The sequence below is a fragment of the Astatotilapia calliptera genome, chromosome 16, assembly GCF_964374335.1.
Source record: "Astatotilapia calliptera chromosome 16, fAstCal68.1, whole genome shotgun sequence".
In the NCBI taxonomy this organism is placed as follows: domain Eukaryota; kingdom Metazoa; phylum Chordata; class Actinopteri; order Cichliformes; family Cichlidae; genus Astatotilapia; species Astatotilapia calliptera.
Genome location: NC_137437.1, coordinates 6936368 through 7008456, shown reverse-complemented (window position 1 = coordinate 7008456; position 72089 = coordinate 6936368). Strand labels below are relative to the sequence as shown.

The 72089-nt window shown below is 41.2% G+C and overlaps 4 protein-coding genes across 4 annotated transcripts; 1 reads left to right on the top strand and 3 right to left on the bottom strand.

Moving 5' to 3' along the window:
- Positions 1-10940: 10940 nt before the first annotated feature.
- On the bottom strand, positions 10941-11867 carry LOC113007329 (olfactory receptor 6N2-like). Its single transcript, XM_026143771.2, has one exon. It carries the CDS (start codon positions 11856-11858, stop codon positions 10941-10943), a length of 918 nt encoding a protein of 305 aa, XP_025999556.1. The 5' UTR covers positions 11859-11867.
- A 46435-nt stretch (positions 11868-58302) lies between these two features.
- On the bottom strand, positions 58303-60380 carry LOC113008063 (olfactory receptor 13C2-like). The gene has a single exon (XM_026145205.2). It carries the CDS (start codon positions 59233-59235, stop codon positions 58303-58305), a length of 933 nt encoding a protein of 310 aa, XP_026000990.1. The 5' UTR covers positions 59236-60380.
- Positions 60381-61574: 1194 nt separating this feature from the next.
- LOC113007335 (olfactory receptor 10J4-like) lies at positions 61575-64045 on the top strand. The gene is made up of 2 exons (XM_080291028.1): positions 61575-62970; positions 63600-64045. Exons 1-2 carry the CDS (start codon positions 62505-62507, stop codon positions 64043-64045), a joined length of 912 nt encoding a protein of 303 aa, XP_080147154.1. The 5' UTR covers positions 61575-62504.
- A 3192-nt stretch (positions 64046-67237) lies between these two features.
- LOC113008104 (olfactory receptor 6N2-like) lies at positions 67238-68152 on the bottom strand. The gene has a single exon (XM_026145263.2). The coding sequence runs from the start codon at positions 68135-68137 to the stop codon at positions 67238-67240; it is 900 nt and encodes a 299-aa protein (XP_026001048.2). The 5' UTR covers positions 68138-68152.
- Positions 68153-72089: the final 3937 nt, after the last annotated feature.

Sequence of the window (72089 nt, the reverse complement as noted above, 5' to 3'; positions counted from 1 at the left end):
CAAACCTCTCATTATGTGTATATGTCAACATTATCAGGCATGCATGCAAGTGGTAGTTGTATACATGCCTGAGTTACTACAATGTTCCAATGAACTTTCAAAATGGACAAAATGGATTAGTCTGCGTTCAGCCCTTTGTATATTGATAATTTTAATTTCCACCGAATGTGTTCTTTTCCTAAAACATTACCCAGTCCATATCAGTACAGAGATCCAGCATGATTTCTTTTCCTTTGTCTTTTGTTTTTGTTTTAGTAGTGTAAACACTATATTGCCAAAATAATTATCTCACCCATCCATATCATTGAATTCAGGTGTTCCAGTCACTTCCATGTCCACAGGTGTATAAAATCAAACAGCCAGGCACGGGCAGTAGCAGGAGCTCATGGAATGTCAACATGGCTGATAGAATGAAACCTGTGCAACACGTCCAGTCATGAAGTTTTGTCACTACCAAATTCTCCACAGTCAACTGTTGGCATGGTGTTGCTCTTAGGCAGCAAACCAAATTTTTGGTTATTACACTGTCCCTTTATTAAGTATTTACTTATTTTGTGACACAAAATACCTCAGTGTTGAGTAAAATGAGGAGTAGCAGATGATTTGACCTTTGACCAGGGGTAATGTGCCAAATCTGCACATGGCACAGTGCTAGCTACTGCTAAGACTAAAACCATTTTTATTCATGTTTAAATTGAATTAACTGTATTTTTCTTTTTTTTTAAATATGTGCATGTAGAAGAATATGTGATGAATTATTTTCAGTTGTTTATAGACAGATTTACCAAAACAGCATGTTTTGGTTTGCTGCCTCAGTGCAAAATTATGCAGTTAGGCCACTTTTCCTCTAGCAATACAAATATACGCAATGGTTTTAAACTCTGCTCCTTTCCACTGCTTGTTTTAGGTTTTTAGGTTTATAATATTGTCATAATATTTAATGACATTATATGACCAATGATGACAGCAGTAAGATTTACTTGATTATTTAAACTTTTTATACTTTTTTATTAGTACTTGTTTTAATGAGCCACATAGTCAATGTAAACAGATATTATAGACACTAATTTTATTGTTGTTGTTGAAGGGTACCCAAGCTGAAGTTTAATTGCTCTCTAGGGCCAAAGACATAATAACCTGTTGACCATTTTGACAGTCTTAACTTAGCAATTAGCTGTTTAGAGACTGGCTGTAGTCAGGCCACTCCTCTGAGGCTTGGCCTGTTGTTTTACACAGCGCAGGTAGCACCAATGCATGCTCACTAATGACACTCATTACAGAATCCTTATATCACCTGTGGGCTGTCAGTTTACTTTTTATACTGTCGAGAAGGGAAATTATTTTACTGCTATAGTTAAATAATTGTCATCATTACCATTGCATTAATAATAAAATCTGGAGTTTATATTGCATTCAGGGGTTAAACAGTGTCTCTTTCAGAAGGACTGAGTTGCAGGCTGACAGGAAGTTGTATGCAGAAGTGAAAGCAGATAGTTATTTTGGGCCGCAGGCTAAGACGAGGCTTTAACAATGTAACAGATAGCTTTAAGAAGGCCTTAAGATGCTTATGCACACAGTTATTATGTTTAGTAGAGGTTCTTGATTAAAACATTTATTTAGTAAAAGTCATATCCATAGTTTCAGTTCGATTATTACACATACGAGAGTGGTTTCTGTCTCTCTGTCTGGTGAGGGGTCAGGAGCTAGTCGCGAGGTGAAACAGGGTGCAATTGTGGCTAGCACACAGACGCACACACACACACACTCAGTTAGAGAATCATTTATAGGTGAAAGTTTAATCATGTTTTGCTGATGTTGCAAAGAGCAGTTTGTCGCAGAACTGCTGCGAGCATCCGGCAGTGACAGGAAGCACCTGTTGTGAAGATAGGAGACAATTGTTCTTTTAAACTGTGTCAAAAGTCGTTGTGGTTTTGATTTGATCTATGTATAAAATGTATCTGTGACGTATGAAGGGGCGTCAGTAAACAAACCCTGATGCTATAAAATATCTGTTCATGCTTTGATTAAGTCGAGGACTACTGGCTGTCTGCGTACAGAGTGTCTTCCCACGCGTGTATTCATTAAAATCATTGTTTGACCAAAGACCTTCTGGACCATGGGTGGTGTGTACTCTCCTTCCTCAACTTTGAATCTTAACATTTGGGGGCTTCGTCCGGTGGTTGAGGAGGGAGGATTGGAGGTTTAGATGGAGAAATTTGGTGGTCTCTGAGGTGGTCTGACGGGCAGACATGAATTCCAGTGGTCGAAGTGAGTGGGCATAAGCCGGCTTATCCAAAAGGTAAGGCACTACCTGTTGAATTATTTCCAAAGTGTGCCAAATTGGACATGATAAAATTTAAGTCTACTCACTGAAGTTACTGGTGGATGTCTGTTTTGATTTTGATGAAAAATCTCATGAGTTGAAGCAGTTAGAGTTCTGCTAAGAAGAATGAAGAAATGAAAGCAGTAAAGTCTGCTAAAGCAGTAAAGTCTGCTAAAGCAGTTAGAGTCTGCCAGGAAAAGTTTAAATACTGGGTTGAAGTCCCAAAGAAATTGAGTTAGAGTCTCAAGTAGTTTGGTAGGGTATTTGGTCATTTTGTGGGTTAAAGTCCCGGTTGGTCATTAGGTCAGACCTTGGTTGGTCATTTTGTGGGTTAGAGTCCCCATTGTCCATCAGGGTCGATCTGCCTCAGTTATACACTTGTTTCGGGTGTTGATTGTTGTTTCAAAGTATTATAAATTATTCTAGAACGGCAGTTCGAGTCTGCTAGGAAGCGCAGAGCCCGGAGGTTACGCTCCCTCCTTGTCGTGGACGCGCGACATTGACCTCTCGGCGAAGAGGGATAGTTCAGTGTGGTTTAACTGTGGGGTACAGGGCATCCTGGAATTAAACTAGGAGTTAGAGTCTCCTTACCGTTTGGAACGGTAATCTGCGCTTTTTTGGGCAGCAAAGGTTGGACCTTGGGTGTTGGACACTTTTAAATTGAGTTAGGGATTTTAGAGATGAGGCCAGAAACTGTTGGACAGATACTGGTTAATTGATTACAAAAAAGTTGGACTTTATCGGTTAGACCGTTAACTGAAATTTGTCAAAATTGGTTAGGCGCTAAAGCTGACAGATCTGACAGTAGTTGTAAATATAAGACGTCTTTGTAATAAGAGATCTCTGTGTGAAAGGAGTCTGAGGCAATGCTGGAGCTATTTTTAGACGGTGTGTGTGTGAGTGTGAAAATGCAAGGCAAGGCAAGGCAAGGCAAGTTTATTTGTATAGCACAATTGAACAATAAGGTGATTGAAAGTGCTTTACAGAGACATTAGAAACAAGAACAAATAAAAAGCATGATTTAAAATTGATTAAAACAAGCAAATAAACTAACTAACTAACAAACAAACAATCAAAACAGTATATAAAATCAAAACAGATAAAATCAGAACATGCTTAATAATGCGAATTAGTAAGCAGTGAACTGTTTAAGCCACAGTTGGTTTTACAAATACTGCTGCAAACATTGTTGAGTGTGTGTTTAAAATGCCATTCATGTTTATTAGAGGACTATAAATAAAGTTTTGAGTTGCCGTAGTGGATGTATAGTAATTGACTGAGTTTGGATGTAGATATATAAATATATTGAGTGCACTGTATATACTTAAGACTAACACATCACTTTCAGTAGTAACTTTTCTCCAGCATTAGTTGCTGGTGGGTTTTATTTTTTCAATTTTTTGTGTGTGCGGTGAGAATTAATGGAGGTTTCAATTTTTTGTTTGTTTGTTTTTTACTTGCTCTTTTTGATTATGACAAGCATGTCTAAAATACTCTTAGGAAAGTGTGTTGAGTTATATTCCTGAACTCTGGTCACACTTTAAGTGTGTGAATGCGGTGACTAGAAGGTTTTGAATGATGAATAAAGGTGTGAGAGGTATTTCTTTGGTGATGTAAAGTAGGAGGTTTTAAAGTTTGAAAGTGTTTTTAATTTAAGAGATGCATGAGTGATGTTATAAGAGTTTAGTTTATTTAAAAGGTGTGTGTGAGAGGATTATGAAATCATTGTGTGAATGATGCTACATTTTAGGTCAAAAGTTAGTAGAATTACAGAGGGTTTGTAGATTGTAAATACAAAATAAGTTTGATTAGCCTGGAGAAACAGCAAAGCAGCTTGAGCTGCTCAGAGCAGCTGCGTGCTGTGTGTGTGTAACAGGAAATGGTGTGGGTGACAGGAAGTTTGCATGCCCATATAAGGTGACGAGTGAGCACCCAGAGAGAGAAACAGATGAGTTAAACTCTAGGCAGATAAAGCGAATGGAGGTTTTGAGAAAAGAAATGAAAAGGATATTAATTGTATGTTTTAGTGTGTCAACACAGATTACAGATGAATGAAGGTGGACTTCTCTCAACCTGGAATTTTGAGTACGGCGCCAAAACCACTAGAGTAGCATAATTGGGAGAAAACAGGCCAGATTTTGGCTTAAAATTTTACAGCTTGACCTCGCACTTGTCCCCATCCTGAGAAGAAGCTCAAAGGACAGTTAATCTCCTGATGAAGACCGACAGAACATCGTGGACTTGAGAAGAATTAATAGCAGGCAAAAGACAGTGCAACGGAAACCACACTGACGACACCAGCAGCAGCATGAAAGGAACCACGAGGTGGAAACATGTACTGTAAATTACAGGCTGGGCAGTTGAACAGTGGGACAATGAGCTGTGGAAAGCACTGGACATTGATTGTCAGATTTGCCATGCTCGGAGTAATCTTGAAAGAGATGACTGAGAGGATCAACAGAAAAGAAGAAACCACGTGATGAACCATGCACGGTAGACAGCAGGCTGGTAAGAACAGTGTGACATGACTGTTTAAAGGCACTGAATGTGGTATTTTGCCAGGCTGGGACTTGATCCAAAAGGAAAATACTGAAGAGAAACAGAGAAGAAACAGACTGTGTTTGCTGGAATTCAAGACAACGAAAGGACACTGAGAGAAGAGGACAGTGACCGGTGAGAGGTGAAGCTGGACGAGTTCGACTGTGAGAATACAGGGTGTAATTGGACTGAAAGTGAAGCTTGAACTCATGATGGTTTAGAGATGTCCACCGTCACAAACAAAGAGGTAAACAAGAATAGAAAACACACATAGACAAAGTGTTACATGTGAAATTATTTCTGGAAAGAATCAGAAGTGAGATAGTTTTGAATTAAGAAATCAGGGAAAAGATGCATGAATTAAACCTGACTATAACATATAGAGGCAATGAAGAAAGCAGCTTACACTCACTGAACATTAACAAAATACATAGGAAAAGCAATGAAGACCTGCTTACACGTATATACATGACATAAGTTGGGACCTCTGACCAGAGAGAGGGAAAAGGGTAGTTTAAGTACATATGATAATAATGAAAATGTCTCAGTTGTGTTTCTATAGGGGCGAAACAGATCTGGATCAATTTTCCACGTGCAGCGGTCGGAAGAAACCTGTAGGTTAACTTGACTGGACATGCCAAGGCAAGTTTCTGGTTGAATTGTTTACAGCGCCATGTCTCCATAAACCTGACAAGTGGGCCCTAGCTTCTGGCTGAGGAGCAGGAATAAGGTGGGAACTTAAAATTTGGGTTAGCAAATTTGGGAAAGAAACTGACGGCTTAAGTGGAGAATTGTGCAGGAGTCTGACACACTGTAAAAGCAACATATGCAAATTCACATACACAAGCAGAAAATGCATTAACCTTATGAAGACAAGACAAGCTCATCGAGATTAATGCATAGATACAGATTAAACCTGGCTAAGAACACAAACATATGCAATGAAGAACAGCTTGCTATTCTGTATGAATGATACAATGGTGTGAATGTTTAATAAAATGCATTTGAGTTTGTAATTGAGGAATAGAAGAAGCCATATGACGAAGGAACTTCCTGAGTGTGTGTGTGACTGTGACTTTCAGGAAGAGGAAGCATGGCAGACAAGAGAAGTGCAGATTTGGGTAGGGAATTTATAGTTTAGTGATTATATGATGTCGTAAGGGGTCTTATGCTGAATTTAAGAGCATAAGGGGGTGATTTTTGTGTGCAAATTGAGTGGTTTTAATGAGACTTTTGGTGTATTGAGGAGGTGAAATTATGTGGTGGCAAGACTTGTGTGTTTAAGGTTGTTGAGGTTGCTGTGGTGAGGGGTTGATTCTGTCAGTTAGGTTGTTGTCGTTATTTTTGTTTTAATAGAGGGAGTTTTAGGAAACATGGACATGTCTAAAATTGGGCCCATTATTTTGTAACAGTGCACTTAAAGAAAACCTGTCAGGTGATTTTGTTTTGTTTTTATGAGCTAACAATCAGCTCTATTTTTCATTTCTGTTTTAAGCAGGCCTGCAACAGTGAATAACGGCGCTGAAAATTCTCGGGAAGAGCAAATATAAGGTGGGCTTCCCAGATTACAATTGGCTGAGGAGAAAGCTACCTGTGGGGACTGATCAAGGTCGTAAGTCCCTGTAAAAAGGATTTTATGCGAGTCAATCCAGTCCAAAAGCATAAAGAAATATTTTCCTATGGAAAATAAAAAATGACTGAGCTCATTTTGCTGAGGGTGGAGTATCTGATCGTGCGGGAGGCTCCACTATCAGCAAATACATGGTGTGACTGCATGTGAGTGAATGTGAGACTGTATGTGAGTGAGGATGAATTAATGTGGACAAACAATTTGTTTTTACCAGAGAAAATTTCTGTTTTGTTTTATTAGGTGGGGTTAGATTATGGGATTATAGTATATTGTTGGGAGAAGGCCAAATGCTAAAGGGGAAATATTTTTTGATGTAACTCAGTCACCATTAATTGTAGAAACACATGACTGATAACTGTTCTGTTTTAAGTTTATTTTATGACATACATTGGATCATGAGTGGGGAAACTGAGCATTTTAAGTTTTGTATAGTATCTTGACACATGAAATGTATCAAGATAAAGGGGGGTTTAGGGTTTAATAATTTAATTGTTTAATAATTTAGGATCATTTTAGGACCTTTTGGGTTTTTGATCATTTGGATATGGTAAAACTGAAACTGTTATTTTTAAGTTAAGGTTAAAGGATTAAAAGTGAACTTGTCACGGTTTGCGAGGCAAGCCGTGTGGAGTTGTAGAAAAGGACCCAAAAGGCGGCAGCTCTGGTGCAGGTGAATATTTATTTACAACGGTGGGCACAAAACAGCACTGGTGGAAAAACAACCTAAACTGGGTAAGCTAATAACACAAACCAGAAACGAGGATGCAGGGAGGTCCGGGGAAATACACACAGAGAACACAGGGAGACCGAGGGGAAACAATACAGACGAACCAGGAGTGAACACAACATTACGCATACGGACGAGAGACTGTCAAAGTAAAACAGGAAGTACACAGAGGTTCAGACAGGAGGAGAGAAAGCACGGGGAGAACACAGACATAACAGGCTGGGGGAAACATGGAATAAACACAAAGAGAGACGAGAGCTCATAAATAGACAGAGGGGCACAAGGGGGTAAGAGTCACAAAGGGAAAAAAAACACTTAGGGAACACCACAATAGGACACCTCAGAAAACCTGGCCTAAATAAGGAGCGAAAATACAAGGAACCAAGAATACTGGGCCAACATGGCCCAGGACCATGACAGAACTGAATCCTGTTTAGAAGATACAATGCCGGTTTTTCAAAGCCGTGAATAAATATTAGAGGGAAAATTAGTGAGGGTTGAAGGGGTAGAACAGCTTTGATTTCTTTTTTGATTTTTAGAAGAAGTGGTTATAATGTAGGCTTACACATACAGATATTACATAGGAGGTATTTTTAGGATAAAGGGGGAGCTTATAAATAGAAATGATTTTTATACATATTGCATTTTGTGCTTTTAAAGGAGTTGTGGCTCAAATTTGTCTCTGGAGGGTCACGAGCCTTTGGCTAGCGCTATGATTAGCCAATCTACTGTGAGGATAATATGAGTTCATGAAGGATTGCACACGCTTACAGACACAGAGTTAAGAAACACACATGACAGTATTGATTCCAGGCAAAAGGCCTTAAATTCATTTAGCTTTTAACTGAACTTAAAGAAGGACCAAAGAGGAAGGAAAGCATATATTTTGGTTAAGTCTGATAAATTAGAATTAGAAGGTATTGTTACATTAAAGGAGCAAAATGAAATAAAAAGGCTATACCAAAATGGGTTATAACATAGGAAATGTGAGGTTAAAATGAAGTTAACACATAGGAGTTGTTTCAAGGCAGCATTTAGCTATGATGAAATGTATACAGGAGTAATTGCTTATATGCTTAAACTTAATTGATTAAAGTGGTTGTTTTCTTTTGGAGTAGAGGAACTTGCAGCAGCGACAATTTGTGCACAGGATGTTGATGATCAGATAAGGGAAAATAGAGCGAGCAACCGGACGTGAAAGCAGGGCTTAAAGAGTTTTAAAGTGATGAGTAACGTTGAAGAGTATACATAAATACAAGTCAATAAGTTAAGAAGATAATTAGGATCAGGCTTTTGATTAAAGAGTCCCAGATAGGATAAGTTAGGGAGATGCAGGAAAAGGTGTTTTGTTTCTTTTGCAGAAGATCGATCTCGGCGACCACAGGAGGGGCGAGGATCCTGGAGATCTCGAGGTTCGAGACCACCAGAGAAGGGTCTGCGTGAGGACACAATGTATTGTGACCTCTGGTGTTCCAGAGGTCATGAGAGGGAGTGTCGAGAAGGGAAATTATTTTACTGCTATAGTTAAATAATTGTCATCATTACCATTGCATTAATAATAAAATCTGGAGTTTATATTGCATTCAGGGGTTAAACAGTGTCTCTTTCAGAAGGACTGAGTTGCAGGCTGACAGGAAGTTGTATGCAGAAGTGAAAGCAGATAGTTATTTTGGGCCGCAGGCTAAGACGAGGCTTTAACAATGTAACAGATAGCTTTAAGAAGGCCTTAAGATGCTTATGCACACAGTTATTATGTTTAGTAGAGGTTCTTGATTAAAACATTTATTTAGTAAAAGTCATATCCATAGTTTCAGTTCGATTATTACACATACGAGAGTGGTTTCTGTCTCTCTGTCTGGTGAGGGGTCAGGAGCTAGTCGCGAGGTGAAACAGGGTGCAATTGTGGTTAGCACACAGACGCACACACACACACACTCAGTTAGAGAATCATTTATAGGTGAAAGTTTAATCATGTTTTGCTGATGTTGCAAAGAGCAGTTTGTCGCAGAACTGCTGCGAGCATCCGGCAGTGACAGGAAGCACCTGTTGTGAAGATAGGAGACAATTGTTCTTTTAAACTGTGTCAAAAGTCGTTGTGGTTTTGATTTGATCTATGTATAAAATGTATCTGTGACGTATGAAGGGGCGTCAGTAAACAAACCCTGATGCTATAAAATATCTGTTCATGCTTTGATTAAGTCGAGGACTACTGGCTGTCTGCGTACAGAGTGTCTTCCCACGCGTGTATTCATTAAAATCATTGTTTGACCAAAGACCTTCTGGACCATGGGTGGTGTGTACTCTCCTTCCTCAACTTTGAATCTTAACAATACCATCACACAGTTATTATTTTTTTCATTCTTCTAAGGAGCTCACCCACAACATTTATTAACTGCTGAAAATGCATCACAAATCCTGTCCTGTCATCATAGTTGTCCAATACTTGTAACATCACAAGCAATAAACAGGACATACTTATATGAAAATGATTTTCAGATTTGGAGTTATTAAGTGAAATTTGTTAAGGTATAGGTGAAAAATTCCTAGCAGCAAAATGATTTGTTGACAAGGGATTTCAAAATCCAAGACTGTTTACCCCATAATCATTTTGAAAATCTTTTTTGAATCCTGGAACAATTATACAAATAAAATATCAATGAAACTCAGGCAAATGATAATAAAAAAAACCCATATTAGTGTGTCTAAATGTTAGAAAGCACTTAGGCATATGTAAAAGTGCTGTTATGAATTGTGTGCCTACCACCCTAGGCAAGACCCGTGGTGCAGGGTGTGCAAAGATGCACCTGAGACAATCCAACACATAACAGGAAGGTGCAAAATGCTAGCAGGCAGGGCATACATATCATGCCATAACCAAGTGGCCGGCATATTATACAGAAATGTCTGTGCCGTGTATGGCCTGGAAGTCCCGACGTCAAAAATAAAAAGACTCCCCCTAGGGTGGTCAAGAATTAGCCAAGCTAAGATCTTGTGGGACTTCCAGAAACAGACGGACAAAATAGTGATGGCTAACCAACTGGACATTGTGGTGGACAAGCAGCGGAAGGGGGCTGTAGTGATAGATGTGGCGGCACCGAATGACAGTAACATCAGAAAGAAGGAACACAAGAAGATGAAGAAGTACCAAAGGCTCAGAGAAGAGCTCGAGAAGATGTGGAGGGTGAAGGTAACAGTGGTTCCAGTAGTAATTAGAGCACTTGGAGATCCAAGATCTCTGTCCAGAAGAGTGCAATCCAAGGAACAGAAAGGATACTGCGCAGAATCCTCAAGCTCCCAGACCTCTGGTAGAGGACCTGAGCTATATGTATATGTAATATTTTGTTATAATTTATAGAATTTGAAAAACTTTGAAACTTTGTTTTTTCTTTCATTGATATTGATATGTCAGTTACAATACAAAAAATGCTTGTCAGCATAATAGACTGGTAGCAATTGATTCATTTTACTAAATTATATTTATTCATTTACACAATAGTAAATTAGAATCTGTGACAAAACAGACAGGAAAATGTGAAACGCGGGCATATGAACTATTTAGACTTCAAAGATTACCAGCAACAGTTTAATAAATTGTTTATCTTTGTATAATGACCATTATGTTGACCATTATTATCAATCTTGCATGTGAAATCAGAGCTAAAGTACTCCATTATCTGAAATGCCATTCATTTGATAATACCAATGCAGTAATACCAGTTTTATTAAACTTGACACAACAATGACTTGATATGTCTAAAAATCTCATTCATTTTGAGTCCATATATGATTGGATTTAAAAGAGGATGGAATAAAATTGACTGAAACGTCAATGTCAAACGAAGAGTTTTCGACAGATCGGAATCCAGTCTAATTATAACTGAATCAAAAACAATAAAACATGAAAAGTTGATTAACACCAGCAAGTGGGGTAAACATGTCTTTAGAGCTTTTCTCCTTGTTTCTCTACAACAATTGTAAGATATTCTAAGAATCCTTATATATGTAAAAAGTATGAAAAGCATTGGTAGAAGGGCAATATTTATCAACGTGACCACACCATATATAGATATTGTGACTGACGGCACACACTGAAGCCTGTAAATTGAATTGTTACAAAAAATTCCTGTCAGAGTAAAACTACAGAGTTTTATATTAAAATAAAGCACAAATGACACTGCAATCTCAAAAGCAGGTATAAGCCAAGCTAAAATCAGAAACACATTTATAGTTATTCTATTCATAATAACTGGATATTGCAGGGGTTTGCATATAGACACATACCTGTCATATGCCATTGCTGCCAACAGTAAAAACTCTGACCCAGCTGAGGTGTAATACGAAAATCCTTGGAAAAGACAGAGTGGATACGATATAGTTTGTTTTTCAGACAAAACATCAGATAAGAGCTTCGGATAGATAATCATGCTGTAAAGAACAGAGTTGATTAACAAAGCTGCAATAAAAATGTACATTGGCTCATGAAGGTTTTTGTGAGTCCAAATAAGGTACACTATAGTGGAATTAAAGCAGAGTATCAGAATATATAACGTGAATATAACCACAAAATAAAGGTATCTGTATTTGTGCAATTCTGCAAACCCACCAAGAGTTAACAATGTTACATTTAATTTAACATCCATTGATTAAAAAATGTTACTGACTATAGAATTTGATTGCATAAATGGTATTCAAGAATAACAAACCAAAAGATAAGCCTTAAAGTACTGTATTAATATATTTCCTGCACCGAACTGAGAAGGTAAGTGACTGACTCTGTGGCTTTGTTTTATCAGAAAACCTTCCATCCTCTATGGGACTCATTAAGTTCTCCACTAACATGTAAACAACTTCAGGGAATCTGACGAATTGACGTTTATAGTCCTATGCCCTTCATTTTGTTTGCCCATGCATTTTTTTTTTAAATCCGCGGAACTAGTATAGGCTTAGTATAAAAGCAAAAAAGCCACGGAAACCACTACTGCCTTCACGCTCAACATTTTCTCAAGCTCTCTTCTCAGCCTATGATAAGTCTCAAGCATATTGTGTTCCTTCATCCTCATGTTGTTAACACTTGATATAGCTATATCTATCACTACAGTCATCTCCCTCTGCTTGTCCACCACTATTGCGTCTGGTTGGATAGATATCACCAGTTTGTCTGTTATATCAGGAAGCCCCAGACTTAGCTTGGTCATTTTCAGCTACCTTGGGGGATGTATCCCATTTTGACCTCTGGATTTCCAGGGCATTGCTGCACAAATGTTAATTGATATACTTCCAGCCAACCTGCACCTGCTGTTATGTACTGGATTTTTTCAGGGGCATCTTTGCACAGTCTGGGGGTTTTGCCTGGGGTAGCAGCCTCTAAGGATCTTATGCTTAGAGCTTGTTCTTGTGCTGCCATGATTCATGCCTCTGTGTTTTGTCTTTCGGTTCAGCCTTGTCCAGCCACTGGTAGGATTTCTGGATGTCAGCCATGTTTTCTATCTGCTGGTGGTCCATACTGTATGGGGATCTGTCCTTCCATGATGGTTCATCTCCTTGCTCCTCTTCTTTCTAAGGTTTGGCTGCCTGACGTATTCACTAAGCACACATGGCCATCTTCCATATGTACTCATGGATGAGCATTGACTCATCCTGGATTGTGGTTCTGATACTCACTAGTCCTCAGCTCCTTCCTTCCACTTAGCTTACAGTCTCAGCCAGCCAGAAACAAAACACCTGTATATTCTGTGAGTGTGCCGATCACAAATCGGAAAACTGCCCAAATAATGACACGCTTCAAAGAAAGGGCAAGTTAAAGAGAATGGGGAGATGTTTTGTGTGTTTGGGACAGAAACACATTGCAAGATTCTGTAAGACCAAGAATGTGTCCTGTGAGAAATGTGGACGGAGACATCACGTTGCTGTGTGCGGTGGTGAAAGGGTGGATGTACAGGCCCCATCCCAGAAGCAGTGGTCTTCTCCGTGCTCCCTCATTCAGTAAGAGTGAAACCAGGTGAACAGAACACTGTGTTCCTAAAGACTGCAAAGGTGTGGATTGAAGACCCGTCAGGCAGAAGGGTAGCTCGTTGCTTATTAGATGGAGGCAGCCAAAGAAGCTTCATACATGAAACGTTGGTGAAGAGCCTAAATTTACCAGTAATAAGGCAAGAGACATTGACACTACACACATTTGGGTCCTCCTTTCCCACAAGATCACAGCGCGGCATAGTGAAAGTTATGCTACAAAATATCTGGGATCCTAGCCAGAGTATTGTAATAGAAGCTGTGGAGACCCCACAAGTGTGCTCGGCAATAATGAAGGTTCCTGGTGAACAGATCCAGCATGAGCTTAAGAAAAGAGTACTACAACTGGCTGACTTCCCAGGATCCAATGAGGAACCAGAGCTTGCTGTCCTCATAGGAGCTGACTACTATTGGCAGATCGTGACAGGAAGGGTGGAGAGACTTACAGAAACATTGGTGGCACTGGAGAGCACCTTCGGATGGTCTGTTCAGGGTCCAGTCTCTGCATCAACTGTTACAGAGGCAGCCTGCATGTTCATTCCGTGTGAGGAAGAGAAACTCCTTTCCAAGCAACTGAAAGCATTCTGGGAAATAGAGTCTCTGGGTATTACAAATGAGACAACAAAGAACCCAGAAGATAATGAGGCTCTGCAGATGTTTGAGAGAACGACTATGTTTAACCCTTTAAGACCTACCATAGAACCAAGTTCGCCAGAGCTTATATTATATTTTTACATGCTGTGGAGCCATTTTTGGGAGCATTTCAAGTTGCTATACATCAATACAACCATTATAGCCCAAACTTTAATAATATGTCTGCATTAGGTGCATAGTAATTACATAAATTGCAAAAAAGTGCAATAAACTACAAAAAAATTGAAAATCGTTTTTGTTTTTTTAACATATATTTCTAGTTAGAGAAATTTAAGAGGCTTATCCCTCAAAACTGTAAATACAAAAAAGTTACACAAACTAGTTTCCCACCACAGGAAATTTATTTTGAGTGTCTTCATAGTTTTATTTTTGAAATACACCAATTTTTATATACTGCAGGAAAAACGAAAATAAATATTATAGTGCAAATTTGCAAAATAACAGCATATGCATCAAAATAAACTATTTCCAGCAGTGCAATATGAGTCTTAAGCATCCCAGAAACGACACAGAAAGTCATAAAGTCAAACATAACTTTTTAAAACACATAACAAGTAAAACACAAGCTCATAAGGCCCCGATCGTAAAAAACTACATTTCCGCAAAATGACGTCACTTCCGGTTTCGGGCAGGTCATGCGGTCATGTGATAGTTCGCGCTGATGGACGTAGGAAGTGTTACAAACAGCTGATGGATCGGCGAAGCGTGTTTCTGGAATATCATGTTTTTGTTGCTGCAAGTGATTTTTATGCAGTTTTTGCAAAGCTATATGTGGAAGGAAACTGTGACCTAGGACAAGCTGATGGCATAAGATGTAAGTACAACTCCTCCAGTTTCATATGCAAAAAAAATTATTGCGCTAGCTTACTTGGTTGCAGAGCTACCGGGATTTAAAAATAGTTACGCAAAACAGAGCGTGCCCGCTCCGATCGGCTGTAAAGGGTTAAAGATGGACGATATCAGGTGGAGTTGCCATGGAAGCCAGAAAAGGTAGAGCTCTCAGACAACTACAGAGTTGCCAAAAAACGGCTGGAAGGTCTGAGTAAAAGATTTAAGAAGGATGTCACACTCTTCAGCAGGTATAATCAAGTGGTGGAGGACTACTTGGACCAGAACATTGCAGAGGAAGTGGCACCAAACCGCAGCACAGACTCTAATGTATTATATGCCTCACCATGCAGTGCTGAGAGAGGACAAAGCAACTACAAAATTAAGATCGGTCTTTGATGCATCGTCCCATGAAGAAGGCTGTCTGTCGCTGAATGACTGCTTATTTACGAGGCCAAATTTGAATCCAGATCTACTCAGTGTTCTCCTTAGATTTAGGGAACACAAAGTCGCCTTTCTGGCGGACATAAAACAAGCATTCCTGCAAATACGTCTTGCAGAAAGGGACAGAGATGCAGTCAGGTTCCTGTGGTTCTCAGGTGCACCGAATGGAGAAGTGAATGACCACCTGCGCATTCTGAGGATGACGAGAGTGGTGTTTGGAGTTACGCCAAGCCCGTTTCTGCTTGCAGCGACAATTCAAAGACATCTAAAACAATATGAAACAAGCCAACCACAAGTGGTGAATACAATAAGGGAGTCACTTTACGTAGATGACTTCATTTCAAGTACACGCTCAGTGGAAGAGGCGTATCACATAACAACAAATGCCAAAGAAATACTGGTGCTGGTATGGAGCTTTGCAAATGGATGACAAACTCAGGCAGAAATGGGGCAGAAATGGGAGAAGAGCTCCACAAACTACATGATGGCACCTGAGACGAATGGAGTAGCATTAAAGGTGCTCGGATTAGTGTGGAGGCCAGAGCCTGATGATTTCACCTTAGTTCACTAGTGAGGCTTCTAACAGAGAAGAAAGGAACCAAACGAAGCGTGCTGCAGTCCTCAGCACGAATTTATGACCCACTTGGGTTTCTGAACCCCTTCACCATTAGGGTCAAGTGCATGTTCCAAGCAATGTGGGAGATGGGGCTCTCCTGATATGAAGAATTGCCACCAGATCTGGCACAAGAATGGCAACAGTGGTGTTCAGAGCTTACTCAGTTACACCAGCTCGCCATACCAAGGTGGTACCAAATCAATATGCAACAAGAAAGCAAAGAGGGCTTGGAATTACATGTGTTTTGTGATGCCAGTGAAAGGGCATACAGTGCTGTGGCCTATCTGCAAGGCAAAACACGAGAAGGAGAAACGACAATGAGCTTGGTCGCATCTAAAGCCAGGGTGGCTCCCCTAAAGAAAATGACGTTGCCACGTCTGGAACTCATGGGAGCCGTGATTGGGGCCAGATTGGCGAACAACTTGATCATCTCGCTGAAGATGGAGCAAGCCCAAATAAAAATGTGGACTGACTCCATGATCATTTTGCAATGGATTTGCAGTTCGGCACAAAGGTGGAAATCGTTTGTTGCAAACCGAGTGACTGAGATCCAGACTCTTACGAGTCCATCTTCATGGTCACACATCCCAGGGAAGGCTAATCCCGCTGACCTGCCCACAAGAGGACAATCAGTGGAGGCCCTACTACAAAACCAGCTATGGTGGAATGGCCCCAGTTTTCTTGTATCAGAAGATCGGATACATGAGTCTGAAGATGAAAACATTTCAGACGAAATGAATGTAGAACTTAAATCCAGTTATCAAATAGCCATGCAGTTTGCTGTTAATGACACTGACATCTGTGAACCAATACTGAAGCTTGAGAGTTACGGCAAACTGAAGAGAGTGCTCAGAGTGACAGCATGGATTAGGAGATTCATAGCTAATGCAAAAACAACGATGCAACCAAAGATGCGAGGTGAGCTGACAATGAGCTTCTTGATGCTGAGAAGTACTGGATTAAGGTTGCACAACATCATAGTTTTCACCAGGAGGTACAGAGACTGAAGGTAGGAAAACCTATGATGAATGACAGTAAGATTCAGGAACTGAAACCATTCCTTGATGAAGATGAGCTGCTTAGTGTTGGAGGCAGGCTGCAGCAGTCGGACTTCACATTCAGAGAGCAGCATCCTTGGATTCTGCCAAACAAACACAGATTTTCAGAACTGCTGATACAGGACTGTCACAAAAGGGTGATGCATTCAGGAGTGAGGGACACTCTTGTACAAATAAGAGAGAGATATTGGATCATCCGGGCACGGCAGCTGGTTAAGAGCATTGTGACTAGATGCACTGTGTGTAAGAGGTTTAAGGCAAAGGCTGGGCATCAGCTAACTGCACCTTTGCCTAGGGACAGAATATCCGAGTCACCACCATTCGAAGTTGCAGGTGTGGATTTTGCTGGGCCGCTCTATGTGAAAACATAGGATTTTGTGAAAAGATCCTATATTGCCCTATTTACCTGTGCTGTGACACAAGCGGTCCATTTAGAGCTTGTGTCAGATCAGTCAACTGAGACATTTTTGCTAGCGTTGAAGAGATTCATTGCCAGGAGAGGGCTATGCAGAGTTATCTATTCTGACAATGCCAGAACATTTAAGAGAGCAGACCAAGATTTGAAGGAGCTGTGGAGTTTCTTCACTCCACTTTGAAGACATGTGTACTGTGTTGGCGGAAGTCGAAGCAACTCTGAACTCTAGGCCTCTCACCTTTGTGCACAACGAGGTAAATGAACCGCAACCACTTACTCCAGCCCACTTTTTGGTGGGCAAACGATTGACATCTCTACCACCCAAGTCAATCCCGAAGGACACACACCATCCAACACCTAACAAAGAGGACATTACTCGGAGATGGAGATAACGGCAGAAACTCATGACCAACGACTATCTGTTGGAGCTGAAGTCAACTCATTGCTGTGACGCTTCAAAGCCTACACCCCTAAAACTAGGGGATGTTGTGCTCATTGGGCATGACAACCTCCCCAGACAAGTGTGGAAACTTGGAAGAATTGAAGAAATGTTTCCTGGTCGAAACGGTCTTGTTAGATCTTGCTTAGTTCGCACGACAACGGGGACTCTGTTAAGAAGACCAATTCAGATGTTGTATAACCTGGAGCTTTAGATGAACAGATTGTTCATCGGGGGGGAGGATGTTGTAACTTTATTGCAGTTTATTGTTTGATAACAGCATTTTGGTTATTTTGTAAGTGATTTAAGTGTCACATGTTTAGTGAGAGCTGTTAATTATAGATTTAATTTTCTGCTAAAGGGGAGCATTTAACAGGTATTTTCATTAGAAAACTGCGTTTCCCAGAATCCTTTGTGGTAGACGAAAGTTACTCTGGGTTTTAGCTAACAAAGAAAGTTTCGGGAAGCCATTATATGTTGCTCTGATGTCGAGAAGTTTATTTGTTGTACATTCCCCTTTTTGAAGCCTTATATAAAGACTATCGTTTCTACAACTGATGTACGATCCATTTTTTTGGCTAAGTGGATTCGCCACAACATATTCAGCTTTTTACTCAGTGTTTGACTCTGTGTAAAATTTTTGTAATACATCTCGTATTCAGGGTTATTGTTTCCCACTGATAGTCACTTGATAGTTTTAATTTTGTTGTTTGATACTCATTTGTTTCCTGTGTTTTGTTTTGCTTCCATTACCTCATTATGGGGCAGGGATAGCTCAGTAGGTAAAGTGGTCGCCCCATGATCGGAAGGTCGGCGGTTCGAATCCACTTAACGGCTACCCTGAGGTACCCCTGAGCAAGGTACCGTCCCTACACACTGCTCCCCGGGCGCCTGCTTAGTGGGCTGCCCACTGCTTCACTGAGTGAATGGGTCAAATGCAGAGAAAAACAAGTAATTTCCCCATGGGGATCAATAAAGTATCCATTATTATTATCCTCATTGGTCTCCTTACCTTTTTACATTCACTTCCACTGATATGTGCATTTATAGCTCTGAACTTCCTTTGCTCTCTCTTAGTGTGTGTTTGCATCCTTTTGTGTGTTCATGATTTATGTTGAAGAATTTGTTTCCTCTTACTTGATTTGTTTCTTGCTGCTCAAAGGACTCCTGCATTCAACCATTTCTGGTTTAATTGTATTCTATATCTCGTTTAAGTTCTCATTAGAGTCATTGCATTTGTGTCTTCTTCTTGCACCACCTCTGGAAGTTTATACTTGATTATACTTTTATTTTATGGAAAATAATTTGTATCTTATTGACACATCTGTTTTCTTTGACATTTAGGCGAGTTTGTTTGATGTTTTTAATTCACTTATGAGGCAAAAGGGTGGAACTACTGAAACACTACAGGCTAAAGCAATGGCATTTTATGTAGCAAATCTCTTGTCTTTACATTCACTCCTTCTGTTAAAATAAAAACATTTAAAATGCTTGCACCCATTTGACCTCACAGCAGCAAAGGTACAAAAAATATATTTGAGCAGCTTGGGGAAGTTTTTTTGACAGATATGCTAAAAAAAAACAACCTACAATTTAAATACATACATTTATTCTTTTCTACTTCCAGACAAAATCACAACAAAAATTTTTGGCACGACTTCCCCTACTTCCAAGGTGCGTGAAGATGATGAAAAAAATTACAATGCAGGAACTCCAGCAACACTTGACGGGAAGAGGAACAACTTCATTGACTGACCAACACGTTTCGGCTTGTGGCCTTCTTCACGGTCATAGTAATACATAGAAGTGTGCTTAAATTAAAAACAGGAAACAGAAAAAAATCAAATCAAACCAATCACATCTTCATGGATAAACCAGCTGACATATAACAGGTTAGTATTAGTTAATTGGTTAAGTCACGCCCAAGTAAATACTGGACTAGGTCATTAATGGTGAAGACATGGGTAAGGACACATAATCCCCACCTGTCTTAAAATAATACATGCATGACATACATAAAAAGAATATTACAAATATACAAAAAAAAAAAGATTACAAAGAGAAGCATTTATCAAAAAAGAAGGCAGTGCAGCAATTAGATTAAAAAGCAAGAGGACATCATCACATGGAAAGAAATTTGTGGAAAGGTCCTCATTTAGCTGACACACTCACCATGGAGCAACAACATTAGAATTACACCACGTCCTACTTGACCACAAGAGACGATGACATTCAAGGAGCATCAGCTTTCTGTTGCTTCAATCTTATAGAAGTTTTGAGGAATTCCTCACTCTTTGAACAAGACACCAATCAGGAATCAACAGATCACCTGAGGAAGTTCTACGTCGCAGATACTCAGTAACAAATGGCATGCCATCACCTTATCAAACTACATCAGCAAGGATCCCAAGAGGACTACGTATTCTCAAGCCGCCATCTTTTGGTAAGGACAATCCAGGTTTCACTACTGCATGGAATAGTGTCCTCAACTAATGCTTCTGTGCGTTGATGGCTATTACTATTAGGTATTTGAATGAGGAAAATGAAATATTACAGACTGAACAGCACCTCGAGGTGATGGCAAGAGACAAGAATGATGTACTGAAACAAATGGAGGAAATTGATCTAAGACTAGCGGAATATGAAAATGAAATGAAGGATGAGAGAGACTACAAAAAGGGATTCATATACCCGTGGTCCAAAGATACCCATAACTCAGTTATCAATGCTGCCACAACCACTGAACCACGCCAAACAACAGAAAGTTTGGTTTAAGAAAACACATCCAAGACCAAGACTTCCTTCAACTACCACAAATAAGAAAAAGCCACAGCACAAATTACCCAACCAGTCCAAATATGCTTTTTTGGACCAAACAGAGTTTCCCCCCGTGGAACCTCCATCCAGAAGAGGCCCAAATGCAAATGCACATGGCGGGGAAAAAGGAAAAGATTCACTGAACCGTCCATGGACGATCCCAATTCTGGGGAAGAAGTCAGATGTTGTCATCTTGAGTAACACTGCTTTGACCCCCGCTCAACTATCAGTGCTTGAACTTGGTCTATCTTTTGTAAAACTCTTTTTTATGTTTAGTGCTGTCCTTGCTTTTGTTATTTTCACCATCCGCAGAGACTCTTAAAGACACAGACAGGCAGACCAAAAAACAGCCACTAAGACACATTATGGCCAGGTCCGTAACACCCCCCTTGCCAAGACCAAACATCTCCCCTACAGATGTTTGGCACTTAGGAATGGAGAAAACCATGCGAAAATGTACATTTACCATTACACTCTCGGTTCCTTTTTTGTGCTGGATCTCCAAATTAAAATCCTGCACTAAGAGGGACCATCTCATGAGCCTCTGATTAGAATTTTGCATCCTAGTCAAAAACACGAGGGGGTTGTGATCGGTGCAAACAATGATAGGTGATGAACTAGAGTCGACATATACTTCGAAATGTTGTAGTGCAAGCAACAGGGAAAGAGCTTCTTTTTCAATAATACTGCATTTTTGCTGATGAATGTTGAACTTCTTTGAAAAATAACCAATTGGGTGATCGACACCATGCTTGTCCTTCTGCAACAGCACCGCACCTGCACCGCTGGTGCTGGCATCCACCTCGAGCTTAAAAGGATGTGTGAAATCAGGAGTGGCAAGTACCGGTGTGCTGCAGAGGAGAGCTTTGGCAGACTCAAAAGCATTCTGGCATGTGGGTGACCACACGAATGGTTTTGACACACTTGTGAGACTGGTGAGAGGTGCAACTACGTCTGCAAAATTTTTGCAGAAGCCACGATAATAGCCAGCCATTCCAAGGAAACGGCGAAGCTCATGTCTAATGCGAGGCACAGGGAGATCTAGGATAGCCTGAATTTTGGCCAGAAGGGGGTGCACCTGACCCTGGCCCACCTGCTTCCCTAGATAAGTCACAGTGGGTTTACCAAAGTCACATTTGGCAAGATTAAGGGTAAGGGATCCCTCTTTTTTACCTTCCAAAAATTTCAGTGAGTGTTCCAAGGTGTTCTGATCAGGTCTCTGAATAAGCTACAATGTCATCTAAGTACACTTCACAATTTTTGACACCACCTAATACAATGTGCATAATGCGTTGGATTGTGGCAGGGGCATTTCGAAGGCCAACCGGCATGACAGTGTATTGGAGAAAGTGATCAGGGGTGACAAAAGTGGAAATTTCAGATGCACATGGAGTGAGGGGGACTTTCCAATAACCCTTTAATAAATCCGGCTTGGTGACAAACTTTGCGGAGCAAACCCTATCAACACAGTCTTCCATGCGGGGAAGAGGATAGGAGTCAGGTTTGGTCACACTGTTCACTTTTCGAAAATCAGTACAAAAACGTGGGGTTTTGTCTTCCTTCGGCACAAAAAGGCATGGGGAACTCCATGCTCTCGGGAGAACTCGGGACAGCTAGACCATTTTCCAGCAAGTAGGAAACTTCTTGCTGAAAAAGTGCATTTTGGTAGGGTTCACACGATAAGCGTGTTGTTTGATCGGAGGGTGGTCACCTACATCCATGTCATGTTCGAGGATAGTAGTGCGAGAGGGAGTGTCAGCAAACAGGGATGGGTAAGTGTCAGCAAACAGGGATAGGTAAGTGTCTATGCAGACGCTCCCTAAAACAACTTAGGTAATCTAGTACGTTCTGCTCAGGGATAGCTGTGTCGGACAGATATTGCTCTTTAAGCAGCCGCAGGGGACCACGCATTGTGTGTCCAAACACCAGCTCAGCGGGACTGAAACCCGTGGACTCCTGCACACTCGCTCTCTCACCGCTAGAAGGAGAAGTGGCAGACCCTCGTCCCACTCTCTTCCTGACTCAAGGCAGAACTTCCTCATCATGGCTTTTAATGTTTGGTGGAAACGCTCAAGCGCACCCTGTCATGAATCGCTGTGTGGCAAACAGGAATTGAACCCAAAATGCAGGCTCTTAAACTCAAATGAACTCAGGAACCACAGCTTTATTTGCTGGCCGGGAAAAGCATACAAAAGCAAACTAAACTAAACTGGAAAATGACAAACTAAACTCACAGGGAGATCCACACAGCATGAGGGACGATGCGACTCAGAGAAACACAGGGTTTAAATACACTGGGAAGTAACGAGGGGAATGAGACACAGAAGGAGGGCACAGCTGGGAGAAATCAGTACTGACGAGACAAGGAAGCAAAGCAGGACACATTCACATAAGACACAGACCTTCAAAGTGAAACAGGAAGTATAACACAGAGACGCGAACTTGTCATGGTGGAGACAGCAACTAAGAAACACAGACATAAACCATAAGGCAGAGGACTCTAATAACCAAAATATGCAGAGGGAAATACTAAGCTTGGAACACAAGAAATTAGACTTGAGGGAGTAATAAAAGACCCACCATGAGAACATAATTCACAATACAGAGTGACAGAAAACAAGAAGCTCAAACATGCAAAGACACAGACGTACACAGAACAGAGGGGGCACCGAGAAACATGAAGGGCAAGGGATTAAAACTAGAAACCATAGAATAAATCACACGAGTACAAAATACAAGAATCACAAAGAACTAAAAACGCTGGGTAAGGAGACCCAGGATCCTGACACACCCTGTGATTCGGGATGATACGCACTGGATTTTTGATGCTTGATGCAGAGTGATTTTAAGACCTGAGCAAATATTTTGGACATAAAATTAAACCCTTGGTCCGTTTGAACAGATTTAGGCAAACCGAAAGTGGAGAAAAAGTTTACTAATGCTCTGACAATGGCTTTGACTTTGATAGTGCATAGCGGAATATCCTCGGGGAAGCGTGTACATCAGGACATCAAAGTCAAGATGTACTGATTTCCTGACTTTGTTTTTGGGAGAAGACCTACAAAATCAATGATTTTGTACGCAAATGGTTCCCCTAAAGCCGGGATCGGATGCAATGGAGCGGGAAGATTAACCTGGTTGGGTTTTCCACTGACCTGGCAAATGTGGCAAGAACGACAATACTTGGTTACATCAGTTTTTAACCCTGGCCAAAATAAGTGATACAGAATACGATGGTAACAGAGAAACTGTCATGTGCAAGACTGAGTACTTGGGGTCAAAGTTTTTGCGGTACAAAGTCCAGCCAAGATCACTAGATGAGGGAGGATGCCATTTAGGCATTAACACGTCATTTTCAATGCTGTAAACACGGGGATTCTGATCGCTGGCCAGTTTTGTGGCCAGAGTTGGGTCATTCTGTTGCACATGGAAAAAAATCTGTTTTGTTTGCCTCAAAAGACAGGTCAGGTGTAGCAGGTGGCAGGCTATCAGACACACATTTTTCAGTTTTTTCCACAGGCAGTTCAGCTTTCTCAGGAACAGCTTCAGAACATAGAAAAGAGTCAGAGAAGTCAACATCACCGTATTTGTTAGGGGTTGTTCAAATTACAAATTGTGCAAACAAAAACAAGATATTGAAAATAAGCAGACCTCAGTGCAACGAAATGTCTTTCCAACACTGGCAAGCACAAAGACCAACTTTAACATTAAAAGGTGTAAAAACAAGTACAAGATGTTGAAAATAAGCAGACCTCAGTGCAAAAAAGTGTTTCCTACACTGAAAAGCACAAAGGAAAACTTTAACATTAAAAGGTGTTCAAACAAGTACAAGATATTTACAATAAGCAGACCTCAGTGCAACAAAGTGTCTTTCCAACAAAGACAACCGCAAAGACCAACTTTAACGTTAAAAGGTGTTCAAACAAGTACAAGATATTTACAATAAGCAGACCTCAGTGCAACAAAGTCTCTTTTCTAAACTGAAAAGCACAAAGGCAAACTTTAACATTAAAAGGTGTAAAAACAAGTACAAGACACTGCAAATAAGCAGACCTCAGTACAACAAAGTGTCATTCCAACACTGACAAGGACAAAGGCCAACTTTAACATTAAAAGGTGTAAAAACAAGTACAAGATGTTGAAAATAAGCAGACCTCAGTGCAAAAAAGTGTTTCCTACACTGAAAAGCACAAAGGAAAACTTTAACATTAAAAGGTGTTCAAACAAGTACAAGTTATTTACAATAAGACGACCTCAGTGCAGGAAAGTGTCTTTCCAACAATGAAACACGCAAAGGCTAACTTTAACATTAAAAGGTGTAAAAACAAGTACAAGACATTGAAAATAAGCAGACATCAGTGCAACAAAGTGTCTTTCCTACACTGACAAGGACAAAGACCAACTTTAACATTAAAAGGAGTAAAAACAAGTACAAGACATTGAAAATAAGCAGACATCAGTGCAACAAAGTGTCTTTCCTACACTGACAAGGACAAAGACCAACTTTAACATTAAAAGGTGTTCAAACAAGTACAAGACATTGAAAATAAGCAGACCTCAGTGCAACAAAGTGTCTTTCCAACACTGAACAGCACAACGGCAAACTTTAACATTAAAAAGTGTAAAAACAAGTACAAGACATTGAAAATAAGCAGACCTCAGTGCAACAAAGTGTGTTTCCTACACTGAAAACCACAACGGCAAACTTTAACATTAAAAAGTATAAAAACAAGTACAAGATATTGACAATAAGCAGACCTCAGTACAGCAAAGTGTCTTTCCAGCACTGACAAGGACAAAGTCCAACTTTAACATTAAAAGGTGTAAAAACAAGTAGAAGATATTTACAAGAAGAAGAATTCAGTGCAAGAAAGGGAGGTGAGGGTGTGTGTGTGTGTGTTTGTGCGGGGGGCGGGGGTTCTCACCTTCCACTTCACTGACATGCATCACCATCCAGTTCTTCATGAGAAGGGGGGGGGGGGGGGGGTTGAGAGGGCGATGTACTCACCTTTACTGACACGCTTGGTATCAATCAATCAATCAATCAATCAGTCTTTATTTATAAAACACTTTTCATACAAAAAATGTAGCACAAAGTGCTTTACATAGTTAAAAACAGCCCACCCCCCCTTCCAACTCACTCCCCACGCTCTCATTAAAATAAATGATGTGAATACACACATATCCCCCCCCCCCACACACACACACACACACACACACACGCGTACACTTAAAGAGTAAAAATTGGGCTGGGTTCGCATGAGCCAAGTGAGGAAACACTATAACAGGGAGCCGTCTGCACCGGGAGCCGGTCACAGACCGCAGCCTCCAGGCTGGGCACACAGCAGGAGGGAGGCAAAGGAGCCCCCCAGCCAGGCTGAGAGGACCCCCAGAGACCCAGCAGCCACGGTCGATCACAAACCCGGTGCAGAGAGCCCCCTCCGAGGAAACACTGGAGATATGACACAATAGGATATACAGTGGGGCAAAAAAGTATTTAGTCAGCCACCGATTGTGCAATTTCCCCCACCTAAAATGATGACAGAGGTCAGTAATTTGCACCAGAAGTACACTTCAACTGTGAGAGACAGAATGTGAAAAAAAATCCATGAATCCACATGGTAGGATTTGTAGAGAATTTATTCGTAAATCAGGGGCCTGTTCTTCGTACCGCGCTAAGTGAGTTAGCTGGATGAGATTGTTGACGATTTCGCGTGATCCTGGATCGTTCGGTTCCCCGAAGCCCATCCGGGACTTGCTGTCATAGCAACAGAGCCGTAAGCGTAAACCTGCTGGGGAGCAGGTTTACTTTATGTAAACAGGATTAGATCGCGGCCACGCAGGTATGTCCGCGTCATTCATACGAAAGCAACAGCGATATTCCACTACTGTTTCACCATAAATAAATAACATCAATGTAACTAAAGATAATGCAGCACTTGATCCTTTTATTGATTTCACACAGATACATACAGGTCATTCCCTAAAAAAGGGAAATGTACTATTAACATTCTATTACATGTATGTGATTATTACAGATGTAATTCATATTTCAGAGTAGTAATTGTAAATTACTTCGTGTAATCAAGATGAGAGACCACGGCTATAAAAGCGAAGGTGGATTTGGGAAGCCTGTCGCAGCCATGTCCTGTCCGTTTACGCGAGCCACCCATTGCGGAAGGTGCAAGATTGATAAGGAGAGTCCTCAGAATTCAGCGTATATTGCGGGACAGACAGGATCCTTTAGCTCAGCGCGACAGTGTGCTCATAGAGAGATATCGATTTTCCCGTGAGGGTATTATTTACTTAACCAACTTGTTGACGAGGGGGTGCAGGACCACCACCTGTCTTTTTTTTTGCTCTGCCCTTTTCTTGGTTGCTGTTATGAACAAACAAACAGAGTATTCCAGGGTCTCTTTCCAAGAGACGACAAGCAATATAAGTGATAAATATTACCATTCTGTAGAATATTCTTATATTTCACTTTTACTTGTTCCCATGTTCTAGTGGGTCCTGTTGTGGCTCTAATGTGAAAGGGGATATAATATAACATATTATAATATAATATAATGTAATATAATATTGGATAATATAGTGTGATATGATAAATCTACCCTACCACCTACTGGTGTTGGCCAGAGGGGCCGATGGCGCAATATGGCAGCCTGGCTTCTGTCAGTCTGCCCCAGGGCAGCTGTGGCTACAACCGTAGCTGCCTCCACCAGTGTGTGAATGTGAGAGTGAATGAATAGTGGCATTGTAAAGCGCTTTGGGTGCCTTGAAAAGCGCTATATAAATCCACTCCATTATTATTGTTATTATTGAATTACTTACGAGTTTGATTTGTCAGCAACTTTCTGCCAGCCCTCTCTCCTTGCTTTTGCAGCCTTTGCAGTGTTCCCTTGCGTTTTAATTAAACTCTGAAACTCCTGAAATCCCTCACTCAAGAGTTCTTGCTCTGCTGCCGAAAAATACCGAGCGCGCTCCTTCGACATTTTCGCCGACCAATCAAAGGGTTGCCGATCAATGTTTCTACTGTCGATGCGTAGCCCCTGTTGGGCCACCCAGTGATCTCACATTACTTCATCCAGCTATACTAATCGTCAACAACAGGTGTGTTCGGGGAACCGGAATAGCGAGCTCAGAGTTAGCGCGATGATTTGGTCTTGGATGTTTCATTTGATCTTGGATGTAGTAAGCGACGTACGAAGCACAGGGCCCAGGGTGGAAAATAAGTATTTGGTCAATAACAAAAATACAACTCAATAGTTTGTAACATAACCTTTGTTGGCAATAACAGAGGTCAAACGTTTACTATAGGTCTTTACCAGGATTGCACACAGGTTAAGATACTTTAAGTGACCTATTTGGGTTTAAAAATTGTACTGATATCTGGAAGGCAAAAGAGCATCAGGCAGGAAATCTATGGAGCAGTCATCCTGATAACCTCAGCCACATCCCTCTTACTTTGTTTAAGGGTATTTTATTCACTTAGTACCACATGACTGTGGCCTTGTGTTATACCCACTCTGCTGCAGTGATGCTGCAGTCAAACACAAACATTGTGATTAGACATTCAAGAAGAGCCTCTTAAAGATACTCTGTGTCTCTTGACCTAAACACATAATCTGGTTAAATCCGATTTATGTTCATTAATGCCCCCAGTGTAAATTAAAGTAATAAATTGGTTACTGATTAATTACAGAAGTACGTTGGTGACCATAAAGATGTAAGCCTTTGACCATCGGGATAAAATGTGGTTGGAAAACTTAACAATCATTGATAAAGATTCATCAGTAGCTCGAGCAAGACCAAATTGTTCAGTTTGCCTTTTTGCTCCCCATCAGGTCACTTTCACCATGTGACAAAAACAACTCCCCACTGTACACACTCAAGCCACCAACAACTTTCTAAATCCTCGATAAAAATCTGACAGGTTGCAATGATGCTCCAAATAACTTTTTGTAAAAGAAATACACAGAAAATATTGTGAAAATTGGTTTATTTTATATCTCCTAGTTTTAACTGAAGAGATAAAAACATGTATGAAATATCACAAACTGCAGTATTGTATAAATGCTTACATCCTGCTGATGCAATGGAGACATCTTCTAGTGACGGTGTACATCCGTGTGTGTGTGAGGAGGTTCCTAAACTCACTGACATAGAAATGGATGTCCACAACTCCCGCTGTGCAGGCGGGGTCAGGACCCTCCTCACGTTGGGTGAAGAGGGGTGGTGCTGGGGCCAGTCAGATATAAAGTGCTGAGAGTGGATCTTTGGTCCTCTGTGCAGCTCTGTCCACTCTCAGCTGTTCCAGGATTGCTAAAGACACTGCCCTGCAAAGCAATAACACAAGAAAGTTGTCATTTGAACACAAAACAGATTTTCATTGTTGGTTGTTGCAGTATGTTGTTAAACACAATTTAAATCCAACATACACACATGAAAACTATAAATAAACTTAAACCTACAGTGCTGCTGACATCAAACCATGATTTATACCAACTACTGGAAGAATTTAGTCTTCAAGACAGTTTTTAGTCAATGTGAGGTGATAACTTACATAGTTCGAAAACAGCACCACTCTCCAGTTTGTCCTTTGGTCATCCATCCTTCTCATCAGGTCATGGTAAGGCTGTCGTCTGGGTGGGGTGTTGAGTGTCTGAAGTGCTGAATGCTGGGAGATGAAAAGTGTAAAGCAGCTTTATTGAATTTAAAGACAAAAAAAAAATGAATTCACAGATCACTGATTTGTTAAATTTACTTTTCTTCTCATGTGTTTTTATCTTACCTCTGATCCCTTAGCCACAGGCTATACCTTATGTAAAAAGAGACTACTGTCAGTTCACTACATCATTTTTAAACCTTTTCTACTTATTTGTGTTGACATTAAGTATGGGCTGTCATGGCTAACCAATGGACACACCTGCAGCCGGAGTTCTGGCAAGCAAAAGGTGACAGTTTATTTACAAAACGGGAATCCACACACGCGCTCTCCTCTTCAGCACAATAACCGCCGCTACTCATGCTGCCACACTCAGGGATCACAGGGAAGGGTACTTCACCAGCTCCGGGGAAATGTGTACACAGAGAGCACGATTAGATCCAACAGGCAAAATACACAGAGAGAGTTTGCTCAAGCTGTGATTCAATGTTCCAGCGAAGACTGCTTCGTGCCGAACACTCATACGGAGCTCCAGCAGATCAGCAACAGATGGAGGCAATCACCGCAGGTGCATGGGTCAAGAGGGAGAGCCCACAATGAGCTGCGCCCAGGCAAGCAGGAGAGATTGATTTTCAAAAACACATTTATTCACTTAATAGTGAATCATACAAAAATTCTGCTCAAACCAACACATTGCTAAATAAAAGTTCAGAGTTATTTAAAGTAAAGAGACTACCTTTATAGTCCCAAAGATTTTGAAAAACATCCAGGCCATCCATTTTGAAATAATATTTATACTCTAACATCACTCTTGCTCTTAACATACTCTTGAAGAGCTCTACACAATCAATATTTCGTCCATTATAAATCTTATATTTTCTACTCAAGTAAATTACCAACTTTGCTTGACCCAAGAAAAAAATGATACATCGTCCCTTTTTCTTTTTCCTTTTGTCATATGAAAAGCCAAAAAAAACCCCACTCTTTTGTAAAAAAAAATTAAATTCTACAAAGGATTTCCAAATACCATTAAGTACTGAAAATGAATCCATTAACCTGAAACACTGTACGAAACAATGAAAAATAGTTTCTCTCATTGAACAAAAAGGACATTTATCTGAAACCCCATGATGGACACAAGAGGCAACTGGTGAAGGCAATTGTAGCTTGCCTTCACCAGTGTATGAATGTGAGAGTGAATGAATAGTGGTATTGTAAAGCGCTTTGAGGGGTCCCGAAAAGCACTATATAAATGCAATCCATTATTATTATCATTATAAGAGCATTAACCGCACTGATACCATGTAAAATTCGCCACTGTAAATCACCTGTGTTCTTAGTCAATGGTGGCTTGTACAGCATCCCCCATACAGGTGTCACATCAAAACCAACCTTAAAATGTTCTCTCCAAGGCGTATGATTTTTACCTTTTAACTTTATTCCAGGAGCTTTACCATTTTCCATACTCGACAAAGCTTCCTGCAGTTCTTGCAGAGTTGAGGCAGGCTCCAACACGATACTGTCTTGCTCTGAGACCTCTGGCAAGTTACTGAGAAACTCTTCACTAGCCACGGAATCTTCTCTAAACTCGCTGACATACAGCTTTGAAAAATAATCAGCAGCCTTTTTCTGTAATTCAGTGGGTTCAGTCAGCTCTTTCCCATCCTCAGATTGAATACAGTGAATTCGACGATTCTGTCCATTGTTTTTTTCCAAACTAAAGAAGAATTCTGTCAAGGCTCGGCTGTGTGGCAGGCAGGAGGAGGACCCAAACGCAAAACTCACAGACACGGGGATGAACTCAAAATCACAGCTTTAATGCTGGAATGGCAGAACATAGGAAATACAAAACTAAACTGGGAAAAGTAAACTAACATACGCAGAGAGACACAGGGAGATCCACACAACATGAGGGACGACGTCACACTGAACAGAGGGAGACACAGACAGAAATACACAGAGGGTTAACGAGGGAAGTGGGAACACAGGTGACACTGATAATCATAACGAGACAGGGCGGGGTGAACTGAACACTGACGGGAGAGGTGAAACAGGAAGTACAGGAGGAGAGAGAGCACGAGTAGAACACCAACGTAACAGGCAGGGGAGACATGGAATAAACACGAAAGGGGACGAGGGCTCATAGATACACAGAGGGGCACACAGGGGGTAAAAGCCATGAAGGGAAAACACTTAGGGAACAACACAACAGGGCAACTCAGAAAACATGGTCTAAATAAGGAACAAAATACAAACATACAAGGAAACTAAGAACACTGGGCCAACATGGCCCAGGACCATGACAGTACCCCCCCCTCAAGGGCTGGCTCCAGACAGCCCAAACACAGAAAACAAAACCAAACAGAAAACAACCCAGGGCGGGCGGTGGGGGCCCAGGACGGAGGGCACGGAACAGAAAACAAAAGAAGAGCACAGCAAACACCGGAGCCCAAGAAAACAACCCAAAACACAGAGCAGTTCAGGGGGCCGACCGTGCGGAAGGCAACGGCGGAGACGCGGAAACAGTTCAGGAGGCCGACCGTGCGCAAGGCAACGGCGGCGACGCGGAAACAGTTCAGGAGGCCGACCGTGCGCAAGGCAACGGCGGCGACGCGGAAACAGTTCAGGAGGCCGACCGTGCGCAAGGCAACGGCGGCGACGTGGAAACAGTTCAGGAGGCCGACCGTGCGCAAGGCAACGGCGGCGACGTGGAAACAGTTCAGGAGGCCGACCGTGCGCAAGGCAACGGCGGCGGCGAAGGAGACGACGGAGCAGTTCAGGAGGCCGACCGCGCGGAAGGCAGCGGCGGCCCTCCAGTCTCAGGCGTGCTGGCCATGGCCTGGTGGGCGCAGGGCCAGACGAGGCAGAAGCGGAGGCTGGACCAGACGAGGCAGAAGCGGAGGCTGGACCAGACGAGGCAGCTGACGAGGATGCTGGTGGACCAGACGAGGCAGCTGACGAGGATGCTGGTGGACCAGACGAGGCAGCTGAAGAGGATGCTGGACCAGACGAGGCAGCTGACGAGGATGCTGGACCAGACGAAGGCTCTGAGGAGGCTGAGGCCGGGCCAGGCGAGGTTGCAGAGGCTGAGGCCGGGCCAGGCGAGGTTGCAGAGGCTGAGGCCGGGCCAGGCGAGGTTGCAGAGGCTGAGGCCGGGCCAGGCGAGGTTGCAGAGGCTGAGGCTGGCCCAGGCGTAGCAGAAGCACAGGCGGATGTAGCCGGGCCAGGCGATGACGAGGCGGTCGCAGATGGCGGCTGGACAGGCTCCTCGGGCCCTCCAGCTGATGCGGCGTGAGGCTGAACGGGCCCCTCGGACCCTCCAGCGGAGACAGGAGGCTGAACGGGCCCCTCGGACCCTCCAGCGGAGACAGGAGGCTGAACGGGCCCCTCGGACCCTCCAGCGGAGACGGGAGGCTGAACGGGCCCCTCGGACCCTCCAGCGGAGACGGGAGGCTGAACGGGCCCCTCGGACCCTCCAGCGGAGACGGGAGGCTGAACGGGCCCCTCGGACCCTCCAGCGGAGACGAGGAGGTGCTGGCCGGGCTCACTGGAACCCCCAGCGGACGAGGTAGATGGCGGCGTGGGAGCCGCGGAGTCCTGGATGAGCTCATCCGAGCTCCCAGCAGGAGCTGATGTAGAGCCAGAGAGGTTTGGGACCCCTGGCTGAATGTTAAGCTGGCTAAAAAACCGCACTGCTACGGGGAACTGGGCCAAAGGTTCAGGTGCGAGCTGAGCTGCCGGACACACGGGGACCTGAGCTGCCGGACACATGGGGACCTGAGCTGCCGGACACACGGGGACCTGAGCTGCCGGACACACGGGGACCTGAGCTGCCGGACACACGGGGACCTGAGCTGCCGGACACACGGGGACCTGAGCTGCCGGACACACGGGGACCTGAACTGATGTCTGTAGTAACGGTGGTGGTGAGAGTGGAGTAGGTGGTGGAGTTAATGACTCCACAGGGGAATGAACTAGAGGTAGTGACGGTTGTGGTGCTGGTGGTTGAGTGGGTGACTGTGCTACTGGAGGCTGCACTGGGGACTGCACTGGGGACTGCACTGGGGACTGCACTGGGGACACAGGAGACTGCACTGGGGACACAGGAGACTGCAGTGATGGTTGTAAAGTTGGAAACCGAGCTGACGATAAGGCCGATGATTCCTCTACCAACTGAGCTATTGACTGGGCTAAAGATTGAAATAAGGTTTGTAGTAAGTCAGGCTGTGGATGTGACTGTGCTATGGGAAACGAGGCTGAATGTGGTGGAGGTGGCGACTGAGCTTCGGGCCGGGCGGCTAACAGAGATTCATGGCGAGCCACTCCTAGCGACTCTGTAGGCCTTAAGCTGTCCATCTTAGGAGTAGCAGTCTCTAAAACAGTCATTGCACAGGAAGATCCAGGTTTAGCAGAGTCAGAGTCTGTAATACCGGGCACAAAGGGATCCGTTATGGACACAGGAGCATTCACACAGACCGTTTCTAAATATACAGGTTGGGGAGCAGCATAGTCCAGGAGTGGAGACACACCACTCACAGTCTCACACTCAGCAGGTACAGAGACCGCAGAACTGTTAACTTCACAGTGCTGTTCACAAGTATGCGGCTCAAAAACGGTCTTTTGCTTCTCTACGGTGAAATAATCTGTCTGTGAGTTAATTGCTGCTGACCTGGGAGGAGCACAGGAAACATAGTCGCTCTCAAACACGGGCGTGAGGGTAGGCACTGCAGGACCAGAATTAACAGACCCAGAGTTAATGGCCTCAGGGATGACGCGCACGGGGCTTATAGTGCCAGGATTCTTTAATTTAGCATGAACAGCAGTCTCTAGAGTGGTGATGAAGTCAGTCTCGTGCGTAATAGAAGCGGAGGCGAACGTAGAAACAGTATGAGGCCTAGAAACACGGTCATATTCAACCTTTTTGTTCTTCTCTGGTGAGTTACGGACGTGAAAAACAGCGGACTCAGAAAACGAATACTGTCCGAGACGGTCGGGCTTGGAACTCGCATGGAAAAAACAGTCAGATTCACTCACCACCAGAGCTTGCTCAGTAGCTTTAGCGTGGCGACGGCGTGAGCGTCGTGTTTTCCCGGGAACTGTGCCGTGAGTTCCCGAGGCAGTGGGCGCAGGCACTTCGGTGATGTCGGCTGGCTGAGCCGATGACGAACCAGGCTGCGCCGGAGAGACAGGGAGCTTGTGCAGCTCCGAGCGTGGAAGTCCCAGGTAGAGCGCAAAAGCCTGCAGCGGGGTAAGGCCGTTTGTCGTCGGCTCGAAACCACTCCCCGACCGCCGAGTAACCCTCTTCTTTGCGCGGGACGTGGGCGGCGACCGGAGAGGCGAACCAGAAGTCGAAAATGCCGGAGGAGTTGTGGCAGGCGATAGGCTGACTCCTCCAACTCTTCTTACCGTGGGACGGTGTGGGGAAAAAGCAGCAGCGTTTGCAGTTTGGAGGCTGCGCGGCCCACCTAGAGCCAATCGAGTCCCATAGAAGGCAGACTCGCGCTCCCGGGCATGCCGAGCCTCCTGCCTTCTCCTCTCGTTAGGGAAGGCGGGGTCTGCTCGCTGCCGGTTCCGTAGGGAGTTTGCTGGGTCCATTACTGGTGACGTCGTACTGTCAAGGCTCGGCTGTGTGGCAGGCAGGAGGAGGACCCAAACGCAAAACTCACAGACACGGGGATGAACTCAAAATCACAGCTTTAATGCTGGAATGGCAGAACATAGGAAATACAAAACTAAACTGGGAAAAGTAAACTAACATACGCAGAGAGACACAGGGAGATCCACACAACATGAGGGACGACGTCACACTGAACAGAGGGAGACACAGACAGAAATACACAGAGGGTTAACGAGGGAAGTGGGAACACAGGTGACACTGATAATCATAACGAGACAGGGCGGGGTGAACTGAACACTGACGGGAGAGGTGAAACAGGAAGTACAGGAGGAGAGAGAGCACGAGTAGAACACCAACGTAACAGGCAGGGGAGACATGGAATAAACACGAAAGGGGACGAGGGCTCATAGATACACAGAGGGGCACACAGGGGGTAAAAGCCATGAAGGGAAAACACTTAGGGAACAACACAACAGGGCAACTCAGAAAACATGGTCTAAATAAGGAACAAAATACAAACATACAAGGAAACTAAGAACACTGGGCCAACATGGCCCAGGACCATGACAAATTCTGAGGGAGCATCCATTTCAGCAACATTTGAAAACATGAATGGACCAGGGCGGCCTGTGCTCTAAACCCTAGCACATCACCCAAAACAGCGTTTTTACTTTTGAGTGCCTGAAAATGGTCTCGATCTCCTGTGGACTCACTCAAATTTTGAAGATCCACTACATCAGTCTCTAATTTTTTATATAGATTTTACCATCTCACTTATGTGTATTGAACACAGAACTGCTGAATTTCTATTTTACCAATATCCCACCATTGCTGCAAGGAAGCAAACTGACACTTCGTAGTTCTCCATTGATAAATGAGGACCTTTCCACAAATGTTTTTCCATGTGATGATGTCCTCTTGCTTTTTAATCTAATGACTGCACTGACTTCTTTTTCATTAAATGCTTTTCTTTGTAATCTGATGTATGTCATGCATGTATTATTTTAAGACAGGTGGGGATTATGTGTCCTCACTCTGTCTTCACCATTAATGACCTATTTACTTGGGCGTGACTTAACCAATTAACCAGTACAAACCTGTTATATGTCAGCTGGTTTATCCATGAAGATGTGATTGGTTAATTGGAAATTTTTTCTGTTTACTGTTTTTAATTTAAGCACACTTCTACTATGTAGCACAGATTAACTAATTTGTCTGGACCTGTCATGGTCCTGGGTCGTTGACCCAGCGTTTTGTTTTGTGATTATTTCCCTCTGTCTAGTTATTCTGTGTCCTCCCCCCTTGTGTCCGGTTCGGGTTCTAGATTTCCTGTTTTGTTCTGAAAGTCTGTGTCTGTTGTCATTGTGTTCAGCTTGTGTCCTCCAGTCATCATGTGTATTCAGATCAGCTGTTCTTCCCTCCTGTGTGCGATTACCTGATTACCTTGTGTGTGTATATTTAGTGGGTGTCGGTCTGTGTTTGTTGTCGGCTCGTCTGCGTTCATCCATGTATCACTGCGTTAATCTACATTCATCTGCGTTCTATGGTGTTCCTGTCTCTGCGTCTCTCTGCCCCGCACCCCTTTGTATGGTCCCAGGTTTGTCACTTAGTTTAGGTTTCCGTTTATAATTACTCGTGCTTCATTGCCTGTTTTTGCCACTACCACCCTGTAAATAAAACGTCACTCGTATCATCAGTTTGCTGCATTTTGGGTCCTCCTTTTCCTCCACACCACACGGCTCCCTCCGCCAGCCGTGACAGGACCTGTGGATGACCTGTGTGAGGTGGTGAGAAGACCCAAACACAGGAGAAAAGGAACTACTTAGCAAAAAGCGAGCTGTTTATTTAGGCTGAACATTAAGGTACAAAAAAATCCCCCAACCAACCAAACAAACAAACAAACAAATAACCTAAACTGGGAAAATACTAGGGACATGGACCCTGAGAGACACAAAAACTGATGAGAAGAGACTCGGACAAGGGTCAAGAGGCCACTGAGAAAATGTATACACAAGGGGAAGAATAGACGAGTGGAGACAGCTGGGAAACACAGCAGAAACAAATAAGATATAATGAGAGACAAGGAGTATCGAAATAAAACAGCAAGTACCACGAACATATGAACGTCACACTAGGACAGGGATTAGGGAACACTGCAACATGACAGACTAGAGAGACAAGGACAAAACACAAAAAGAGAGGAACATGGGAACAGGTAAGAGAGACAAAACACAGAGATATGAGTAAGACCTAGAGCGAGAGAAATAGAGAGAGACCGCTAGAGAGGGAGAGCGATAGACAGAGAGAGAGAGAGAGAAAGAGAGAGAGAGAGAGAAAGAGAGAGAGAATGAGGGTCACACAGAGAGGCAAAGTGAGCAAGAGAGAGCGAGAGAGTGACACAAGGAGGTACATTAAAATGGAGACAAGACACTGAGGACAAGACAGACTGAGAAAAGCTAAAGTAAACTAAATACCCTAAAATAAACCTGAATCAACAGGGATAAACTGCATAATCAGAAGAATATAAGAACAAGAAAGATTAAAGATTAAATTACCAAAAATCATCCCACAGATGTAATATTATCTACAGCTACTCTTAGTACCATTGATGTTAGGTTAGACTCTTTTTCTCTAATTGATCTTTCTGAGTTAAGTCATAATTACTTCCTCCAAACCATCAACATGTCTTTTAGACCCCATTCCTACAAAACTGCTCAAAGAAGTCCTGCCATTAATTAATTATTTGATCTTAAATATGATCAACCTATCTCTAATAATCGGCTATGTACCACAGGCCTTCAAGGTGGCTGTAGTTAAACCTTTACTCAAAAAGCCATCTCTAGACCCAGCAGTCTTAGCTAATTATAGGCCAATCTCCAACCTTCCTTTCATATCAAAAATCATTGAAAGAGTAGTTGTCAAACAGCTAACAGATCATCTGCAGAGGAATGGTTTATTTGAAGAGTTTCAGTCAGGTTTCAGAGCTCATCACAGCACAGAAACAGCTTTAGTGAAGGTTACAAATGATCTTCTTGTGGCCTCTGACAGTGGACTCATCTCTGTGCTTGTCCTGCTAGACCTCAGTGCAGCGTTCGATACTGTCGACCATAATATCCTATTAGAGCGATTAGAACATACTGTAGGTATTACAGGTACTGCACTGCAGTGGTTTGTATCATATCTATCTAATAGACTCCAATTTGTTCATGTAAATGGAGAGTCCTCTTCACACACTGAGGTTAATTATGGAGTTCCACAGGGTTCAGTGCTAGGACCAATTCTGTTTAAATTATACATGCTTCCCTTAGGCAGCATCATTACAAGACATAGCATACATTTTCACTGCTATGCAGATGACACCCATGAAACCATGAAGCCAGATAACACACACCAAAACTGCAGGAATGTCTTAAAGACATAAAGACCTGGATGGCCGCTAACTTTCTGCTTCTTAATTCAGATAAAACTGAAGTTATTGTACTCGGCCCTGAAAATCTTAGAAATATGGTATCTTACTCTGGATTCTTACTCTGGATGGCATTACCTTGGCCTCCAGTAATGCTGTGAGGAACCTTGGAGTCATTTTTGACCAGGACATGTCCTTCAATGCACATATTAAACAAATATGTAAGACTGCTTTCTTCCATTTGCGCAACATCTCTAAAATTAGAAATATCCTGTCTCAGAGTGACGCTGAAAAACTAGTTCATGCATTTATTACTTCCAGGCTGGACTACTGTAATTCATTATTATCAGGATGTCCAAAAAACTCACTGAAAAGCCTTCAGCTAATCCAAAATGCTGCAGCAAGAGTGCTGACAGGGACTAGAAAGAGAGAGCATATTTCTCCTGTTTTGGCTTCCCTTCATTGTCTTCCTGTTGAATACAGAATTGAATTCAAAATCCTGCTCCTCACATACAAGGTCTTAAATAATCAGGCCCCATCTTATCTTAATGACCTTGTAGTACCATATCACCCTATTAGAGCACTTCGCTCTCGCTCTGCAGGCCTACTTGTTGTTCCTAGAGTATTTAAAAGTAGAATGGGAGGGAGAGCCTTCAGTTTTCAGGCCCCTCTTCTGTGGAATCAGCTTCCAGTTTGGATTCGGGAGACAGACACTATCTCTACTTTTAAGATTAGGCTTAAAACTTTCCTTTTTGCTAAAGCATATAGTTAGGGCTGGACCAGGTGACCCTGAATCCTCCCTTAGTTATGCTGCAATAGATGTAGGCTGCCGGGGATTCCCATGATGCATTGAGTTTTTCCTTTCCAGTCACCTTTCTCACTCACTATGTGTTAATAGACCTCTCTGCATTGAATCATCCATCCATCTTCATCCGCTTTATCCGGGGCCGGGTCGCGGGGGCAGCAGCCTAAGCAAAGAGGCCCAGACCTCCCTCTCCCCAGCCACCTCCTCCAGCTTATCCGGGGGAATACCAAGGCGTTCCCAGGCCAGCCTAGAGATGCATTGTATCATATCTGTTATTAACCTCTGTCTCTCTTCCATAGCATGTCTTTATGCTGTTTTCCTTCTCCCACCCCAACCGGTCACAGCAGATGGCCGACCCTCCCTGAGCCTGGTTCTTCCGGAGGTTTCTTCCTGTTAAAAGGGAGTTTTTCCTTCCCACTGTCGCCAAAGTACTTGCTCATAGGGGGTCATATGATTGTTGGGTTTTTCTCTGTATTTATGAAGCGCCTTGAGGCGACTTTTGTTGAATTGAATTGAATTGAATTGAAAGCTAAACTAAGAAACTGTTGAGGGCTTTTTTATGAGAGAGAAGACAATATGCTCCAATTTTAAGTTTTCACAATTTATCATCGAAATATTTAGAATTTTTAATTGTTTTACATGGCGCCATGGATCTCCTTTCTCTGGCTCAGAGACAAAGGCACTGTGCCAGGGCGGTATACACTTTTATGAATCAAAGAAACTGAATGTTAACATGATTGGTCAAATGAGCTGAGAGTGGCCTTAGGTCTCATACCAGCTCATGTTTCTTCTTCTGCAGCTCTCTGGGCATCTCGCTATATGGAGACGCCCTTTTGCAGGCAACACCCTCGTTACCATGACAACCACCTCTTATGCTCTGGTCAGGCCTGTAGAGTTAAAGAAGGGGTGTAGAGTGCATGCCATAACAACAGATTTATGATCAATGCCACATTCCTGTGAGGGTTTGTGAGGAAGTGCTGTATCTGATAGTATCAGAGTAACACTCTACTTCCAAAACTTACCTACAATACACTCTATACAGTATGGAAAAAAACAGAAATTTGCAATGCCAATCATGAGGTATTAGCCCTAAAGCAAACAAACATTTGATATGTTTCTCATGTTCTATTGTGAGTAAAATATGGGTTTATGAGAATGGCAAATTATTAAATTCTGTTTTGTTTTGTTTTTTTGTTTTTTACATTTTACACAGTGTCCCCAGTTTTTGTAACTGGGATTGTACTTTTCAAGATTGTTTTTCTACATACATCTGTTTGGTTTATAACCCACAGAGAACAATAATATGTGACAAGAGATGAAGATGCAGGGCCTTAAGCAACAGTTATAAAGTGTTACTACTTATTCCATCTATGTTGCACTTGTAGCATATTGCAAATAAGAATCAGTAATAAAGTAAAAATGAAAAAATATGAAAAAGTTGAAAAACATTTATCTGAAAATGGATCATGTTGATCATCCATCTTGATTGATGAAAATATATAATTAACACCTCCATTTTTGAGAGCATTCTTTATTTACAGCATTTTTTTCTCACCTGCCTGAAACTTTTGCACAGTAATATATATATATATATATATATATATATATATATATAGAGAGAGAGAGAGAGAGAGAGAGAGAGAGAGAGAGAGAGAGACAGAGAGAGAGAGAGAGAGAGAGAGAGAGGTAGCAATTGATTAACTAAATTAACTAAATTATTTTTTGCGCTTACAACCCACAATAGTAAAGGATAACCTGTGACAAAAAAGAAGGAAAAATGTGAAATGCAGGCATATGAGCTGCTTAGACTTCAAACATTACCAGCAAGAGTTTAAGAAATTGTTTATCTTTGTTTTATGACCATTATGTTTTTCGTCTTGTTGTCAGTAGAAGGACAGAGATCAACGTTTATATAAATGTTGAACTCTGTCCTTCTATCTTGCATGTCAAATCAGAGATAAGAAACTCTTTTAACTAACTCACATTACAATGAAATCCCATACATTTGATAATGGTGCAGTAATACCAGTGTTGTTAAACCTGACACAACAACATCTTGATGTGTTTAAAAATTTCATTCACTTTGAGTCCATATATGATTGGATTTAAAAGAGGATGGAATAAAATTGACTGAAACGTCAATGTCAAGCGTACAGTGTTTGATAGATCAGATTCCAGTCTAACTATAATTATATCAAAGAAAAAAAAACAGGAAAAGTTGATTAGCACCAGCAAGTGGGGTAAACATGTCTTTAGAGCTTTTCTCCTTGTTTCTCTGCAACAACTGTAAGATATTCTTAGAATTCTGATATATGAAAAAAGTATGAAAAGCATTGGTAGAAAGGTCATATTTATCAACATGACCACACCATATATAGATATTACAACCGAGGGCACACACTGAAGCCTGTAAAATGAATTGTTACAAAAAATTGCTGTCAGAGTAAAGCTACAGAGTTTGACATTCGAATACAGCACAAATGACACTGCAATCTCAAAAGCAGGTATAAGCCAAGCTAAAATCACACATACATAAATAGTTATTCTATTCATAATAACTGGATATTGCAGGGGTTTGCATATAGACACATACCTGTCATATGCCATTGCTGCCAACAGTAAAAACTCTGTCTCTTCCAAGGATTCTCATATTACACCTCAGCTGTGTCAGAGTGGATACGATATAGTCTGTTTTTCAGACAAAACATCAGATAAGAGCTTCGGATAGATAATCATGCTGTAAAGAACAGAGTTGATTAACAAAGCTGCAATAAAAATATACATTGGCTCATGAAGGTTTTTGCAAGTCCAAATAAGGTACACTATAATGGAATTAAAGCAGAGTATCAGAATATATAATGTGAATATAACCACAAAATAAAGATATCTGTATTTGTGCAATTCTGCAAACCCACCAAGAGTTAACAATGTTACATTTAATTCAACATCCATTAAATAAACAATGCTTTAAAGTACTGTAGTAATATATTTCCTGCACTGAACTAAGAAGGTAAGTAATTGACTCTGTTTTGTGGCTTTGTTTTATCAGAAAACCTTCCATCCTCTATGGGACTCATTAAGTTCTCTACTAACATGTAAACAACTTCAGGGAATCTGACGATTTGACGTTTAGTCCTATGCACTTCATTTTGTTTGCCCATCCATTTGTTTTAAATCCCTTGAACTAGTATAGGATTAGTATAAAAGCAAAGAAAAAAAAAACACGGAAACCACTACTGCCTTCACACTACATTTTCTCAAGTCTCAAGCTTATCGCGTTCAGTCATCCTCGTGTTGTTAACACTTGATATAGCTATATCTATCACTACAATCATCTCCCTCTGCTTTTCGACCACTATTATCTCTGGCTAATGTTAAGATTCAATATTGAGGAAGGGTACAAGAGGTGATCGAAGAATAACCACACCAATCCGGCCGGGTGAAGTCAAACGATGATTTTAATGAATACACGCGTGGGAAGACACTCTGTACGCAGACAGCCAGTAGTCCTCGACTTAATCAAAGCATGAACAGATATTTTATAGCATCGGGGTTTGTTTACTGACGCCCCTTCATACGTCACAGACAGGATATATACATACGTCAAATCAAAACCACAATAACCTTTTAACACAGTTTAAAAGAACATCGTCTTCCATCTTCATAACAGGTGCATCCTGTCACTGCCGGATGCTCGCAGCAGTTCTGCGACAAACTCTTGTTGCAACATCAGCAAAACATAATTAAACTTTCCCCCATAAATGAATCTAACTAAAAGTGTGTGTGTGTCTGCGTCTGTGTGCTAACCACAATTGCACCCTGTTTCACCTCGCGACTAGCTCCTGACCCCTCACCAGACAGAGAGACAGAAACCACTCTCGTATGTGTAATAATCGAACTGAAACTATGGATATGACTTTTACTAAATAAATGTTTTAATCAGGAACCTCTACTAAACATAATAACTGTGTGCATAAGCAGAGAGTTCTGCAAACTCTCTGCAAGCCTGTTTCCTGTCAGCCTGTGACTTTTAGCCTTTCTGAAAGACACACACTGTTCTACCCCTGAATGCAATATAAACTCCAGATTATATTATTAATGCAATGGTAATAATGACAATAATTTAACAATAGCAGTAAAATAATTTCCCTTCTCGACACTCCCTCTCTTGACCTCTGGAACACCAGAGGTCACAATACATTGTGTCCTCACGCAGACCCTTCTCTGGTGGTCTCGAACCTCGAGATCTCCAGGATCCTCGCCCCTCCTGTGGTCGCCGAGATCGATCTTCTGCAAAAGAAACAAAACACCTTTTCCTGCATCTCCCTAACTTATCCTATTTGGGACTCTTTAATCAAAAGCCTATTCCTAATTATCTTCTTAACTTATTGGCTTATATTTATGTACATTCTTCAACGTTCCTCATCACTTTAAAACTCTTTAAGCCCTGCTTTCACGTCCGGTTGCTCGCTCTATTTTCCCTTATCTGATCATCAACATCCTGTGCACAAATTGTCGCTGCTGCAAGTTCCTCTACTCTAAAAGAAAACAACCACTTTAATCAATTAAGTTTAAGCATATAAGCAATTACTCCTGTATACATTTCATCATAGCTAAATGCTGCCTTGAAACAACTCCTGTGTGTTAACACTAACTTCATTTTAACCTCACATTTCCTATGTTATCACCTGTTTTTGGTATAGCCTTTTTATTTCATTTTGCTCCTTTAATGTAACAATACCTCCTAATTCTAGTTTATCAGACTTAACCAAAATATATGCTTTCCTTCCTCTTTGGTCCTTCTTTAAGTTCAGTTAAAAGCTAAATGAATTTAAGGCCTTTTGCCTGGAATCAATACTGTCATGTGTGTTTCTTAACTCTGTGTCTGTAAGCGTGTGCAATCCTTCATGAACTCATATTATCCTCACAGTAGATTGGCTAATCATAGCGCTAGCCAAAGGCTCGTGACCCTCCAGAGACAAATTTGAGCCACAACTCCTTTAAAAGCACAAAATGCAATATGTATAAAAATCATTTCTATTTATAAGCTCCCCCTTTATCCTAAAAATACATCCTATGTAATATCTGTATGTGTAAGCCTACATTATAACCACTTCTTCTAAAGATCAAAAAATCAAAGCTGTTCTACCCCTTCAACCCTCACTAATTTTCCCTCTAAGATTTATTCACAGCTTTGAAAAACCGGCATTGTATCTTCTAAACAGGATTCAGTTCTGTCATGGTCCTGGGCCATGTTGGCCCAGTATTCTTGGTTCCTTGTATTTTCGCTCCTTATTTAGGCCAGGTTTTCTGAGGTGTCCTATTGTGGTGTTCCCTAAGTGTTTTTTCCCTTTGTGACTCTTACCCCCTTGTGCCCCTCTGTCTATTTATGAGCTCTCGTCTCTCTTTGTGTTTATTCCATGTTTCCCCCAGCCTGTTATGTCTGTGTTCTCCTCGTGCTTTCTCTCCTCCTGTCTGAACCTCTGTGTACTTCCTGTTTTACTTTGACAGTCTCTCGTCCGTATGCGTAATGTTGTGTTCACTCCTGCCCTGTCTCGTTTATCAGTGTCACCTGTGTTCCCCACCTGTGTGTAATCTCCCTGTGTTCTCTGGGTGTATTTAAGTTGTGTCTTCTGTTATGGTAGTTGCTGGTTCGTCTGTGTTGTTTCCCCTCGGTCTCCCTGCGTCTCTTGTGTATTTCCCCGGACCTCCCTGCATCCTCGTTTCTGGTTTGTGTTATTAGCTTACCCAGTTTAGGTTTCCCGTTTCTTATTTTTCCACCAGTGCTGTTTTATGCCCACCGTTGTAAATAAATATTCACCTGCACCAGAGCTGCCGCCTTTTGGGTCCTTTTCTACAACTCCACACGGCTTGCCTCGCAAACCGTGACAAGTTCACTTTTAATCCTTTAACCTTAACTTAAAAATAACAGTTTCAGTTTTACCATATCCAAATGATCAAAAACCCAAAAGGTCCTAAAATGATCCTAAATTATTAAACAATTAAATTATTAAACCCTAAACCCCCCTTTATCTTGATACATTTCATGTGTCAAGATACTATACAAAACTTAAAAATGCTCAGTTTCCCCACTCATGATCCAATCTATGTCATAAAAATAAACTTAAAACAGAACAGTTATCAGTCATGTGTTTCTTCAATTAATGATAACTGAGTTACATCAAAAAATATTTCCCCGTTTAGCATTTGGCCTTCTCCCAACAATATACTATAATCCCATAATCTAACCCCAGTCAACAAAACAAAACAGAAATTTTCTCTGGTAAAAACAAATTGTTTGTCCACATTAATTCATCCTCACTCACATACAGTCTCACATTCACTCACATGCAGTCACACCATGTATTTGCTGATAGTGGAGCTTCCCGCACTATCAGATACTCCACCCTCAGCAAAATGAGCTCAGTCATTTTTTATTTTCCATAGGAAAATATTTCTTTATGCTTTTGGACTGGATTGACTCGCATAAAATCCTTTTTACAGGGACTTACGACCTGAATAGTCCCCACAGGTAGCTTTCTCCTCAGCCAATTGTAATCTGGAAAGCCGCCTTATATTTGCTCTTCCCGAGAATTTTCAGCGCCGTTATTCACTGTTCCAGGCCTGCTTAAAACAGAAATGAAAAATAGAGCTGATTGTTAGCTCATAAAAACAAAACAAAGTCACCTGACCGGTTTTCTTTAAGTGCACTGTTACAAAATAATGGGCCCCTCCCAGACATGTCCATGTTTCCTAAAACTCCCTCTATTAAAAACAAAAACACCAACCCAAACCTAACTGACAAAATCAACCCATCACCACTTCAACCTCAACAACCTTAAACACACAAGTCTTGCCACCACATAATTTCACCTCCTCAATACACCGAAAGTCTCATTAAAACCACACAATTTGCAAACAAAAATCACCCCCTTATGCTCTGTAACATACTTCAATTCAGCATAAAACATAACCCCCTTTGTCATATGGCTTCTTCTATTCCTCAATTACAAACACAAATGTATTTTATTAAACATTCACACCATTGTATCATTCATACAAAATAGCAAGCTGTTCTTCATTGCATATGTTTGTGTTCTTAGCCAGGTTTAATCTCTATCTCTGCATTAAACTCCATGAGCTTGTCTTGTCTTCATAAGGTTAATGCATTTTCTGCTTGTGTATGTGAATTTGCACATGTTGCTTTTGCAGTGTGTCAGACTCCTGCACATTTCTCCACTTAAGCCGTCAGTTTCTTTCCCAAATCTGCTAACCCAAATTTTAAGTTCCCACCTTATTAACCGCGTCCCTGCTCCTCAGCCAGAAGCTAGGACCCACTTGTCATGTTTATGGAGACATGGCGCTGTAAACAATTCAACCAGAAACTTGGCCATCACCAGTTTGTCTGTCTATATTAGGAATCCCCACACTTAGCTTGGTCATTTTCAGCTACCTTGGGTGATGACCTCTGGACTTCAAGGACATATGCTGCACAAATGTTAATTGGTATACTTGTCCTGCCTGCTAGCATCTTGCACTCTACTCTTATGTGCTGGAGTGTTTCAGGCCAGTCTGCCAGGGGTCTTACCCGGTGTGGTAGAACTAAGGTCATGTCCAAATTCATGGGCTGAGGACCTTCGCGGTCTACGTGGGCCGGGTCCTCAGAAGGTCGGGTAGGCCGGAAGTAAACGGCTGGGGAAATTGGACGGTCTAGGCTTCTGATTAGCGTCACCGCTATCTCGGTGGAGTTTAATAAACTCGGCCGTCTGCTCCTTGCTATCTAAAATATAACAGGACACTGGCGGAAATTCTCGACTGTCTCATACTTCTGTTTAATCAGTTTTCTGTTTGATGTTTATTCAGCTGGGTAAAAAACAAGGAGGAAACCACCAGGGGATTAATAAAGTTTTATTCTAGCTAATCTAATCTAATACCTTTAATCTCAGCCAAACCGATTGACTCACGAACAAATAAAACACTGAAAAAAGCCCAGCAATAAAATTTTTAGGTTGTCTAAGTGACTTATATATTACGTTTAACCTGAGTAGTGAAAGTCTGCGGTGATCTGAAAATGATGTGCCGGGAGTTGTGCCGTTCTCGGCCGCATCAGTAACCCTCGAGCTCCCGGCTAGCTATCGAGCTGGTGGGTAGCAGACGTCTCCGAAAACGTCGAAGCACTTTTGCAAATATGCGATATCTTGATAAACCGAGCAGATATTTGATGTTTACACAGCTACTTTCTTGCCTGAAAATATGTTAAAAGTTTATTTTGTGACCCAGAAAGATTAGTAAGAGTAATTTTAAAACTTAGTAACGGCCGCCATTGTTGGAAACTGGAGTTTGGCTGTGATATGGTAGGCCACGAAGGACACACCCGACCCATCCTTCAAATTCGGGAAAAAGGAGGACGCATTTGTCGGCTGCATTCGGAGGAGTCTACGAATTTGGACAGCCTTCGGCACGTCGCTGCGACATAATTGGTCTACAAATGCGGCCTCAGGAGGATGCAGCCCATGAATTTGGACACGACCTAAGTGTTTATGGATCTTTTGCTTAGAGCTTGTTCCAGTGCTGCCATGATTCATACCTCTATGTTTTGTCTTTCAGTCCAGCCTCGTCCAGCCACTGATAGGATTTCTGGATGTCAGCCATGTCTTCTATCTGCCGGTGGTACATACTGTGCAGGGATCTGTCCTTCCATGATTGTTCGTCTCCTTGCTCCTCTTCTCTCTCAGGTTTCTGCAGGTGTTGATTGCCCAGGTATTGTTCTTCTCATTCAGCTCCTTACAACTTGCCATACTCTCTGCAAATATTTGGTTGTTGCAGCTTTCCTAATTGCCTCTTTATGGTTTCCATTTGGTAAATGGTGAATGAGCTGATTCTTATATAGCACATTTCTACTTTTCCGGAGCACTCAAAGTGCTTTAATACAACATGCCACATTCACCCATTCACACGAGCACTTTCCTCTGGATGCAACATAGAGCAACTTAGGGTTAATATCTTGCTCAGGGATTTTTGGCATGCAGACTGGGGGACCCAAATTAAAATACCAACCTTCTGATCAGTAGAGGACTTGCTCTACCTCCTGAGCTACTGCCAACCAATTTTCCTGTGGGACTCCCAGGTACTTGTAGCTATCCTCGATGTCTGCAGTGTTGCCTTCTTATAGTGCAGTCCCCTCAGTTCTGACTACTGTCCCACTCTTAGTTACCATCCAACTACACTTCTCCAGTCCGAATGATATTGTGCTATCATGTCTGTAGATCCTAATGGTGTGGATAACTGAACTGATGTCTTATTCACTCCTGGCATATAACTTGATATCATTCATGTAGGTAGTAGAGGATGGTTGACAATGGCTTCATTCCATTGTCAGTATATGGAGCTAGTCTTGTTGATGAGCTTATCGAGGGGTTCAGGCTTATGCTGAACAGTAGTGGGGACAAAAAATCTCCTTGGTAAATCCTGAATTTGATGGTGACTTGTACAATTAACTTAATTAAATTAATGAGATATAGGTTTAAATAGTTTAGTGGGGATGTGGTCAAGTACCGTATTTTCACGACCATAAGGCGCACTTAAAAGTCTTAGATTTTCTTCAAAAAGTGCGGCGCGCCCTATAGCGCAGTGCGCCCTATGTGTTGTAAGGAGGACGTAGTAGAGAACACCATGAGAACGTTAAAGGGTGAAGTGTGGGCGTTGATCGTATATACCGGGACAATCGCACATACCTGTATAAAAGAACAGGTATGTGCATTATGCAGGACATCGTTGTTTTAACAACCCTGAAAATGGCAAAGAGACACGCTTACGAAGCACAGTTTAAACTGAAGGCCATCAGCTACGCGGAGGAACATGGAAATCGAGCAGCGGCGAGAGAATTTAAGATAAACGAATCGATGGTTCGCAAATGGAGGAAGCTGGAAAACAAGCTCCGGCAGGTCAAGAAAACGCAGCTGAGTTTCCGCGGACATAAGGCGAGGTGGCCCGAGTTGGAGGAAAGACTCGAGCGGTGGATCATCGAGCAAAGAGCGAGCGGGAGAAGCGTTTCGACGGTCACCATTCGGCTAAAAGCAGTTTCACTAGCTGAAGAGATGAACATTGAACATTTCCAAGGAGGTCCGTCTTGGTGCTTTCGTTTTATGAAACGGTGCCATTTTTCCATCCGGACCAGGACTACGATAGCGCAGCAACTTCCAGCGGATTATAAGGAAAAGCTGGCCATCTTCCGCTCCTACTGCAGCAAACACATCGGCGACAAAAACATCCAGCCCAGCCACATCACAAACATGGACGAGGTCCCGCTCACTTTTGACATCCCGGTGAGTCACACTGTGGAGAAGAAGGGGACCAGCACGGTAGCGATACGCACAACGGGATATGAAAAGTCTTCTTTTACTGTTGTGCTTGGCTGCCATGCTAATGGACAGAAACTGCCGCCTATGGTGATTTTTAAGAGAAAAACTTTGCCTAAAGAGAAGTTTCCAGCAGAAATCATCATTAAGGCAAATGAAAAGGGCTGGATGGATGAGGAAATGATGAAAGAGTGGCTGAGGGAGGTGTATGTAAGGAGACCAGGTGGTTTTTTCCACGCATCACCATCGCTGTTGATCTGTGACTCTATGCGTGCCCATCTCACAGCCGATGTGAAAAAACTTGTGAAGCAAATGAACTGTGAGCTTGCTGTCATTCCGGGAGGCCTGACAAAGGAACTCCAACCGCTGGACATCGGTGTGAACCGCCCGTTCAAAGTAAGGCTGCGAGCGGCCTGGGAGCGATGGATGACCGGTGGAGACCACAGTTTCACTAAGAGTGGAAGGCAGCGCCGGGCGAGTTACGCCACAATTTGCCAATGGATTGTAGATGCTTGGGCTAACATGTCTGCTGGCACTGTTGTTCGAGCTTTCGCAAAAGCCGGCATCGTTTCCGAGGAGCCGCACGGCACGGAAAGTGACTCTGACGGTGAAGACAGTGAACCTGGCATGTTTGATGGAGATTTAGCGCAGCTGTTCAATTCAGACACAGAGGATGAGGACTTCGATGGGTTTAATTGATGATAAAAATGTGAGTACCAAACTTTGTTTTGCTCCTGCTTTATTTTTAAATACGCACACTTGTATGCTTGTGTGTTGTTGATGATGACGATTATTGGTAATAAAAATGTGAGTACCAAACTCAATTTTGCTCCTGCTTTATTTTTAAATATGCACACTTGTATGCTTGTGTGTTGTTGATGATGACGATTACCGGCAATAGAAATGTGAGTAAGGTACCGAATTCACGTTTGCTCCCGCTTTATTTTTAAATACGCATACGGTACTTGTATGCGCCCTATGGTCCAGTGCGCCTTATGTGTGTGTTAAATACAGTAAGGGCACACATAACTGAGACTGCGCCTTTTAGCACAGTGCGCCTTATGGTCGTGAAAATACGGTAAATAAACTGTAAGATCATGAGAGGTTCAAAGAATTAAAGACATTTGGATTTGTGGTATAAGAGAAAGAGTTTTCCAGGTCTCTTGGAAACCACACATTACTTATGTTAGGGGGAAACTGGCATGGGAAAAATAAAGCAAATCTTGAATCAGAAAACACTGCACATATTATACTGTGCTTTACTATTACCTTATATGAGCTATTGTGTAGCGGTCTGGTGAAACACATGCAAAAGTAATACACAAACAATAATTATAAAGCAGACAAGACAGGGCAATTAGATTAATAAATAATGCAGGGTACCTGTACCACGTTCCCACGCTACCTTCCTGGCGAAAACGTCATCGTCACAGGGGTAAACAAAGCAGTCAGCTGGTGAAGGTAAAGGTTTCTCTAAGGATTTGTTCTGCTGTTCTCCAACCAGGGCATGGATTATTCCCAAGATTGTTTGTGTCTTGGCATTTCCTGGATCCTCTTGATGCCTGCTTGGTGCCTGTGGTCAGCTTTGATCATGGTCCTCAGCCTCACTGCCCATGCCCTCCCAGGCTAAACCTCCGCTGTGAACATTATTGAAACCTGAGATCGCTGCGTCTGGTTTCTCAACTTACTGAACCCCGTGCTGCAGCTCCAGCTCCGGTAAATGCCAGATCCCTTTAAACAAAACTTTTATTCTTCTGGACTTTTTCAGTTCCCATGATCTGGATTCTCTGTGTGTGACTGAGGCGTGTTGGTGAGTCCAGTGCTCTATCTGAACTTTTAGAAAGAAAAAATACTGGGCTAATATGACATTTGTTTATACAGGGATATGCATGTTAATGTGATCCCTGTCCCTGCTTTGTATTTGCCAGTTGTGTTATCTGGGGGTCACATTTTGTAACTTTAAGGAGCACACAGGTCTCTGAGTGTCCGGCAGTCAGACGGCAACGGGAGGCGCTAAGGACACTCTTCATGTGAGAGAAAATTGGCTCACACAGATAGGTAAAGCCAAATACTGTCAATAGGGCCTGTGCAATGTTCTTAAGACAGTTAAACTTGTCTGGTAGTGATGTCCAGCAAGTGAAGATGCAAGCTCCAGGTTCACGCGCAGCTGTGGATTCTAGCTGTGTTCGTAGTTCTGCGAACTTTGTCACCCACACAGTCGAGCTTTTCAGTTCAATCAGCTGCATTTCCATGTCATCTGTGTCTAGCCATTTAAAAAGAGACAAATCCAGCTGCTCATTAAAGCTTTCTGGCTTGATAAGAAAAGAAAACATCGGTCCATACACCTGAAAGTCCAGAAAACTCGTTCAGAATTCTTTCTTGAGTCTTTGGACGTACCCGTGTATTTCCGAGGTGCTGATGCTGCGCTGAGCGGACAGCTCCCTGAGGCGTTTGAAGTAGCAGAACGTGGAAGTTTCAACATTGCTGGAAAAAACTGCCAGTTTTTGAACGAAAGCTTCCCACGTGTCACGCATATCTAAAACAGTTTGTCCGGATCCCTGCAGTTTGACATTAAACTCGTTGAGGTGTCCCGTTATATCAGCGAGAAAGAAAAAATTTTCAACCCACTTCTCATCTTGGAGTTCGGAATGGCTTTGCCCCTTTTTTGCCAGGAATTTTTTTACCACATCAAAACAATCCACAAATCATTCCAGATCCTTTCTACAGCTAAGCCATCTGACAGCACAGTGGAGCGGGATGTCTTTGCATGAGCTATCCAGCTCCTCGAGCAGAGACTGGAATTGGCGGTGAGTCAAAGGAGATCGCTTAACTATAAAGTTCACGACTTTTGCCACTGTGGGCATGACGTCATGAAGATCTGAATTTGAAATCTTGGAACACAGGTTTTCTTGGTGTATTATACAGTGTAGTTTCATGATGGGATCGCCAACTTGTTCCTCAATTAAGGTAACAGCGCCCCTGTGTTTCTCAACCACAGCTGGCGCACCATCAGTTGTCACAGCAAAAATCTTTGTAATGTCAATGCCTTGCTCATCAAAACACCCCTTAAAAACTTTGGCAATATCCTCACCTCGCGTTGTTTCAGGCATCGGGGTTAAACAGAAGAGTTCCTCTTGTACTGCCACATCACAGTATCTTACCATAACAGCCAAACGTGGAATGTCATTGATATCAACGCTTTCGTCCAAAGCTACACCAAACACCTGGGCTTCTCTCAAACCAGCTGTTTGTTGGGCTCTGACATTGTCACCCATTTCCTGGATACGTCGTTCCACAGTTCTGGCTGATGCAGGTATGTCTTGTATCCTTGCTTTAATTGCATCTTTGTTTGGAAGCCCATTAAATAACACTTCTGAGCTTGAGAGAAAAGTCTCCTTAACAAATTCTCCGTCTGTAAACGGTTTTCCATGTTTAGCAATACAGTGTGCAATACGATAACTTGCTTCAGTTCCATGATGTTTTGCAGCTGTAAAAACTTTTAGAGTACTTGCTTGCTTCTCATATCTTGACACAGACGTGTAATTGATTCAACTTTCTCTGCCTCATCCTTGAAGGTTTTTTGATGTTTCGTCTCAAAATGTCGTTTAACACTGGAAGTCCGGCAAACAACACTCTCGAGGCAAAGGGCACATACAGCACGATCTTTCTGTTGCGCAAAACCCTAGTCTTCTCTCCAAATTGGCATAAAAGACCAGGGATCATCTTTTTTAGCTCGCTTCGATATAATTCACAGAACTGGCTACATCCCTCTCGTCTGTGTAATTTTTAGCCAGTTACAAGTAAAACAAGGAGGTGGGGCTGTTAGCTTAGATACTGTCATTAAGACTGTCATTAGCTGTATTGTCATTAGCTCTGTGTGAACTAATTTGTGATGTGCATTGGTGGCCCAGCCGTAGATATTTATTTTTAAATACACCTTCTCAGATTATTTCACTGCATGCTGCGCCATCACTTAACCCTTCGCGTGTCAGCTGTGGCACACGTGCCCAGGGTTGCCTGGTGTAGCTGAAGGAAGTCATCTAGCAATTGGTCATGTGGTCAGCTGTAGACTAGTGCATGTTTTTTTATTTGGCTCTCAGCTCTTATCTTCTGAGCTCTCCTGCCCTTATCTTCCCTGCTTAGCTTCTTATGTCCTTGTCTTGTCTTGTGTTTTTTCTTACTTTTCCCTGGAACACTCTCTCACAGTCTGTTCTCTAAAACCTAAAAGAGGAATTATGGATTTGATCAACTGGTCTCTGAATGCAATTGACACCCCTTCTCAACGAGAATCTGGGCTCAGGTGAGCCTGACTGCTGAAGATATCTACCTATTCGGAACCATAATAACAGGGTTCTTGCTGATCGGAGCTGGCTTGGCCCTGGCTTATCGAAGAATTAAGGAAGTGGAACCAGCTGTTCAAACCCCCAAAAGGCTGCCCACTGGGATTGAAATGATGGGACGAGGCATGAGTTTCTCAAAATGGGCTCATTGAGTGCAGCACGGAGAAGATCTTGGAGAACGCACGGCTGCCGTGAATACTCAGAACAAGACATCTGAGTGAAAAACTGGATTACATCTGGAGGGGCTAGCTCGAATAACACCTTTGAGCGCAAATTCGATCACATCTTGGCGGAGTGCACTGCGGTCGTGAGTTCTCAGAACCTGCTCTTTGAGCAAAAAGAATGACAACATCACGGAACGTAAGTTTGGATAACATCATAGAAAGCTCACGGCTCTCCAACGGCAGATTGAGAGACCAGTGTTGGACTGTTAGAACAGCTTTGAAATTCATATGAGTTGATCGCACTAAAGTAAAAACCATCATCACTTCATGCGGAGACCCCTTCGGCGCCAGCTGCGGCCTCAAGGCTGGAGCTGAACAAAACACCCTGATAACGACTGTGTTTAGACTGTTCCCCCCATTCCATGCAAGGCCACCTGGGTTGGCTGGAAGACTGTTTACTTATCCTGGCGGGGCGAAGGACACTGTTTCAGCTGAACTCTGGACACACACACACACACACATACACTGATATGCACACATTGATCCCCCCTCCCTGTCCAAACGCCTTCGATGCTTGTGCTTGCGCCATTAGCGTGCTGCTTGCTGTAACCCTAATTTCCTTCGGGATTAATAAAGTATTCTGATTCTGATAAACAAGCCACAATGTGAGTGTGTGTTATCGATCCACTACAAATACTACTGCAACATTTCATGCTGAGAGACAGCAAAAGTGGTGAATGTTAGCCACTTCCTCTATCTCCAGCCCATGCAGGGGCCTATCCTTCCATGATGGTTCTTCTCCTTGCTGCTCTTCTTTCTTGGGTTTCTGCTGCCTGAAGTACTCACTAAGGAATTAACAACCCTAGTCTGTAACAAAGTCAGCAAAGAAGGATGTAAAGCTATAAAACTCCACTGTATTATTCACCAACAAGTACTCTGTGCTAAACATTTAAAATATGACCATGTTATGAAACTGGTGATAAAGGCTATTAATTATATTCGCTCCAAAGCCCTGTACAACCGCCAGTTTCAACAGCTTCTACTCAACATCCAGAATACGGAGATGTTGTGTATTATAATGACGTAAGATGGCTCAGTAGGAGGTCTGCACTGCAGCGGTTCTACTCTCTTATGGAGGAAATCGGACAATTCTTTTTTTGAATTTCACAGTTCTTATTTAAACAGCTGACTTTGAATTAAATCTAACATTAAAAAATAGTTAAATTCAGTAGGAAACATTTTCATAATATAACTGGTGAAATTCAAAATATACTGACAGCTCTCCAAGCAAGACTTCAGTATTAAATAAAACGGTCTAGTTATGAAGTTGAACTTTAATCTGAGCCAAAACCGATTTACTCAGGAACAAATCAAACACTGAAATAAACCAAACATTGACATTTAGAAGTTATCAGAGTGACTTATATATCATGTTTAACCCGAGAAGCGAAAGACCGTAGGGGGGTTGGGGGGGTAGGGGGGTTGGGGGGGGTTGAAAATGATGTGCCTTGAGTCTGCGCCTTGACCACCTGGTCAGCTGGAGTGGGACAAAAAGTCAGTCTGGGCATTTTGACTAGAGACAGGCCCACCAGGTTTTATAGGAAAAACCATAAAGCCTTTGGATGAAAACAAACGCTGTTGTGACAGTGATGTACACTGTCTTGTTGGTATATATGTATGAGTTCTAAACAGTTTACATCATATGACCACTGAAGGACATCTCTTGATTTCACCTTCGTGTTTCCCTCTCACCAGATATCCAAACCGACATCATGACAAGCAGCTTTTACGGCTATGGCTCCAGTAAACATCAGCTGATACTAGAAAGTAATATTAAATGAATTCTAACAACAGCTGATCAAGCTTAAACGTGCTGCTGTTGTTTAGCGCATGTTTTCATGTTCATTCCGTTTAGTCTAGCTTCCCCTGTCTCGTTATGGTTATTCCTATCAGTTGTGTGTGTCCTCATGTCCCTGTCATCCCTCTGTGTATTTAGGTCAGCGTCTCTCTCAGTTCGGTCCTCCCTCATGGCTCCGTGTCTCTCCCCGTGTTTCCCTAAGTAATTAGATTAGATTAGCATTAGAATTTCCCAGTTTAGTTTAGCATTGTCTTGTATCTTTTTTCCCCGTTCAGTAATAAAGCTGTATTTTGAGTTAAGTCCCGTTTTCCATGAGTTTGTGTTTGGGTCCTCTCCTGCCAGCACACAGACGTTTCATGACAGTCAAATGAGAAGCTTGGCTCCTAGTGGTCTGCAACACTGCAAAGTAAACACAGGTTCAGCATTACTGTTGCTGAGTACAGATTTTGATACTTTTAACTTATAAAGGCAGCTTATATGGCAGAGAGCCGTGTGTCTTGATTTATCAAATAAATCATCATCAATTTGAAAATTCTGAGCACATTTTAATGACAACTAAATCACCTTCCACAAGAAATAGTTAACACAATAAAACAGACATAAAACAGACAAGTCAGCTTGCCATATATTTAGGAACTGGGTGTCTTTAAGACTTGGAATGTAAATGTAAGTGTCCAGGTGCCCAGGGCAGCTGTGGCTACAACTGTAGCTGCCTCCACCAGTGTGTGAATGTGTGTGTAAATGGGTGGATGACTGGGTGTGTAAAGCGCTTTGGGGTCCCTGGGGGGGACTAGTAAAGCGCTATACAAATACAGGCCATTTACCATTTTTACCATTTTTCTTCTTTTGGTCAACTTCTGTTGATTATTGTGCTATATAAATAAAGTAAACTTGACAGTCAACACAAAAAGGTTATTATATTCAGATATTTTTCATAATTCAAAATGGAGTAAACATGGGAATGACGGAATAGATTGCCTGAGTACAATTCAATGGCCCATCTTGGTGGAATGGAACCAAAGCTATGAGAGGGATTACAGCAGGACCCCCCGGAGCCAAGATGCTGGTGGTGGAGATAGCTTGAATGGAAAAGTGGGAGTGATAAAACTTAGATTTAGCTGGCAGCACCTGGGAATGCACAGATATGAATATTCACCTATATCTTGTCGTGGAACTTTTTAAAATAAAATGCAAACACTTGATGAGTGTCTTTGAAGTGAGTTTTATTCACGTTGCAGCAAGAGAGAGAGTCCAGTCTGAGTGTCTGTCCCACTATGCTTCAAATAAACATGTTATATATGTGTTATTGTCAGAAAAGGTGAGGAAACACTAAAGAAAAATACATTTCCATTACAATCTCTACACATTAAAATATCAACAGCTATGATGACTAATTGGGTTGTTATGATACTAGAATTTCGAACTCGATACATATTAACCAGGAAAATACTTGATACCATATTTGATATTATGGGGAAGATTCTGAACCCACCCTGCAATGACAAAAGTAATGGCAAAGATGTCATATCACTAAAAAAAAAAAAAAAAAAAGTTTTAATTTTCATCTACTTTTCCCAATTATATATTTAGTTAGATCTGACAAAAGAAGAACTTAAGATTGAGTTTAGAAGTTTCATTTGTTTTACAAATTATTTATATAATTTAATTGCAGAATGTGAAGGTAGATTTTAGAACCTATCTGTTGTAAGGGTGTTAATATTTTTCATGAAATGGTAAAATATTGAACTTTCATTTCAAAACATTTGATATGTTTTTGATGTGCTATTGTTAATAATATTGTGGGTTTATGACATACATACATACATACATACATACATACAGTACATCTGTTTGGTTAATAACTCACACTGACCAATAAAATGTGACAAGTGGTGAAGATGCAGGTCCTTGGGCAACAGTTACAAAGTGTTACCACTTATTCCTTTAGTGGAGAATCTATGTTTCACTATGTTCCACTAGCATATCCTAAATAATATTTAGCAATAATGTAAAAATGAAGAAATACAAAAGTTTAAAAACATTAATCTGAAAATAGACTTAATTACCTATCATTTTACCTATGGCAGAATGGATATGTTTATGTTAAGACAACTGCATACATTTTTCATTAATTGCTTCCCAAAAGCTCCTAGGTTGTAACTTACCAAAACTCTGCAGCTCTGAAACTGTAGGTATTACGTTAAGATGAGCATTGTACTGAGTACAGCAACATACAACTTGAAAAAACTAAAAAAGAATTGTGTGAAATGAATTAAAACTAATGTCATTTATTTTGCTCATATACGTTTTCTTTAAAAAGATTGATTACTCTGTTAGACTTGTAATTATGAGAAACTAAAGAAAAACTTGTTGAGGAATAGTATATTTACAAAATAAACTTAGAACATGTTTGTCCTATTATCAGTATGGACTTAATACACCAACAGTAAATCATAGCAATAATTTATGAATAATTAAATAAGTAAAAATGACATTTTTATGTTTTACTTTTTGATTATGTTAAAAAGTGTTTTCAGTAATTTCAGCAAACTGATTACATAACAATTAAGGCACATTAGCATTGATAGTTAATACACGATGATTCTGGCATGACAAAAGAATCTTTTTAGCTGTTTAGAAATTTCCTTCATTTTGAGCCCATAAATGAATGGATTAAACAATGGATGATAGAGCACTATTTGTAATGTCATTAGTAATCGTGCAGCTTTTGGAAAATCTGATTCCACTCGAGCTATGCTTACATCATAGATACTTAAACAGGAAATACTGATTAAAACTAACAGATGGGGTAAACAGGTCTCTGCAGCTTTCTTCCTAATTTCTTTGCAACTTTGATATGAGATGATAAAAATGTTCGTATAAGTGAAAACTATGAAGAGCACAGGAAGTATTATAAGATCTATTAAAGCAACCACTCCAAATACAATAATTAATCTTGACTTTACACACAGAAGAGTGTAAACTGCATTATTACAAAATATTCCCTTTAAATTAAAGTTACACAATGTTGCTTCAGCACTCCCTATTGCTTGGATTGCAATATGAACAGCAGGTATAAGCCAAGATACGACCAGGAAAATGATCACAGTGGTTTTGTTCATGATAGTTGGATATTCAAGAGGTTTACAAATAGCCACATATCTGTCATAGGCCATGGCTGCCAAGAGAAAGAACTCTGAACTGCCTAAAGTGTAAAATATAAAAAACTGAAAGAGACAGGCTGAATATGTTATGACTTGTTTTTCAGATAAAAAGTCAATCAGAAGTTTTGGGTAAATAGTTGTGCTGTAAAGGAGACAGTTAAGTAGCAAAGCTGCAATGAAAATGTACATAGGCTCATGAAGGTTTTTATGAATCCAGATCACATACACGATGGTAGAATTACTGCATATTATTATAATGTATAATGTAAAGATAATACAAAAATAAACATATCTGTACTTGTTAACCTCAATGTATCCATCTAGAGTTACATATGTGGTATTTAACTCCTCATCCATGAATTAAAAAAAAATGCTACAAAATAAATATATAGCAGCATAAAGATATCAGAACTTCAAATACAAGTACACTCATCAATCAAATGCTTATAGTGAATCATATGTATGTGGACTGAAGAAGAGTTTTATTGGTTTGCTTCAACCTTGAGGGAGCTGAACTGTGAAAGTCGGTTACATCATTGTTCAGCCTCTTTTACTTGAGGCTTTAGTAGTTAGAGCTAATGGATCATAAGTTGCAGCTAACAATGACAATGATCAGCCAACTTCTATTAATCTAGTATAGAATTTTAATAATGTAGCAAGATTTTATTGTTGAGTGTATCCTGGCTTTTTTGCGCTCGGGTCCATATCTTATTTCATAAGGAGTTTTTATTTGGTTTCCAGTTTAGGTGGTGTGGTTTTATGCCTTGTGTACATTTTCAGTGAAAAAAAAACTTGGATAACTACCATACTAAATAATAATAATAATAAAAATAATAATTAAAAAAAACTTTAACAAAAACAAGGACATCAAGCTTGTGCATTACGAATGTCTTTTCATACATTATTTTATTTATAGCCTATAAATAAAGCCTATATATAGCATACATGGAAAAAATTCCCCCGCTGACCCCTGCGGGCGGTCTATCCTTCAAGCTCCGGTCCTCTACCAGAGGCTTTGGAGTTTGAGGGTCCTGCACAGTATCTTAGCTGTTCCTAGGACTGCGCTCTTCTGGACAGAGATCTCCAATGTTGTTCCTGGGATCTGGTGGACCCACTCACCTAGTTTGGGAGTCACCGCACCTAGTGCTCCGATTACCACTGGGACCACTGTTACCTTCACCCTTCACATTTTCTCAAGCTCTTCTCTGAGCCCTTGGTATTTCTCGAGCTTCTCGTGTTCCTTCTTTCTGATGTTGCTGTCATTGGGAACCGCTACCTCTATCAGAATCAGAATCAGAATACTTTATTAATCCCGAAGGAAATTAGGAATTATCACTATGGCCGTCTCCTTCTGTTTGTCTACCACCACTATGTCCGGTTGGTTAGCCACCACCATTTTGTCCGTCTGCATCTGCATCTAAGTCCCACAGGAACTTAGCTCGGTCATTCTCCACCACCCTTGTGGGCGTCTCCCATTTTGACCTCAGGACTTTAACGCCATATTTGGCACAGATGTTTGTGTATACCATGCCAACCACTTGGTTATGGTGTTCCATGTATACCCTGCGTGCTAGCATCTTGCATCCTGCTGTTATGTGATGGATTGTCTCTGGAGCATCTTTACACAGCCTGCACATGGGGTCTTGCCTGGTGTGATAGACCCCAGCCTCTATCAGTCTTGTGCTCAGAGCTTGTTCCTGTGCTGCCATGATTAGTGCCTCTGTGCTGTCTTTTAGTCCAGCTTTGTCCAGCAACTGGTTGGATTTCTGGATGTCAGCCACTTCCTCTATCCTATTGTCCCTCTATGATGGTGCCTCCTCTTTCTCGGGTTTCTGCTGCCTGAGGTATTCCCTGAGCATGTGGTTGGTTAGGGCCATCTTCCTGATGTATTCATGGATGTTTGCTGCCTCATCCTGGACTGTTGTGCTGACACACCAGTCCTTGCTTTTGCTTAGCATACAGCCTCAGGGTGCTGGATTTGGGGTGAAACCCTCCATGCATGGTCAGAGTCTCCTGATCATGATGTCACTGGCTTCTATCTCCACCTTTGGCCAACTTATTATGCCAGCAGGGTACCTGATCAAGGGCAGGGCGTAGGTGTTGATAGCCCAGATCTTGTTCTTACCATTCAGCTGACTCCTCAGGACTTGCCTGACCCTCTGCAGGTACTTGGTGGTTGCAGCTCTCCTAGCAGCCTCTTCATGGTTCCCATTTGCCTCTGAGATCTCCAGGTACTTGTAGCTGTCTTCAATGTTTGCAATGTTGCCTTCTGGTAGTTCCATCCCCTCAGTTCTGACTACCTTCCCTCTCTTTGTTATCATCCACTTTGTTCAAGACAGTCCAATGAAATCTAAAAACCATTGCATTCTTCAGTTATTCAGTTCTCACCCCACGCTGCCCAACTGAATCCAGTTCTGGGACTGATAGAGTATTACCACCCAGGAGCTCTGTGTTGGAAAATCCATGAGAAGACTTTAACAAAGACGCTCCCTTTAAATCAGTATCAGAATCAGCATACTTTATTAATCCCTTGTGAAATTATGTGGGTTACGGGTTGCTCCAGTACAGTGACATTAGAAAAAACAATAACAAAAACAAAAACAGACTAGACTATTAACAATAGAATATCTTAAGATCTAAGGAATAGCACAATATATACAAATCACCAAATAATAAATATCCAGATGTGATTGCAAATAAATATCAAGAAAATAGACGGCAACATTACAGAGTAAGAAAAGAGTGTGTGCAAAAGGATGTAACTTTTGCAGTGTTTACAGTGTATTAGACGGAGGAGTTCTACAGGGAGATGGCCACAGGCAGGAATGATTTCCTGTGTCGTTCAGTGGTTTTTGGTAATTTCAGTCTCTCACTGAACGTTGATGTGATACTACAGAACTTTAATAACTTTTATCTGAGTAGACTGAGTTTCACTTTAGTGGACCTAAGCCTCCTAGTTTTTTCTCATGAAAGACTGAATAGGTTAATCAAGTTTTGGTTGTTCTTTTTTCTTTACTTTCTTTTCTTTTTCTGGATACTGGTTCCGGGTCGCTACTCGTGCGGTCCACCGGCCAGTCAGCTGAAAAGTTTTTTCAGTCACTTTAATTTTAAAACTGTATATACTGTATATTCTGTGCATTTATTATCTCACTGTTATACCCTGTTCTTACTGTCCTTATCTTCAACGTTATGCTGCTCGGTTGTCTGTTAATTGCCCCTTGGGGATGAATAAAATCTTCTGATTCTGATTACTACCCTAAGAGATCAATTGTCAAAGCACCTTAAGTAGATGGTATAATAATTTCGAGCTTTGAAGTAAATTTTGATTCTATTACTTAATGTGCAGAAACAGAATTACAATTTAGCCACACTACTTGCATGCTGACTTGGGGTATCTTTGCCACTGTTTATTAGACACTGAACTTCTGGACTGCAAAGCTGCCTTAAAGTCAAAACAACTCTTCACAGTTTAAAAAAGGTCACATGAATGCATGTTATGGTGGAGGGTTTGCTGAAATCCGTGGAGGGTGAAGTAGAGTGATTAAAAACATACTGCATGGTCAGAGCAGGACGCATTAGAACTGTGGATAGGATCTTGTAAATACAATTCCCAGCCAGGTAACTCAATGGACAATAAACTAAATTTAACTTACATAACACTTAATGGGTATGTAGAGGTGGAAAAGTACAGATATGTCTATTTTCTGATTATTTTTACAATATATGCTGCAGTAATTTTCTCTAATTCCACCATTATTCGTCTTATTGTGTTTCATCAAAGCCTTCATGAGCCCATGTATATTTTTATTGCAGTTTTGCTGATTAACTCTACTTTTTTTTGCACAACCATCTACCCAAAGTTTTTGCTTGATGTTTTATCTGAAAAACAGATTATATCACACACAATGCGTCACTTTCAGTATTTTGTACTTTACACTTCAGGAGCTTCAGAATTTTTAGTGTTGGCAGCCATGGCCTATGACAGATATGTGTCTATATGCAAACCTTTGCAATATTCCGTAATCATGAAAAAAACTACCATCTCTGTTTTCTTGGTCTTAGCGTGGCTTGTGCCTGCTTGTCAGGTTGCAGGAACAACTGTCAGGGCTCTGTGTGCGGGCAGGCAGAGATGAGGATCCAAATGCAGGACTCGAACACAGAATTGTAACTCACAAAACCTCAGCTTTATTGCTGGCAGGAAAACAAACATGAAGTGAGGATGGAACACTGAGACCAAGGACACACAGGCATAATCTGAGGGTACGACGCAACACTGGGCATGGGAAAACACAGGGCTTAAATACACAGGGTAGTAATGAGGAAATGGGCCACAGAAGGGAGACACAGCTGGGAGAGATCAGGGCTAACGAGACATGGGGAACAAAGCTGCACACACTAACATAAGACAAAGACTTTCACAATAAAACAGGAAACATGAATCACAACTCAGAGACATGGACTCAACACAAAGACAGAAAATGAAACATGGAACTGAACTATACATGAAGCCACCATTCCTAAAACATGGATAATAGAAACATGAAACTCTAATAATAATAATAATAATAATAAACATCACAACAAGAGAATGAAAAACAATCCAAAACACCAAGATAACTGAAACACAAAGTACCAGAGAAACAAAGAATAATCCATGATGCAAAAGTGAACCAAAACATAATAAACTCGAAATACTGGGTCCAACGGACCCAGAACCGTGACAACAACATCACTAAGTGCTACTAGAAAAGTGTGTAACTTTACTCTGCAAGGGATATTTTGTAATAAGTCAATTTACAAACTTCATTGTGTGAGTTCAAGAGTTTTGGCTATTTATGGTGTGAATGTTTTGCTCAATATTGTATTTTTTCCCATGCTCTACATAGTTTTCACTTACACAAAGATACTTATAATATCTTATCAAAGCTGTAGAGAAGTCAGGAAAAAAGCTACACAGACCTGCTTACCTCACCTGCTGGTTTTATTCAACTATTCATTCTTCTGTACATGTGAAGTTATTATACTTCGACTGGAATCTGATATTTCACAGACTGTACGTTTAATAATGACTTTGCAAGTGGTTTTATATCATCCACTGTTTAATCCAATCATATATGGACTAAAAATGAAATACATTTCTAAACACCTAAAGAGATTGTTCTGCTAAGAAAAAAGTATAGTGAGATGTTTGATTTTGATCCCTGAAACAGATTTATTGTTTATTTCATCAGATATTCTTTATATTGATACATCTCCTATATAAATATTGATTTATCTCTCTTTGTACTTAACAATTTTTCTTTTATCTATTTATTTAACAATCTCTCACTTTGTGTGAGAATCAACATTTTGTTCATGTGATGAACTCTTCTGTTACAAATTGGTGAGGACTTCTACACTAACAGTCACATTTATAGCTACATGTTGACAGACTTTTCAAAATCATCTGCAATAGAAAAAAGTAAAGACAAAAAGAAAATTAATTAAGAAAGCAGCTCTTCAAGTGGGCACTGATAGGAAAAGAAACATAGCTGTTGATAATAATGCAGATTTGGGTCCTGCTGTTAAATGAAACCTTCCCCTTGTATATGTAAGTATTCTTTTGCCATGTTATCAGACTGTAGAGTGACAAATTAGTCAAACATAATAAGAGTAGCACATGGGTGTAGAATTGCTAGCTAACAACAAGCTTGTAATACAGTGTGTTTTCACCATTGTTTTTTCCTGAAATTGGCTTTATTTTGGTATTAAATCAATTTGTTCTAGAAGTAATTAGTGTTACCTTAAAACTTCACACATCACCTACAGCAAAGTGCAAAAGCAACCCAAGAGTTCCTTATGGCAAAGAAATTATGTTAATGTTAAGATATTTTAAGCTCTTGGAGAGATGGTTGAACCTTTGTGTCCTTAAAAGACCAGAAAAGTTTTCTGGTGTCGAATATATTTACTAATAAAAGCTTGAGGAGCTTAAGGGTCCTGTGCAGCATCCTTGCTGTTATTTGGACTGCACTTTTCTGGACAGAGATCTGGGATGTCCTTCACTACCCCAAGTCCTAAAATTACTATGTGAAACACTGTTTCTTTCACCCTCCACATCTTCTCACGTTCCTCTCTCAGCCCTTGGTACTTCTAAAGCTTCTCATGTTCCTTCTTCCTAGTGTTGCTATCACTTGGTAACACCACAGTACATCTATCACTACAGCTAATAGACCCCATTCCAACAGTACTGCTCAGAGAGGTCCTACCTTAAAGTATACCTCAGTCTTAAATATGGGCATACCACAGGCCTTTAAAGTGGACATGAAACACTTCATTTATAGAGGCTAATTTACATGATGGAGCCCAGCTCTCACAAACTGACACAGTGTGTGTTGCTGGATTTAGGAAAATAGTGCTTAAAACGCTAAAGAAGTTAACTAGAGTCCATGATCGTCTGGCAGCACAAATGAACAGGTCACCACCATGAGGGAGAGGTCGCCACACCACATGATCCTGCTAAGATGAACAGACATATGGCTCAATACACAGAAGGGAATAAGCAGGAATTCCAGAGAAACAACACACCAGCTACTGGTACAAGGTACCCAATACTGCAAGACCAGGCTCAGCAACTTATGCATCACCTGGATTGGCAAGAAAGCCTATGACTCGATGCCCCACACACAGATCTTGGAACGCATAGATTTGTACAAGATAAAAAGGACACTAAGAGCCTGAATCAGAAATTTGATGGGGATGTGGCGAACTTCAAGCCTACAGCACAAGTCGCCATCAAGTGCGGGATTTATCAAGGAGATGCGCTGTCCCCACTCGTGTTCTACATATGCCTGAAACCCCTGAGTCATTGACTGTAATAACATCGGAATGTAATTTGTACTGGAAAAATGTAGTTGGATGTACCTGGGAATCCCACAAACAAATAACCATGAAGAAACTGCTAGGAAAGCCAGTCTCCAGCAGTGTTGATTGCCTGTTGTCTCTGGTCCTCTGGGACTCACCCTTTGGCAGTGGACAACCCATCTGGGCCTTCCTGATAAAAAATATCTAATATAGTAGAATAGAATAGAATAGAATAGAATAAACCTTTATTATCCCATGGATAACAGATTTTGACATAGATTGGTACACAACTGTACACACAGTAGCTTTTTCACATTTTAGTTCAAAAACCAGAACCTCAGAGATACATACTTCATCAATCTTAAAAAGTGAACATTTGATAAATGCCACAGCCAAAACTTCACCCTGGCCACTTTCTCTGGGACAATTAAAACAATCATAAAGGGAGGGCATAGTTCACCAACTAGGCAGTCCTCTCCAGAGTTTATTCACATTTCTGTTAAAAATATAAAACTATCAAGGGCTCTAACATTAAAAAGACTAAACTTAGCAAGGTGAATGGAGGTAGCAAAGAAACTGTAGTTTGTAAATGAACAACATTTAAAAAACTGGATGAGACAAGAGATTCCCTACGCCTTGCAAAAACTGTCCTATTAGTTATTAAGGCCAAAATACCAAAAACGTCACTTGAGGGTTCAAGTCCAGCTGTATTGTATATCAGTCTATTATAATCAACAGGTATGGTTGTTCATGCCTGAGGTTTTTGTTTGTTTGTTTGTTTTTGTTTTGTGTTTTGATACTGCATTCTGTGTCAGTGAAGGGCCTGTACTATTTCTTCAATTGGTTAATACTCTGCGTAGAAGCCTGGCTGGTCCTGAAGGCCTCTATAGATTGAAATCATCTCAACAGAGACTTCAGGTTACACCCATGCCTTACAGAACAAAAATAGTAAAACTGACCAAATAAAGGATCCTTTCAAGAAAATGAAAGTGAACTACTAGCTAAACTACATTTTCTTGCACTCCAAAAGAAAACAAACTGGAAAGAAAATCCAGATATATAGTTTTCAACTGTAAAATAAAACGTATTTTGAGGTGTCTGAACTGTATGTAAAACAAGATTGTAATGGAATTTCATTTACACAGAGCCACAAGATAAAAAGTGACTGGCATGATAACTGTCTCATTTTTTAAGTACTCGACCTTATGTTACTCTACTTCATCCCTTTTTCATTTCTCTTGATGTTGTGTTAGTATCCATTAAGAAGGATATTCACGTTTAATTTCATTGTGAAAATCAATAGGGGCAATCACATTAGATGAAACTATTAACAAATGTATTATTAATGAGGAGAGTGATATCAAACATTCATTTTAATATTTGTTTACGTTTCATTTTGGTTTTTAAATATTGATCAATTCTCAGTTGTAGGAGGAAAACATTAAGCCAGTTTTCATAAAATTCATAAAAAATGAGTAATAAAAAAAGACTATAAATTTATAAATTGGTTTGCTTGCAATTAACTGAACAGTATTTTGAGGTGTTTAGAAATTTCTTTCATCTTTAGTCCATATATTATTGGATTACAAAGAGGGTTATATGTTACAAACTGTAATGTCATTATAAAACGTGCAGTTTTAGGAAACTCTGATTCCAGTCTAACTATAACCATATCATACGTAAGCAAACAAGAATAGTTCATTAGAACTAGCACATGAGGCAAACAGGTTTGTGCAGCTTTTTTTCTGACATTTCCACAACTCTGATAGGCAACTATAATTATCTTTATGTATGTAAAAAGTATAAAAAACATAGGAGAAAGTGCAACATTAAATAGAACAACCATACCATATATAGATAATTCTCTTGAATTGACACAATAAAGATGGTTGACCGAATTGTTACAAAAAATACCTTTCAGAGTAAAGTTACAGAGTGGTGTATTTGCATTTCCTGCTATTGGCACTGCAACCTGAATAGCAGGTAAAAACCAGCACAAAAGCAGGAAAATATTGACTCTTGTTCTTCTCATTATAGAAGGATATTGCAAAGGTTTACATATAGACACATATCTGTCATAAGCCATAGCTGACAGCAGTAAGAATTCTGAGCAACTTAAGGCATAAAACAGGAATACTTGAAAGAGACAGGCTTGATACAAAATAATCTGTTTTTCAGATAAGAAGTCAATCAAAAGCTTTGGGTAGATGACAGTGCTCAAAACAACAGAATTCACTAACAAAGCAGCAATGAAAATATACATAGGCTCATGAAGGCTTTTTTGAACTACGATAAGCCACACAATAGTGGAATTGCTGCAAATTATTAGAATATACACCATAAACATGATCACAAAATAAAGATAACGGTATTTCTCCACTTCCACGTGACCACCGAAGGTTATATATGTTAGATTCATTTCAGCATTTGTGAAGATCAGAAACTGAACTAAAATGTAAAACAGGTAGAACGAGTAACAAACAGTGTATATAAAATATTTGTTTTATGTAGATTGTCTTATTGATAGCTACCTAAACTTGGTGTGTGTTCATTTTTTAAAAGTGAACAACTCAAGTTACATCAAATATATAATGAAACTTCAGTCTCTATGGATCTCATTAAACCGTCCACATGGACTTGCTACTATGTTGACCACTTTAAGAGAGTGTTAGCTGTTAGACCTTACCTACATTGGTGCACATTCTTTTTTTATCTTCCGAACCACACTTTGCACTTTGAAAAAAAAAATTCAGCGTTAGGTGCACTAAACACAACAAACCATGCGATTCTCATAAGTAAATGTATTTTAAGAAAATTCTATTGCTTATAGGAATTTATTATAGAGAGCAAAACACTTGGAAAAGGTAGTAAAAAAGTGTGGGCTCTAAATAATGGAACACTTTGGTTTTGTCAGTCTATTCTGCCACAAAGAAACTACAGCCTTTATAGAGTTTGCAATAAGGCCCAAATTTGTTGTCGTTGCTGAGCTTTTTGGTGTGTATATTGTGGTACTGCCTTAGCGGATTCAATCATTTTCCATGCAGTAGAAGCCTCGTGAACAACCCCCTAAGCACCCTGATTTTGAATGACCAGTAGTAAAACTCGAAGTACTGCCAAACCACCAAGTAATTTGGCCTGCTGCAATGTTGACAAACGTATCCTAGGCCTTTTCCCATTCAAAATAAATTTAGACACCACAGAGTGTATATCCTTAAAGTAAGTCAGAGGAGGGAGGAGTGGCAACATGAATAAAAGGAAATTAAGACATAACAGTATGTTCATTTTGACTGTGCTGAGGCCATAGTCTTAGTGTTAGACAGGTCAACGCTGCATAATATAGCTGAGTGAGCAGATGTCAAGATTGGCTGAATAGAGGTCAGCCAATCCAAATTAAGTAGCGCAGAGCCGAACCAATCACAGCCGCAGCGTCACGTCGCGTGACTTGTTACGTACAGCACAAGTGCCAAGCCGCACATGTGTATTTGTTTGGGAAGCAGCCAGCCACCGTACCTCCCGGGTAATGGAGGAAATGAGTGTGCCGACTAGAAAAATCAACCGAGCGTGACCGAAGGTTACCGAAGAGAAAACAGATGATGGTTCCAATGCCGGAGAGATTGTCGAACGGAAGAGCCATAGAAGTTCCGTAGTGTGAAGGTATTTCGGCTATTTCAAGTCTGACAAAAAACAGAGTACACAACTGTAAATTGTGCCGAAAGCAAGTCTGGAAATACAATAAACTGGTGCATGCGTCACACTGTGCGCCACGTTATTGTTTCGGTGAAATGAATTTTTACAATACTGTTACTGTTAATTCTACTCTCTGCAGTGTTTAAATGCTTACATATACACACAGTTACTGTCCCTCCACACTTACGACTCGGTTCTGCTTCTATGCCCCAGCTTTGTTTACTTTTTCCCACCGAGGCTTCTAGACTTCTGATTGGCCAACATTTCTGCACGGTTAGGACTCTAGCTCCACCTGCTGCTTTGGCATGTTCATAGCAGCGTTTTCCTTCATTTCTGCCTTTATGTGTGGACGGGATTATTTTTTAAAACGAAAACGGAAAATCTCCGTTTTCAAAAATACCCGTGTACGTGTGGACGTAGCCTCAGTCTCTGACTGGAAGCGCTAATTCGTCATTCGGCTTTTGTCAGACTAAAGTAACTGTTAAAACTGTTTGAAAAGCTAAGCTATACAACAAGGAGAGATTGAGAATTTCCTTTTAGTTCTCAGTTTATTTGATATTGACAAAAGTTAGTCAGTTTTGTCTGTTCTTCTGTAAAACAAACTAAGATTTATTTTTAGAATTAATATTTTGTTTCTAAGTGGAATTGACAATTTAGTAGTCTGTTTCGTTTGTTCTATTTTGAAACTTAAATGCTTTAGCGGCTGCCTTTTGTGTAGTTTGCAATATTTGCCTTTATTTATCTGAAAAAGTCTCATGTTCCTTAAGTACATCTACCCTGTTGAACTTATTATGGGAAATAAATATTTAAATAAAAACAAGCTGCTGATTATTTCACATTTTACTTGTGAGCAACGGCACATTTAAATCTTACAAATATAGTTATTTGGCTTATATCGTGATATATATCGTTATCGCCTGAAATGAAAAAAACATATCGTGATATGAAAAAATCTTATATCGCCCAGCTCTAGAGACGATGAGAGATTAGATGCTGCATCTGGATTAGATTTATCAATAACAGGGTTGATGGCGGCATTGCAGTCACCTCCCAACAGTAAGAATGATCATTGTGTTCTAATAACAGGGCTGTACTGGGACAAAAAATCGGCCTGGGTATTTTGACTAGAGACCGGCCCACCACGTATTATAGGAAAAACTATAAAGCCTTTGGATGAAAAGAAACGCTGTTGTGACAGTGATGTACACTGTCTTTTTGGTATATGTATGATTTCTATACATTTTACGTCATACTAAAAACTTTGGTTGTAAGATTCAGATAATTATTTATGGTGTTATTTGTTCATAACTTCCCTTCAACTCATCCATGTCACCTAAAAGATAAACCTGTTTCTCCATCACATGTTCAGCTCTGATGATTCAGTAAAGACATCTCCTGGTTTTATCTTCATGTTTCCCTCTCACCATATATCATGACCAGCAGCTTTTACAACTGTGGCAGTAGCAAACATCAACTGTTACTAGAAATTAATATTAAATAATTTCTAACAACAGCTTATCACGCTTAAATGTGCTGCTGTTGTTTAGCGCAACATCCGCTGGTTTCCTCTTTCTGGAGCAAAGTGGGCGATAAACAAACAAGAGAGAAGAAGAGGCAGCTGACAGCGTAAAGACGCAGAATAACTCCAAAGTGGTGTCTTTTTTCCATTCTAGCTGAAGTACGGGACAAACTGTGTTCCTTTTCAGCTCAATACGAAAAACGTAATATTTTCTCTGAATACGGGACAATTCCGTTTTTTACGGGACGGTTGGCAACTCTACTAACAAACCTTATGAATAAAATAAAGTTCACTATCATTAACATCATAGCACCCACCCAGCTGTATAGAAACTCCGTCATGCTAGCTAGTATGCAGTATGAGCAGTGTTGGGAAGGTTACTTTTAAAATGCATTCCATTACAGAATACAGAATACATGCCCCAAAATGTATTCTGTAATGTATTCCGTTACGTTACTCAATGACAGTAACGTATTCTGAATACTTTGGATTACTTAATATATTATCATGCTTTTTACAACAACGTGAATGTACTATTGCTGTGTGATTTATTACTATTACTGAAGGTCCGCGACTCCGAACTGTAGTAAAGGGACCTCTGACTAATACGGCGGGGTCCCTGTCGGTTCATAGCCGAAAACTAGCTTTACTTTGTTGTGTGGGTCAACTTTTCTTGCGAGAGACAGAGAGAGGCGTTGAAAGGCTGCTCCAACGGAACTTATTGTTTCGGAGGAAAACGAACACGGTGTACAGTCGAGTCTTAATAGCTTACTTACAACTGGGCACGTCAGGCACTCTTCTTGGCTGCAGTGGTTATTATTATATTTACATGCTTCCAGCTCCCGTTTTTCCTCGATGACAACTCGTACCTTTCCACTCCCCTTTTTCTCCCTCCTCGCGCTCACAGACCCATAACGTGTATGGCAGTCCATTCTCCCTGCAACACGGACTACACTGCCCATGATGCTACATTCTTTAGAGCTATGCTTGTAGCATTCTGCCTGTTAACTTAGCACAACAACAACAACAACGAAAAGGCGCTCTCTCACCCAGGAAACACACAGTCGTAGTGAGAGAGAGAGAGCGTCGCCCTGTAACCATGGCAACCATAACGCTGCCGCCTGGAACAACAGAACGCAGCTGTCAAACAAAACCCAAACAGTCC

Excerpts from the sequence above, each read along its gene's own strand:
- LOC113008104 (XM_026145263.2), bottom strand. The coding sequence starts at position 68,137 with ATGAATCTAACATATATAACCTTCGGTGGTCACGTGGAAGTGGAGAAA.
- LOC113007335 (XM_080291028.1), top strand. The coding sequence starts at position 62,505 with ATGGACAATAAACTAAATTTAACTTACATAACACTTAATGGGTATGTA. Across the intron at positions 62,971-63,599 it reads GCCTGCTTGTCAGGTTGCAG|CAACAACATCACTAAGTGCT; the intron begins GAACAACTGTCA and ends CCAGAACCGTGA.
- LOC113008063 (XM_026145205.2), bottom strand. The coding sequence starts at position 59,235 with ATGGATGAGGAGTTAAATACCACATATGTAACTCTAGATGGATACATT.
- LOC113007329 (XM_026143771.2), bottom strand. The coding sequence starts at position 11,858 with ATGGATGTTAAATTAAATGTAACATTGTTAACTCTTGGTGGGTTTGCA.